The following is a 72,089-nucleotide window of genomic DNA, read 5'->3' as shown; positions in this document are numbered from 1 at the left end:
TGACGGCACTCTCTGGAGGCAGTAATGTATACTAGTTCCAGAACTCGTGGTGAACATACTGTTTCCTACCATTTTGGATAACAGTACTTTCGTCATCAGCTGGCATCATGGCCGCCATTTTGGATTATGTCACGGAAGAGAGTGGTCTCTGGTGGTGGTACTGTATACTAGGTCAGTTGGAGTCTAGACCCCATGGCGGCTGCACTGGGTGGTGGTAGTGCCTATAATTGTTTAAATAAATAGTGCATGCAAAATAATAGCACAGGTCGAGTCCTCTACCGCCATTGCCTAGGATGAGGTGGTGATCAGACGACTTAGTTTAGTGGAGGTAGCCCAACTGACCTATCTTTCTGTCATTTTCCTTAGGTTAGGTGTATCGCATTATCCTGATGGAATTTGAACTTCCCACCATTTTCCGTGGGAGGGTAGAGGAGGGGTGGTTAAGTTAGTGGAGGTAGTCCAACTGACCTATCTTCCTGCCAAAATTCAAACTTCCCACCAAAAGCCGCCATCTTGAATGACGTCACAGCAACTATCTTGGTTTATGTCATGGTGACAGAACTTTCGGGGCACCCTGTGAGGCATGATCCTCCTGGGCTGGGGGTGACATCATAGCCTGCATCTTCGATGACGTAATCGTGATGGAACTTTTGAGGCACCCTGTGGGGTAGAACAGTCCTTGTCCCAATACTCTGATCCCCCGTGGTTCATAAAACAGCTCAGATCGCTGTTGCAGAAGCAGCGAAAAAAGCATCCCAAATTTAAAAGAACGCAAAATCTCCAAGACTGGCAAAGTTTTGCAGAAGTTCGAAAAATAGTGCGCACTTCAATGCGAGATGCTTTCAATTCTTTTCACAACGAAACTGTCTCGAAATCTGGAAGAAAACCCAAAAAGTTTCTGGTCATACATAAAGCACACCAGTGGCAAGACGCAATCAATACTTTCACTGTGCGACAACAACAGTGAAGTCTCTGATGACAGTGCCACTAATGCAGAGTTATTAAACACGATTTTCCGAAACTCCTTCACCAAAGAAGATGAAGTAAATATTCCTGAAATCCAATAAAGAACAACTGCCAAGATGAGAAACATAGAAATAGATATCCTCGGTGGCGCCAAGCAGCTTAAATCATTTAATAAAAGCAAGGCGTCCAGTCTAGATTGCATACCAGTCAGGTTTCTCTCAGAGTATTCTGATACAGTAACTCCATATTTAGCAATTATATGCAACCGCTCGCTCACAGAAAGATTCGTACCTAAAGACTGGAAAATTGCTCAAGTCACACCAATACCCAAAAAGGGAAGTAGGAGTAATCTGTTGAAATACAGGCCCATTTGACTAACGTCGATTTTCAGTAGGGTTTTGGGACATACACTGTAGTCGAACATTATGAAGTACCTCGAAGAAAACGATTTATTTACATGTAGTCAGCACAGATTCAGAAAATATCGTTCTTGCGAAACACAACTAGCTCTTTATACTTATAAAGTAATGAGTGCTATCGACAGGGGATGTCAAATTGATTCCATATTTTCAGATTTGCAGTAAGCTCGACACCTTTCCTCAGAAGCGTCTTATAACCAAATTGCGTGCCTATGGAATATCGCCTTAGTTGTGCCACTGGATTCGTTATTTCCTGTCAGGAAGGTCACAGTTCGTAGTAATAGACGGAAAGTCATCGAGTAAAACAGAAATAATATCCGGCGTTCCCCAAGGAAGTGTTATAGGCCCTCTATTGTTTCTGATCTATGTTAACGACATAGGAGACAATCTGATTAGCCGTCTTAGATTGTTTCCGGACGATGCTGTCATTTACCGTCTTGCAAAGCCATCAGATGATCGAAACGAATTGCAAAATGATTTAGATAAGATATCTGTATGTTGCGAAAAGTGGCAGTTGACCCTGAATAAGGAGAAGTGTGAAGTTATTCACATGAGTCCTAATAGAAATCCGCTAAATTTCGATTACGCGGTAAGTCACACAAATCTGAAGGCTGTAAATTCAACTAAATACTTAGGGATTACAATTACAAATACCCTAAAGTGGAACGATCACATAGACAATGTTGTGGGTAGAGCAAACCAAAGACTGCGGCCGGCCGGTGTGGCCGAGCGATTCTGGGCGCTTCAGTCTGGAACCGCGCGACCGCTATGGTCGCAGGTTCGAATCCTGCCTCTGACATGGGTGTGTGTGATGCCCTTAGGTTAGTTAGGTTTCAGTAGTTCTAAGTTCTAGGGGACCTCAGAAGTTACTCCCATAGTGCTCAGGGCCATTTGAACCAAAGACTGCGATTCATTGGCAGAACACTAAGAAGGTGCAACAGGTCTACTAAAGAGACTGCTTACATCACGCTTGTCCGCCCTATTCTGGAGTATTACTGAGCGCTGTGGGATCCGCATCAGATGGGACTGACGGACGACATCGGAAAAGTACAAAGAAGTGCAGCTCGTTTTGTATTATCGCGAAGTACGAGAGATAGCGCCACAGACATGATAGGTGAACTGGAGTGGCGATCATTAAAACAAAAGCGTTTTTCGTTGCGACGGGATCTTCTCATGCAATTTCAATCACTAGTTTTCTCCTCCGACTACAAAAACATTCTGTTGGCACACACCTACATAGGGAGAAATGATCATCACGATAAAATAAGAGAAATCAGGGCTCGAACAGAAAAATATAAGTGCTCGTTTTCCCCACGCGCCGTTCGAGAGTGGAACGTTAGAGAGATAGCTTCAATGTGGTTCATTGAACCCTATGCCAGGCACCTTATTTTGAATAGCAGAGTTGTTGAGTAGTACTTAAGTAAATAAATTAGTGAAATCAAAGTGAACTAGAAATTAGGATATAAATGAAAAACTTGGTTTAGTTTAGGGAGTTACATACTCGCAAACAGCGGGCCGAACAGCAGAACAGAAGAGACAATGACCATGAAGTCAGCAAGTTCCACATAAGCGGGCGCTGTCGATTCAGCCGTCAGGGCATCGCCCGACCGGCTCACGTGTTTCTCAGTTGTCGTATGTGAGCAAAGGCCCTCGCCTACATCCCAAGAGCCAATGACCGACGTAAAGAAGATTCTTCGAGAAGCTATTCAACGTGACAGAAGAGGCAATGACCGGCTCACGTGTTTCTCAGTCGTCACATGTGATCAAAGGCCCTCACCTACATTCCAAGAGCCAACGACCGACGTTAAGAAGATTCTTCGAGAAGCTTTTCAACGTGACAGACGAGGCAATGACCGTGAAGTCGTTCACCTCCAGTAAACTGAAGTGAATAAATACGCGAGACGCAGTGGGCCAGACAGATGAAGTCAGATGAAGACGGAGACGGAGACGGAGACGAAGACGGAGAGAAGAGACGAAGAAGACGAAGTAGTTTTCAGTCAGTTTCGGTGCTGAAGACCGTCATGCAAGAAGAGTCTGCATCATGCACAGACGAACCAAGTCCGCCGCTGTAATGGAATAGCAAGCAGCAGCCGCGGCGCCAGAAGACAGAAGTTAAAAGGTATTTGAAGTCTGGTTTTTACATACCCGGGTGACTCGTGAGGACGGGAAGGAGACGGCCTCACATCAGTAGTCACCTGTGAGCTGGGATGAAGACCTGACAGCCGAAGACTGGCAAGCGGGAGTCCGTGGTTCGAGTCCGGGACACTGGCCTTCCCCCGCCGCGCGGCTCGCTGGTCGACGCACAACACACGCGGCCGCATAGAGAAGAGAAACACTGGGACGCCACTCCCAAGGTATCATCCGACGCACGACTTCGCTCGCAATAATTAAACCGGCCACCTCGCGCTGCGCGTCTCCCGTCAGCTGGGCGAGACAGCGACACGAGATACACACCGCTACGCGTAATCAGACGCCGCCGCCGCCGCCGCCGCCGCCGCTGCCGCAGCAGAAGACTTCACAAACGACACAGCTGCCGCTCTCCGAACCAGAACATCCCGTAAGATACAGTTGTACAAATCTTCAATAAAAGTTATCTTATGTAAAAATGATGTTTCATTCGACCTCATACCCGAGCCAAGGAAGAACCCACCCTGCCCACATGTTGTTAAGAGAGAAAAGTTAATTTATTTAATATTTTCACCCTGACAGAATGCTTTAGAATGCTCATCCTGACAATTGACTTGCATCAAAAGAGAAAACCCAGTTACATTTAGTGACAGAAGTGCCACATTTAATATCACAACTGATACATTTGGTATCAGAAGCCGTTTTAGTTGTTACAGAGTAATCACGTAGATGTATATGTAGAAGAATAGCGCTAGTAGCGCTACTATGAGAATGCAAATAGGGTCTACTTTAAATAGACGCTGCAAAGGTCGTGACGTCAGTTACGTTTGACATAGCACGTGGGGAGTTAATGATAGTCAAGAATACCTGTAAGGCGACAAAGATGACATCATCAAGACCTCACTAAGGTTCAACGTGGTCGTGTAATAGAGCTGCGAGAATCTGGATGTTCCGTCTTCGATAACGCAGAAAGACTTGGCAGGAATTTACATAATTGCTAGCAGCGGTGGTCACGAGAACGTACTGTCGCAAGAAGACGGGTCTCCGACAGCTACGTAGCTCTAACGAGAGGGAGGGCCAGCGTGTTCAGCGTTTGGCTCTCACGCATCGCATTGCATGTGCAGCAGCAATTTGAGCCGCAGTTGGCACCACGGTGACACAACGAACTGTTACAAGTCGGTTACTTCAAGGACAGCTGCGAGCCAGGCCCCATATACCGTGCGTTCCACGGACTCCAAACCACATCCATTTGCGACTTCAGTGGTGTCAAGCGAGAGCTCCTTAGAGGGCCTGGTGAAAGTCTACTGTGTTTTCTGATGGAAGCTGTTTCTGTCTCGGGGCCAGTGATGGCCATGTGCGAGTTAGAACGAGGCAAGTTGAGGACCTCCACCGACTCTGTCTGCGAGCTAGATACATTGGACGTACACATGGAGTCTGAAGAACAATAGCAGGGGCACTCTCGTAGTTATCCCACGTCATGACAGCAAAACTGTACGTCGATCTGGTGATTCGACCAGTTGCGCTGCCATTCATGAACAGCATCCCAAGGGGTGTTTTCCAACTGGATAACACTCATCAACATACATCTGCTGTAAGCCACCATGCTCTACAGAGTGTCGATATGTTGCCTCGGTCTGCTCGATCACCGGATCTGTCTGCAGTCCAGTGCATATGGGGAGTCATTGGATGACAACTCCAGCGTCATCAAAAAGCAACATTAACCGTCCCTGCATTGCATGACGAAGTGCAACAGCTTGGGATTCCGTCCCACAAACTGACATCCGGCGCCTGTACAGCACACTGCATGCACGTTTCCGTGCTTGCCGTCAACTTTCTGGTGGTTACACCGGTTATTAACGTAGAAGCATTTCACATTTTCAATGGCTTGTCTCGTGGCTACATTAACCTGTGATCTTGCAATGTTAATCACTTACATATGTTACTTCGACAAATGTATTCCCGAAATTTCAATCCTCTGCCTTAAGTCCTTTTTTTTTGGTATTGCAATTTTTTTCCGTCAGCGTATGTTTGAAGGTTTTCTGCAATTAATTCCCGTAATGAATAATGTGCGTAGGTTAACACAAGTTATAATTAGTTGTTAGTATAGCGCACAGACGTAATTTTCAATGGCTCATTTATAATCGAACTTGCGGATGACGTTGTGAAAATGAATGAATGAAAGAAATAGATCGTGCTGCACTGGATCTATTGTCCCACATAATTCGCCCCTGATATAGTAACAGTACTGTATTCTTTGACTGTCGAGACATATCGAGTACAGCCACCGTGATGCGTCTCATTACTCTTTACACAGTTAGCAGATTTGTTCACGAGCGTACATACAATTCATTTCTTAATGGTGACGGGTTTGTAAGTAGTCTAAGTACACAGCCATTATTTTTTCCTCAGTTTTTATACATTGCTAAAGCCTCCAGCGTTTTGTAAGTGATAAAGTCATTGTATCGTGATCAGTATACTGTCCAACTTCAAACACCAGAGTGGACGCCTGTAATAGAAAGGTGTTATTAAACCTTCTTAAAACCTGAAACTGTATTATGCGAATAACAGTTCTGAACAATGTGAAGTGTTATTCATTTACGAAGTTTAAATTCTGAAAAATTAATAAGAACAATGAATTCTATCTCTTTTTATTTATGCGTAATACCTTTTCATCTGTCCTGATACGTTAATAAGCGAACTTAAAACAGTAGTACTAATTATAAGAACCTGAATACTGATATAAGAGAGAAAATGATGGGTAGAGAAGTTAAACCGCTAAACAAGCTCTGTGTTACGACTATATCATTCGCAAGTAAAGTGCCTTGAGTAGCAAGATTGTTCTGAATTAAGATATTAGAATACCGTAAACAGACTGATTATTTGACAATTTTGTTTGGTGGTCACTTTCTCCAACAGAAAAGGGGCGATTTTTCCTAAAAAGAAGTTTACTCTGAACATAGGTTCCAGTCACTGATGAATTTTTTTTGATTAACTGCTGATTCAGTATTGACTGTCAAAAGCTAAAGACAACATATTCCAACATTACTTAGTTTACTTTTTTTGTTTTCTCTTTTTGTGATAGTATAAGGTAGTGTGTTTTGAGTGATCGTGACTGTCGTTCATGCAGGAGGAAAATAAGAGGACGACAGCTGTAAAAGCCATTGCAGAACTGAATGTCGCACTCGCTAACCCTGTCAGCACCAAAACATCAAGGTGGAAGCTCCAAAAACTGGGAATTGCAAGGTGAACTGGAATTCCATGGCACACTGTAAGTAGGATGTTTAGGTTTTTATGTTGGTAACGCCACGTAGCGCTCTGTATGAAAATCACTGACTGTGCTGTGTGCAGTCTGTGGCTGGTTTGCATTGTTGGAATATTCGCTACTGTAGTGTTGGGCAGTTGGATGTGAACAGCGCGTAGCGTTGCGCAGTTGGAGGTGAGCCGCCAACAGTGGTGGATGTGGGGAGAGAGATGGCAGAATTTTGAGAGCAGACGATCTGGACGTGTGTCCATCAGAAAGAGTAAATTTGTAATACTGGATATCATGAACTGATGTATATATATGATGACTTTTGAACATTATTAAGGTAAATACATTATTTGTTCTATATCAAACTCTTTCATTTGCTAACTAAGCCTATCAGTAGTTAGTGCCTTCAGTAGTTTGAATCTTTTATTTAGCTGGCAGCATTGGCGGTCGCTGTATTGCAATAGTTCGAGTAACGAAGATTTTTGTGAGGTAAGTGATTCATGAAAGGTATAGGTTATTGTTAGTCAGGGCCATTCTTTTCTAGGGCTTATTGAAAGTCAGATTGCGTTGCACTAAAAATATTGTATGTCAGTTTAGTGATGATCAGAATAAGTAAAGTGAGAAATCTCTGAGTACTTTCAGTTCTGATCAGCTGTTTGAAAATCAAATAACGTAAGAGGTTTTCCAGCACTGTCATTTTTAAATTTTTCCAAGGGGACGTTTCAACACGTCGGTGATGCAAATGCCTGTAACGGGGAAACGTGGTGCCGAAGCCATAAAATCTGGACTATAGAGTAATGAGAGAAAGACCTCTGGTCGAATCAGTCTTGTCTCACACTATTTCCGACTTCTGACCGAGTTTAAATTTGGTGGATACCGCCCCGCGCCTACGATGCAGATTCCTAGCTTCCAACAGTAGAACATAACGGGGGTTCGGTGAAGATTTGGGCAGCCATATCGTAGTATTCCATGGATCCCATTGTTGTTACTTTGCAAGGTCGTACTACTGCCAAGGATTATGTGACCATTTTGGCTGATATTTGTTCCCAATGATGATGGGGTGTTCCAAGATAACAGGGCCCCTTTTCATGCACACAGTTCGCATCGTTCAGGACAGGTTGTTTGAGAACGAAGTTGAATTTTCACATCTCCACTAGCCACCACAGTCACCAGATCTCAACGATGTTGAGCCTTTGTGGTCTATTTTGGAGAGAAGGGTGCGTGGTCGCTGTCCTCCTCCGTCATCGTTACTTGAACTTGGTACTTTCTGAAAGTATTTGTATGGAGTGCAGCCATGTATAGAAGTGAAACGTGGACGATAAATAGTTTGGACAAGAAGAGAATAGAAGCTTTCGAGATGTGGTGCTACAGAAGAATGCTGCAGGTTAGATGGGTAGATCACATAACTAATGAGGAGGTATTGAATAGAATTGGGTAGAAGAGGACACAAGTTGTGGCACAACTTGACAAGAAGAAGGGACCGGTTGGTAGGACATGTTCTGAGGCATCAAGGGATCACCAGTTTAGTATTGGAGGGCAGCGTGGAGGGTAAAAATCGTAGAGGGAGACCAAGAGATGAATACACAAAGCAGATTCAAAAGGATGTAGGTTGCAGTAGGTACTGGGAGATGAAGAAGCTTGCACAGGATAGAGTAGCATGGAGATCTGCATCAAACCAGTCTCAGGACTGAAGACCACAACAACAACAACTGTTTTGTAGGAGGACTGATACAGGATTCACTTGAAAACCAATCAGAATCTGTATTTACCCGTTCCTAGACGGCTGGAAGCTGTTTTGAACGCCAACGGTTTCCCTACACCGTACTGGACATTGTAATGAGTAGTGCTTTTCGTATTTCCATACTTTTGTCCAGACCATCCACACCCCACTTCATTCAAGTCGCGCAATCCATGTGATTTTTAGCCACTAATTTTATTTGTAGTGTGGAGATTTTATTTCAGTTCCCACTCCCAAGAAGAAATGTTATACTTGGACGTAAGTATAGTATTACAGAGAAAGGAAAAGTAGTTTAGATTTAAGCAGTGATTGTTGCTAGGATGCAAATTACAGGTGTCAGCGATACACAGAAAAGAAGACACATTGTATACTTAACCATTATTCCACGTCGATGGCGGGCTCGGATAGTGCATGTCCTGTAAAAGAAACAAAGCATCTTGGTTCTTTTCCACTGTTAAATACTTCAGGAATACTAGACATCTATTTATAGCATCATTCTTAGTTCTTGCTACCGTAGCTGCAACCTTCAGATTTCCGTGTCGGAAATATGTCTGTTCACACTTGAATCAATTTTGTGTTCCTTAGCAGAAATGCAGCAGAACAACAGCCCGGATGAACGATCTGTACCTGCGCCTTAATTGTTACTGTTCTGAAGTCCACCACGTACTCGCCAGTTTGTTTGTTGTTGTTGGATTCGTAGAATGACTTCCTTGGATTGCTTTTGCTACACCGCAATCCGATCTTCGCATCAATCACTGACATTGAATTAGTTCTGAAGTCAGTCGTTCGTATTAGAGCCTCTAAACCACAAAAACTGACAACATTTCTTAAAAGTTTTTGAAGGTTATTAGAGCAGATTCTCGAATTCCATACGAAAACTTATCAATATTTGTTTTTTTTCTACCAGTTTCTCTATACAAGAACCGTTCTCTCTAAATGCGATAAAATTTGATAGGTTGTAGAGTTGTAAAGAATAGTATAATTTTTCCCCAAATTATCAGAATGTAATAAACTTTTAATATAAGTTTCCCACTATATTCAATGATTCCTGACCTTTAGAAACTACTCATCAAACCATTTGTTATAAATTTTTCGAACTTCGATAGAGTCATCTTTTTACACCCCAGTAGTCCTTTTTTGCTAGAAAACCATCGTCCATTCAGCTAAGTCTCCACCTAGACCAACTTAGGAAATGTGTTTAAGTACTTTGACATCTACTGAAGGTATACAATACACTGAGGTGACAAGAGTCTTGGGATACCTCCTAATATTGTGTCGGACCTCCTTCTGCTTTTGCCCCGTGTAGTGCAGCAACTGGACGTGCCAAGGACTTAAGTCGTTGGAATTCCCCTGCAGATTTATTGAGCCATGTCTTTATAACGGTACACAACTACGAAATTGCTGCCTGTGCAGGGTTTTGTACACGAACTGATCTCTCGATTATGTCCCGTAGATGTTCGTTGGGATTCATGTCCGACGATCTGTGTAGACAAATAATTCACTCGAATTGTCCAGAACGTTTTGAAACCAATCTCGAACAATTGTGGTCCGGAGACATGACATCGCTTTTTGGGAACTTGAAGTCAATGAACGGCTGAAGATGGTTCAAAATGGTTCAAATGGCTCTGAGCACTATGGGACTCAACTGCTGTGGTCATTAGTCCCCTAGAACTTAGAACTACTTAAACCTAACTAACCTAAGGACATCACACACATCCATGCCCGAGGCAGGATTCGAACCTGCGACCGTAGCAGTCGCACGGTTCCGGACTGCGCGCCTAGAACCGCGAGACCACCGCGGCCGGCTGAAGATGGTCTTCATGTAGCCGAACGTAACCATTTCCAGTCAATTATCGGTTCATTTTGACCAGAGGACCCAGTTCACTCCATCTAGACACAACCCACATCATTATGGAACCAACCAGCTTGCACACTGCCTTGTTGACAGTTCGGCTTCGTGGGATCGGCGCCACACTCGAATCCTATCAGCTCTTAGAAAGTGTTATCGGGACTCATCTGACCAGACCACGTTTTTCCAGTCGTCTAGGGTCCAATCGAAATGGTCTCGAGCCCAGAAGAGGCACTACAGGCGATGTCGTGCTGTTAGCAAAGGCACTAGGGTTACTTGACTGCTATTGTAGCCCATTAACGTCAAATTTCGCGCCGCAATGTCCTAAAGGATATTTTCGTCGTACGTCCCACATTGATTTTTGGGGTTATTTGACGCAGTGTTGCCTGTCTCTTAGCACTGACAAGCGTATGCATAAGCCGCATCTCTCGGTGGTTATATGAAGGTCGTCGGCTACAGCGTTACCCGTCGTGCGACGTAATGCCTGAAATTGGATGTTATCGGAGCGTTATTGACACTGCTGATATCGGAATATTGAATTCCCTAACGATTTCCGAAGAGGAAAGTCCCATACGTAAAGCTCGAAATACCATTCCGCTTTCAAAGTCTGTTAGCTCCCATCGTGCGGCCATAATCACATCGGAAATCTTTTCACGTGAATCACTTGAGTGCAAATGACAGCTCCGACAACGCACTGCCCTTTTACATCTTGAGTATGCATATAGCTATCCCATGACTTTTGTCACGTCAGTACATATTTGGTACACAATTTTGCTCCACGTGGTAGGCCATTATTAAGTAGCTCTCGGCCATGTTGTACTGCTTTTGCCAGTTTAGGCGCTAAAGGTCTACCAAAATGTAACTGAACGCGACATACACTATGTGATCAAAAGTATCCGGACACCTGGTTGAAAATGACTTACAAGTTCGTGGCGTCCTCCATCGGTAATGCTGGAATTCAATATGGTGTTGGCCCACCCTTACCCTTGATGATAGCTTCCACTGTCGCTGGTGTACATTCAGTCAGGTGCTGGAAGGTTTCTCAGGGGAACGGCAGCCAATTCTTCACGGAGTACTGCACCGGGGAGAGGTATCAATGTCGGTCGGTGAGGCCGGGCACGAAGTCTTTGCTCCACAACATCCCAAAGGTGTTCTACAGAATTCACGTCAGGACTCTGAGCAGGCCAGTACATTACAGGGATGTTATTGTCGTGTAACCACTCCGCCACAGGCCGTGCATTATGAAAAGGTGCTCGATCGTGCTGAAAGATGCAATCGCCATCCCGGAATTGCTCTTCAACAGTGGGAAGCAAGAACGTGCTTAAAACATCAATGTAAACCTGTGCTGTGATAGTGCCACGCAAAACAACTATCCATGTAAAACACGACCACACCATAACACCAGCGCCGCCGAATTTTACTGTTGGCACTACACACGCTGGCAGACGACGTTCACCGGGCATTCGCCATACCCACACCCTGACATCGGATCGCCACATCGTGTACCGTGATTCGTCACTCCACAGAACGTTTTTCACTGTCCAATCGTCCAATGTTTACGCTCCTTACATCAAGCGAGGTGTCGTTTGGCATTTACCAGGGTGATGTGTGGGTTATGAACAGTCGCTCGACCATGAAATCCAAATTTTCTCACCTCCCGTGTAACTGTCAAAGCAGTTGCAGCGGATCCTGTGCGATGGTGTGGATCGATGTCTGCCTATTACACATCACGACCCTCTTCAACTGTCAGCGGCCTCTGTCAGTCAACAGATGAGGTCCGCCTGCACGCTTTTGTGCTGTACGTGTACCGTCACGTTTCCATTTCACTATTACATCGGAAACAATGGACCTAGGGGTGTTTAGGAATGTGGAAGTCTCACGTACAGACGTATAACACCTGATCACGTTCGAAGCCGACGAGTTTCGCGGAGCGTCCCATTCTGCTCTCTCACGATATCGAATTACTATTGAGGTCGCTGATATGGATACCTGGAAGTAGATGGCAGCACAGTTCACCTAATATGAAAAACGTATGTTTTTGGGGGTGTCCGGATACTTTTGATCACATAGTGTAGGTCTGTATATGGGTTTTGATAAGTATGGTTTTCAGTTTTACTGCGTTGTGGAATATGATAATGGGGATATAGCGAAACGTGTAATGATGGGATGATAATAAAATTATGTTGGTGACTAAGATTAGTGCATTACCATTCCATTAGTCGTGGGTGAATGCTTTAGTGCATCATCAAACGAACTCCTTATGGGAAATTACACCGATGACCTAGCGTTTATTTTTTTTATTGTGTACAGCGATACTCAGGGGACCACTGGCAGAAAATTTTGACAGAGGAAATAGAGAAGATCCAATGGAGAGCAGCGCGCTTTCGTTACACGTTCATTTAATAAGAGCGAAAGTGTTACGTAGATGCTCAACGAATTCTTATGACCGACGTTACTAAGGATGCGTTTCTCATCAGCGTGTGGTTTACTGACAAAATTCCTGGAGCGTACTTTCCTAGAAGAGTCAGTACACTGTCTCCAACTTCGTACACCTCTAGAAAAGACCATGACGGTAAAGTTAGAGGGATTCAAGCCCAGACGGAAACTTGCCAGAAATCGTTCTTCCCGTGGTCCATTAACGATAGAAAGGCGAAAGGGGGGGGGGGGGGGGGGTTGCCAGTGGCACACACAGTACCCTCTGTCATCCACTATAAGGTGGCTGACAATTTGTTGATGTCAACAAACTTAAGTCAACGAAGTATGAAATATTGTTAGCCGTTCACATCGCCTAAATATCTTCCTAGAGGATGATAACTACGTGGATTAGCAAAGGTCATCACCGTGGATTTCATTTCGATAAAATTATTGTAATAGAATTGGGGAGAAGAGGAGTTTGTGGCACAACTTGACAAGAAGAAGGGATCGGTTGGTAGGACATGTTCTGAGGCATCAAGGGATCACAAATTTAGCATTGGAGGGCAGCGTGGAGGGTAAAAATCGCAGAGGGAGACCAAGAGATGAATACATTAAGCAGATTCAGAAGGATGTAGGTTGCAGTAAGTACTGGGAGATGAAGAAGCTTGCACAGGATAGAGTAGCATGGAGATCTGTGTCAAACCAGTCTCAGGACTGAAGACCACAACAACAACAAAATTATTGTAGATGGGGTCACGTCATGTGGTTACCAACGTGTCGGCAGCTGCTGCAGACAGTCTGTAGCAAGTTATATATGTCGTCTCAAGATGTATTACGTTACGTATTGTATGACAGTAAATAACATAATGTGTTATGCTCCTGTGATCATGAACTGTTTTGGAAGAATCATAAGGTCTATGACACTAGTTTCGTATGTTTCTGGGTTTGGTCTTTATCTTCCACACAGAATCATGGTTTATATAATTTTGTGATTTTTGTACAACAAGAAATTATTTGTGAATATGTTACCCGTTTAATGAAATTAGCGATGTGTTCGAATTTTGATTCTCATATTCGGACTTTATGATTTTATATATTACCACGAACCATATTACAGATTGCGGATTGTTATTTATCACTGATCAGTACGACGGCTTACCTAATTAATGTGAAAATAGCAGACAAAAAATCACATTCCTCACCTCTTCAATCTCTTTTCGCAAAGCTTGCAATAAGGTTCATCTGTAAGATCAGAAAGAGAGAGAGAGAGAGAGAGACAGACAAAAAGAGGAAAAAAACTTGCATCAGAAGCTACTGGCAGAATTGTGATGAGTGACCTTTTCAAGATCTGTGATACCATGTGGTTAATGAGAATATCTAGAGAAAATTAAAAAGGGAGAAGATAATGAAGAGGTTAGGTTAGGTTAGTGTTGTTTAACGTCCCGTCGACAACGAGGTCATTAGAGACGGAGCGCAAGCTCGAATTAGGGAAGGATGGGGAAGGAAATCGGCCGTGCCCTTTCAAAGGAACCATCCCGGCATTTGCCTGAAACGATTTAGGGAAATCACGGAAAACCTAAATCAGGATGGCTGGAGACGGGATTGAACCGTCGTCCTCCCGAATGAGTTAATGAAGAAGGACACTGTATGTACATGTGGTTCTTTAGACCAACGCAACGGGAAAACATTGACCGTGGTCAGTTTTTCGTCTCGGTGAAAGTCAAACATGTTACCTTCTTTTTTTGAGTGTTCACGCCAAGCTTTTTGCTGCTACTTCGTGAACCAGAACTGTATGTCCCATCAACATCCATGAGACAAACACACGTTGCTGAGCATAAAATCTATCAGCACTCATTTACGCATCTAAATGTAAGTCCTTTCTGGGATAAATACTGTTATTGACATCTATCAGCTCAGTAATGAACTTTGTGTCAAGTTTGTTGAAGTTGTCTGACGAAAAGACGAGCTGTATTGATATCAGCTATTCAATATTAAATTATTTGTATCTTGTTCCTTAAAATATTATGAGGATATGTAGATTTTGTGTAAGTTATACACTCAGCTGCTAACGCCACCTAGAGGCCTTCGCCTCAAGCAACGTGCTGAAAATCAGTGGCCGTGAGTCTCCTTTTGCTACAGTACAGTTCACACATATGTATACTATGTAAATGCCGAATGTTGCGTTTCTTTAACGTTGTAATGTGTATCAGCTGCCATACTATTCATATTTACCAATTTAAAGGAACATATTTATGACGATCTCTGTTATGAGATGGTGTAAATACTGACTATGCTAGTTACTTAGTTTTAACGGCATTACCTTTTACATTTAGTCATTTGAGTGGATAGATGTTTATGCAAATATTGTCCTTTTATTTTCACCGTCCCTGTTCTGTATTAATATATATTTTCAGTTTTATGACCATCGTTTTTTAACTACGTCTTGTATGGATGTTGTCATTTCAAGAAAGATTGTAACAATGTGTGAAGCCTAAATGGCACCAACACTCATCAAGAATGTTTTGTGGTATGTTTTGTGTAGTTAATTTGTATATATACTCTTGTACCCTGTTACGATATTACGTGCAGTTCTGTAAGCTGTTGTATGTTGCTAATATCAGAAAATATCTGTTTTAAATCTTAGATCCTAAGATAACTAGATTGTTAGCCTTATCTAGTAATCCATCAAAATAAAGAAGATTTCATGTGCGATACTGACTTCACTGGTTTTCAGTCACTAACATAAAAAAAGAAATTTGTTGTCTCGGTCAAATGTTCGCCACTTTCGACTTATTTACTGTAAGCGATGTTTTTCCGGAGCAAAAAATACGAATGACTTTATTTACATTTATTTATTTGATATATTCGCCATGAAATCAATAATAGGCACAATCCACAACATGGAAAGCATGAATAACAATAGCAGTCAGAAAGTATTTGAAGAATAATTTTGTTGTCACTCTCTGGTTTTCGAATTATTTTAATGCCAGCATTTGATTCAGTGTCACCATTGTTAGGAATCATCAAGCGTCATTTCATGGATCCTGAGTACATCCAAATAACTTTCCTTGGATTCTACAGCAATGTGGGAGTAGATAAAAAGTTTCACAGACCAAAGTGATGGATCCGACTGCAAGTCCATACTTTCTTCTTTTGTGAAAAGTTATCCTGATGAATCGGTAACCTACTGCTTCCCGCGGCAAAGGGCCTTGCACTGTGTTGTTATTTTTTCACAATCATGACTTAAGACAAAATGGATGTAAACGTTGTCACAGCGCGCTCATTCTGCTAGATCTACGGGAGAGTGATTGCATTTCGAAAAACGTAATTTCGGTGACCTGGCTGGTTCGGAATCCCAATTAAAGCCCAACAGCATATTTATTAATTTTTTGGCTTTTTTTGTTGTTCAGTTGTTTTTCGCTAGTATTTCTGCGAGAGGAACTAAACGTCTGACATTACTGACACGTGGACTTACAGCTGATCTTACATTGAAGTTTCTAATGTTATGAATGAGAACGAGAGGTTACTGCATTTGAATAAATCATCCCAGATAAAGGCTCAAGCACTGATCACACCTTTCTGCAGCACTCTCCATGGCTCTCATCCCGAAGTAGCTGATTAGAGTCTTGGCGACATTTTTTGCATCAGAATTAGCCACCAAGGGGACGACAAAGGGTGGCTAGTATTGCACTGAAGCCCTGGATGAAATCCCGTAAGACACCTTTAAGATAATCCGTCCAACTGGATAAGATGTTATCTCTAAAGGTGTCATTGTTGCTGAGACTAGTAGATTGTACACCGGCACTGTGTTTTACCTTCTCCTTCCATCATCAACAACACTAGTACGACAATGATCTACATGCTTTCATTAGTTATATATAGATCTGACTCACTGGCATCAGTATGTTCCCGAGTTATGGAACGGTGGACTTTGTAGAATAGCTAGCAATTGTTTCCATCAGTAACGATCCATTCCCCAGAAAAACTGAAATTGCAGTAGAAAGTATACTGCAAATCTGATACCCAGAAACTTAATAAATGGAAGGACGTGCTCGATACCTACATGGATAAACTATTGGAATTCAGTTCGGAAAAATATCTGAGGTACCTAAATTCTGATATTAACGAAAAGGTATACAACCTTCAGGATTAAATCTTGAAGCAAACAAAGATGAATCTCTACATTACAAAAAGCCTACAGGATCACCTTGAACAGAGCTAAGAAAAAAATATCACTAGTTTGGACTGCAAATTTAAGGACCTATAACACAGCAATCAAACTAAAAGCATTATACGTACCTAAAGCCATAATATTTGAGGGCGGATCGCAAACACATAGCACAAAATAAACACGAAAATAATTCTAAGGAAAATCTTGGTCCTGTTAGAATTGATTAAATTTGGATAAAAAGGATCCCTCGTGAATTACTTAATCTCTGCTGCATTCAGGAAGAGACTATGGAAATTTTACTGTCACATTCTCAAAATTAATGATGATAGGCTGATCAAACTATTACTCGATCTTGTCATTACAACGAAAATTAGCAAACTGAAACCGAAAGATTTCAGGAACATGAGACAGGACAGAGATGTGTTCAGAACACCAGTCGAGAACCAACAATTCGCTGACAGCCAAGAAGTGGACCTAACAGAATCTAGACAGAGTAACGGAAGAGACACTTGATCCAAAACATGAAAAGATTTTGAGAAAAGAAGAAAGTACACTTTTCAGTTGAATAAGTTCAGTCGCGTTTTTCGGACGTAGTAATGTAAAAATAAGCGGCAGGCTCCGAAACAGAGTTACTATTCGCTCAGTAAACAGACAATGGAGTCACTGGCAACCGTCAAGTATCTGGCTTTCTGTATCGATTTTTGGAGGAATGACCTTATAAACCTGGTAGTGGGGAAGGGAGATGCCACTCAGCTTTACTGCCTAACTTCGCGGCAGTGTAATTCACTTTTCTAACAGGTTCATTGGGAGACATGTTGGGTAAATATCCAGGCCACGGAATCAGTGGTACGAGAGGAATTCGAAAAGGAAGTTACACATTATCAAGGCAGACAAGTAACTTTTACTGAATGCTGCACTACGCTTCAAAACGACACTGATGCATAAAACTACTTTCTACATAGTCACCAACTCTCTGTAAACTACATTCGTAACATTCTACCAATCCTTCAGTTTTTCGACGCCAGAACTTCGCTCGTCGGTCATGGAGCCATTCGAGAAAATATATGTGAACGTCCGCGTCTTGAAAAATCGACTTTCCTCCGAATGTTCCTTCAGCGAGCCTAAAAGATGGAAACCGCACGGTGCAAAATCCCGATGAACATCAGTCACGTCTGTCTAGCTTTGGTCAAGCTGATGACATCATTTCACTATGGGTGCGCGTGATGTTACATTTGATCGATGTACTGCCAGAATTTCTGCGTGCAATATAGACGTTGTGCCCACAATTATACGATCCCGCGTACTTCCACCTTTGAATTACATCTCCATTTGCCGCTCCATTTCAATCGTAGACTGTAATGCACTTGTTATCCGTACCTGCAGACAACTTTTCTGCGGGTAACCCGGTACATGCACTCTCTTCCGACAGTACCTTACTCTGCACATTGCACTACGTTCTTAGCGTGGAACAGCACTTGTGACATACTTTATGAATTCCGTACGTATCTGTAGCTCCTGAAGAAAAAATAACCTTTTCCTTGCCACATGTGGCCTTCTGTTGTGGTGGAGTGCTGAGTGGCAAAATATACTGGTTTTTCCGACAAGCCTTACTTCAGTTGCACTAGAAGATAGACGAGCACATGTTAGCAGCTACGGTGGTAACTTTAATCTCGTATTCACCACTATTGAAGGACAGGGCGAACGAAAGCTAGGTGCAGTGTTTGGGTGTCGCTGAAGACAACATGTTATTTCAGCTGAGTGTTACCCCCACCCCCCCCTCCAGGCAAGACCATAGGCCATATATCAAAGGGAAAAAGGCCGGCCATTTATTCTGTGCCCTCCATGTGCACATAGCATGTCTCCCATCGAATATGTCTCGGATATGTTTGGTATCATCTCGAACAAAAGTCTTAAATTTATGTAAATATCTGAGAGATAATTCCAAAACCAGAGATATACGAAATTAGAGTCACAGGCATTACTAATCTTACAAAAAAGTGCCTGATCATTTTGGAATAATGGGCTATGTGATGTATTCTCACGTCACACTTAACGGGATATATCGGTGACAGCTTTCCACGCTTGCCTATCTCGTGCAAGCCTTTCATCACGGTATAACTACTACACCCAACATAGTTTGAACCTGCGTCTGAACAGCGCGGAGTGGTCACGCGGTTCGAGGCGCCGTGTCACGGATTGCGCGGTCGCTCCCGCCAGAGGTTCGAGTCAACCCTCGGGCATGGTTGTGTGTGTGTTGTACTCAGCATAAGTTAGTTTAAGTAGTGTGTAAGTCAAGGGACCGATGACCTCCGCAGTTTGGTCCCTTAGGAATTCACATACACACATTCTGAACCTGCATACTGTAAACAAGCATTGATATCCCTTTACAAATTTTACCCTTCACACTTGCCTGCATCACAAAATCAACTATCCCTTGCCACCTGAGGGCTTGTCCTATAACTCAATCCATTCTTTCAATCAAATTGTGCCTGAAGTTCTTTTCTCTCAAATTCAATTAAATATCTCTTCCTTAGTTCTCCATATAATCTTTTTTAAGACCCCATTTCAATAGCTTATCTGTAACATTCATTGTCCACATTTCACTTCCAAATCACATAAAAATACAAGGTGTACAACTTTGCTTCCGACGTTTTTTCCCCAACATTTTAGGCTTTAATGAAAAAAATTGGTTATACATGTATCATTCAAAGTATTTTCCATCGCTGGCCACTATTTTCTCCCATCTTTCGGGCAGTGTACGAATCCCGCGTCGAAAAAATTGTTCATCTTTTGAAGCGATCCACGAATCGATCCCATTTGTGACTTCTTCTTGAGATCGGAAGTGTTGGTCAGCCAGGCCATGCGCCATTGATGTAAACAGGTGATAGTAAGAGGGAACAATGTCTGGAGAATACGGCGAGTGGGGTTGGACTTCCCATTTTAACGTTTAAAAGTACGTTTTGACCTCTTTTGAAACGTGGGATCGAGCGTTGTCGTGCTGCAAAATCACTTTATCGTGCCTCTCGCTGTATTGCGGCCGTTTTTCTTTTAATGCTCTGCTCAAGCCCATTAATTGCGTTCGATAACGGGCACCTGTGAGTGTTGCACTTGGTTTTAACACTTCATAGTACACGACGCCGAGCTGGTCCCACCAAATACAGAGCATGATCTTGGAGCCGTGAATATTCGGTTTGGCCGTCGACGTGGAAGCGTGGCCGGGATATCCCCATGATTTTTTGCGTTTAGGGTTATCGTAATGAACCCATTTTTCTTCCCCGGTCACAATGCGGTGCAGAAATCCCTTCCGTTTTTGCCTCTGAAGCAACTGTTCACAAGCCGGCCTGTGTGGCCGTGCGGTTCTAGGCGCTTCAGTCTGGAACCGCGTGACCGCTACGGTCGCAGGTTCGTCTCCTGCCTCGGGAATGAATGTGTGTGATGTCCTCAGGTTAGTTAGGTTTAAGTAGTTTTAAGTTCTAGGGGACTGATGACCTAAGATGTTAATTCCCATAGTGCTCAGAGCCATTTGAACCATTTTGAACCAACTGTTAACAAACACACCCACGCCGCTCAACGTCTTTGGTTTCAGATCACACGGGACCGAAGTTCCTTCTTTCTGTATCATGCCAATAGCCTTGAGACGTTTTGAAATGGCTTGCTGTGTCAGTCTCACTAGTCGTGCCAATTCTTCTTGAGTTAGACGCGAGTCTTCTCTCAGCAATTTCTCCAGTTCTGTATCTTCGAAAACTTCTCTTTTCCATCACAATGCCGGTCTACGACGTTAAAATCACCGTTCTTGAAGCGCTGAAATCACTCACGACACGTTATTTCACTACTAGAGTCCTCACCATACGTGCCTGAGACCATTCGGTGAGACTCAGCCACTGTCTTCTTCATACTGAAACAAAACAGTAACACCTCCCGCAGATGAAGAGAATTTTTAATCAAGAACAACTTTATGATGCAGACAAAAATCAACCAATGTTTGAATGATGTTATGTTGACCGAGGTCCAAGCTAACTGCCTGACGTCTGCGATCTGTTTCTTTCGACCGCTACTTACCGTTGTCGCCACCTATCGGCAAACGGCGGAAGCAAAGTTGTTCACCTTGTACCTAACCGCTCACATATCATTATGTTCTCAATCTGCTGCAATGAGCAAATTTCAGTTCTAATCGGTGTAATTTTTAATTACACTGCTGTAGGTCGTAGACACCAGTGACGTACTTTCGAATGAAATTCAAAATATTCTGCACTATTTTTGTGAAATAAATGATCCTTTCTTAGAAACTATGATCTCCATACTGGCAGCAAAAAGTGACAATGCGACAATCTGTGGCCGCCCTGCAGTTTCAATAATGTCTAATTGCAGAATTATCCACGTTCTGTCTTCACCTACCCGTGCCGAAGCTAGAGCGAGCGACGCCAGCAGGAGCAGTCCGACGTGCCCTATGCGGCGAGGCGCCGCCATCTTGCGAGAATGGTGCTCCGTGGTCTGGTAGCGCGGGCTGCCGCGCTATAGGACCATTATGGCGCTCCATAAGGACCGCCTTTAGTGGCAGAGGCGGTCTACCTGCTGCAATATCAGACTCATCTGCGCGTTACGGCGTCTGCAGTGCGTCCATCACGGAGCATACAGTGTAAAGATAACAAAAACGACTGCTTACGGCAGCTTATCTTTTACGCTTGCCCCAATAAAATCCCTTGACTAATATAAGAAAATTTGATACACAGGACTTCAAGACATTGTATTGAGCAACGGTTCATCAGAGTTCGTTGCAGCTTTTTGAAAATTATGGAACGACTGCCTTAAGCTTTCGTTAACTGCCAATCCTTTCCCTTCATTTCTGAAGTAAAATGAAAATTATATCAATGTGAAAATTAAGATAAAATGAAAACCTTTCTGAATGCATTCGACGCACAAATGTGTCAGACAATCAAAAATGTGAAACAGTTTGCGGTGTCTTTTGATATTTAATCCATCACACGTGCCTATATACGAGGATGAGTCAAATGAAAACCTTAAATTTGTAATAACAAATGGAAATTTCTTGCCGTTATCCTGTAAGTTGGGAAGCGTGCTACAAATAGCGTGCAGAATGGCCTGTAGGTGGCAGCATAGTGCAGATGCACACATACCGTTGCAGTATCAGTATAAAGATGGCCGCTCCACTTGCGACTTGCACCAGGGAATATCAGCGTTTTGTTATTCTGTTTTTGCGTAGTGAAGGTGTGAAACCTATTGAAATTCATCGACGAATGAAGGTTCAGTACGGTGATGCATATTTGTCACAGCAGCAAGTCTACGAATGGAGTAGGAAGTTCGCAAATGGTGTGGAAGATGCTCCTAGTTCCAGGTCAGGCAGAACGAGTTGTGCCTCCACAGAACATTGCAGCAGTTGAAGCCAAAGTGAAGGAAAACCGCCGAGTTACACTGAATGACATTGCAGCATGTTTATGGATTAGTCATGGATCAGCGCACCACATTGTGCGTGATGTGCTCCAGTTTCACAAAGTGTCTGCAAGATGGGTGCCACAGCAGCTGACTCCTGAAATGAGAGAATGACGTGTTGATGCTTGTGAAGAACTTCTTCGGCGCTTTGAACGAGAAGGTGATAGCTTTCTTGCAAGAATCGTTACTGGGGACGAAACCTGGGTTCACTTCCACCAACCGGAAACGAAGAGAGCGAGCAAGGAATGGCGCCATTCCTCAACACCAAAACCAAAGAAGTTTCGAACAGAACTATCAGCAGGGAAGGTTATTCTGACTCTCTTTTGGGACGAAAAAGGCGTCATTTTGGGACATTACATGCCTAGAGGGACCACTGTCACCAGTGCATCATACACAGATCGCCTAAAAAATCATCTGCGGCCTGCAATCAAATCAAAGCGACGTGGATTGCTGTCAGCAGGTGTCCTTTTGCAACATGACAATGCAAGGCCCAACACTGTTCATATAACAGTTGGAACAATCACAGAACTGCATTGTGGGTGTCTTCCTCGCCCACCATACTCTCCAGACCTTGCCCCAAGTGATTTCCATATGTTTGGACCACTCAAAGACGCAATGGGAGGAAATAAGTTACGTTCTGATGAAGAGGTACGCTACGCGGTGCATGAGTGGTTGAACGGACTACCAAAAGAATTTTTTTCTAAAGGAATTTATTCACTTTGTAAGCGCTGGAGGACTTGCATTGAGCGTGGGGGAGATTATGTAGAAAAGTGATACAGCTTTGTACCACTTCTGCACAATAAATAATATTTTTAATAAAATTAAGGTTTTCATTTGACTCGCCCTCGTATGATGGGCGTTCAGTAAGTAACGCAAGACATTTTTTTTCGCTCTGAAAGCAGCTTGGTTTTATTCAGGATTCCAATGCACTGTATTATTTTCCACTTTTTTGGCTGCAAAACGCTGTTTTGCAAGATAGACTCCGTTCAGTGTCACTGCCTTACACCACCCTACAGGGAGGACCTGTATACTCGCATGGTACCACTCCGTTGGTCGACGTCGGAACCAACGTCCTGCTGTATCGATAACCTCCCCGTCATCCACGTACTGCTTCCCTGGATTGCATTCTTCATTGGGCCAAACGGATGGTCGTTTGTTGTTCTTTATAGTCTTCTGGTAGGTGGCGAGCAACTCAGTGGGCCCACACCTTTGAGTACCCCAGCTCGTGGACGAGTATGTAAGCACTACCAGCAGAGACATCCATCTGAGTAGCGAGGTGTTTGACTGTGATTCGTCGATCACCTCGAATGAGAGTGTCCCCACGTTCCAACATTGCACGAGTCACAGCTGTGTGCTGATGTCTGTCACACGGGAGATATAATTTGAGCAACGTTGTTGCGATGCAAAATATTTCATCAGGTGAACATCCGCAGCATAGGAACATATTTACAGACTAAAAATCCTCTTCAGTTGGTAGTAATTTTCTTAATTTATTCCACGTCGGGTTTCAAAGCTTAGAGCTACATCTTCAGGAGCCACCGCGCTTTTGTTCACTGCTAGGTCTAGTTTTCCGCCAAAAGAAACTCAATGACAGCTGTTTGCTTGGAACACACCTACGTTACGGATTCCATTTTGAATGATACGTATAACGTCGCTACCTATCGGAATTTCTTGAAACTTAAGGGACTGAAGCGGGAATATTCCACGATGTCCCACAATAAATTCTGTATTGTAATCGAAATTGGACGATACAAAATGCGTTGCATTACTTATTGAACTCTCCTCGTAAATATAGGAATCACCCTCATCAACATCGTAAATCGGTTTACTCACTACAGTGTGTCTTTACCTCATTTCTTCTTTCGTTTCGTAAGTAATTAAACCTTCAGCTAGACATCTCCATCCACAGTTATCTCATTTCTTCTTTGTACAATGTGAAGATGTCAACCGGAAATCTTTCTCGTTTGATCCAGTCATTTACTTCCTGCTCTTCCTCGTGGTATTCCGTATTAGATTTTGCGTTGGAATGTCTTCTCTAAATTATCTCATTCACTTCTCAAAATGTGCGCTAGGAACTGCAAGTATATTTGGCTGACATGCGAAGATAAACTTCTTGCGATGCTAAGTTCTTCTGTAATGGAATCATCCTATGTTATGATTTTTATACCTAATTGAAAGGTGTTAGAATATTATAGGCCCATCGAAATACTAATGGCATTTTATTAATTAAAAGAAGCACGACAATAGATCACACTCTTGTTTGATAAGATGTCAACAACAAGAGAAGAATTAGAACTGCGCCAAAGACTCATAATAAAGCCACTTAATTGGCATTCCAACATTCTAACATGGTGGCTCAGTATGATTTCCATCTAGAATACTGAAGTTTTGTTATAGTAAAGTGCGATAACTGTAATCGCTTTCGATGCCAACGCGGCGTTATCTAACTTAATAGCAGTTGACGAAGGCAGACAAGGTCGAAAAGCTGACTGGCGACGGAAATTGGATTACCTGGTGAATTATTATGGGGATTATTTTGAAGTGTGAAGGAGTTTCTGACGTTGCTAACGGTAAGTTGCTTAAACCATAATAAAATGCACAGAATTATCAATGAAAACACGCTGTGTCTTATCTTGTCGCTCGACACAGAACCTGATGTTTTGCGTTGGGGAACGCATACCTACTAAAGATATTTGGAAGAAGCTGCATAAAGTCTATGAAGTTCACCTGCCAGACAGTTATGAGTTACTTCGACATAGGTTTAGTAATATCGCGAGGCAAGAATTCAATGGTGTGGCAAGTCATTTAGCGAAATTAGATGAAATACAAAACAGGCTTTCTTTCATAAAAATGCCAATGAACGACTATGATCTTTTGTGAGCGATTCGTGCAAACTTTGCCAAAAGTGTTTGATTACATGTTACGTGGGACGACTTACTTTGTAATGATAAAGAATGAAAAACGAAAACGATATTTCAATTATAGATCACCAATAACAGGTCGAGATTATGATGCTGTTGGTGCTACAACAATTATGTCAAAAATAAAGATTAATCTTTCACAAAATAAATAAAAATCAATGAAGGTATAATGAAACAACATCTGAGAAAGATCTGTCAAAAACATCTAATTTTAAGAAGAATGAAGAAAGAAAATATATTTCTTTTAGCAAGGTAGAGCATTTACTAGAACACTATAAAACTACTTTCGTTGTAGGTGCCAGGGAAAAAGTCATCGGTCAAACTACTATCCTAGAGTAAGCAAAACAAACAAAATACTGTGCAACGGTGTCGGCTGTATGGAATGTTCAAGAAATGATAACAGCTTAAATATTTTCACGAAACGAATTAGATGACGAGAGGATGGCACTACAGAACATGATATATTGTCTGTAAAGAATGTGTGGCTGTCGTTCTAGGCATTTTCTGGAAGTATACACCAGTTACATGAATGATGAAAGATGTTTATGATGGTGAACTAATTGAAAGTACCACCGCGTGCGATATTAGGGGAGAGAATCCTTTCCTCGTTTTGTGAAATGTCGCAGTTGACGACACCCACCGTCCCATTGAGGTGGACGGGGAAATGAATGAAAGAGAGGTTCCTGGATGACCAGAAGTGTTTCATTTTAGGACATACGGGTATTATATGAAGAACGAAGTTGCTAATCTCAAGAGGAAATTGAGATTGCGGTGAACAGATAGAGCAAATCTTTCACCATGATATGAATTTTCAGAAATTTTATGAGGAACTCTCCATGAAACCATTTGTAATCAGGGGCGAGAAATTTCTGTGGGATGGGTACACAAAAACTGGTCACATACAATGATAGCCGTCTATAACTTTGACCATTATAATATTACGTAGAAATTTAGTGGAAATGAAAAACATTGTCGTTCACAAGTAAAGAAATGAAAAGCTGTCTAGAACCTGAAAGTTGGTTTGAGTAGTGCAGTGCCTTACAAGGCCTGTTACTGTTGGAGGTGGAGTGCCATTACCATCCGCCGACCTTCGAACTGCCTTACCCATCCGTTTATAGGAAGACCTACAGTTTAACATGGATTCCGAACGACCGTGCTATCCAGCATTTTTTCACGCACGTAAATCATTAAAAGTGGTGAAAGAAGCGATAAGTGATGGAAAATATCTTTGGAACGACTGAGAATCGAATCGAAGATCCTTGTTTTTATTTTATATTAATTTTTTACTTTTTTATCCACTGAGCTATGGAGCTTCACTAATCGTTTAGCGTTTTACTCCTTGTAAAACCTATATGAAACTCCCAACCACTCTACTGGCGGTTAGTATCAGTGTTCCAGGTAATGCATGATGTTAACTTCTGTATCTCACGCCACACTGTTTGTGATATATGTGTTTGAGGCAGTACCAACGAACCAGGCTCGTGCACATTTAGCTATATATGCACAAACTTGGTCTTTTTTCCATGAAATGATATAATTTCTTCTTAGAGCAAATCATGTTCTTATTTTATGTCTTCTTTTTGGCCAATTAAAACACTGCATCGTATATATTTGATGAGTTGGAAACATCTAAGTGATCAGCGTGGCGTATTGTTACCGAAGGGACCTGGGTTCGATTCTCGGCCAGGTCGGAGATTTTGTCCGCTCGAGGAGTGGGTGTTGTGCTGTCCTTACGTCCCTGTAGCCAGAAATGACGTTCCACTGTTGAGGAGGTAGTATGGAATGATTTTGCAAGGTACTAAATACTGATTCCTTACGTTACAAATAGGCAAAACGGTGTGTCTGCAGGTGTTGCGTCCTCGTCATTGGAGTACATGACAGATAATCATAATTTTCCTGAAAAAGTTGAATTAAAAAATGTCCCTACATTTCAGTTGATATACAGCTTTCATTTACTTGCACGGTTGTCAGTTTTAGGAACTCTCAAGTAATAACTTTCATTTTTTTTTTCAGGTAAAACTATGCTACCGTTAGGAGATAGTCCTATAAAAGGATTGTGATGGCCATTCCACGTTTACTTTAGCAGTGGTGCTTATTGAAATGCCTTTGAAAGGTAAGTTACAGTAAATGCGAAGCACTTTTTACCGACAAATTTTAAATTTTATTCAAAAAATTGGTTATTACAGAAGATGTTTGCTGATTCTGCTTTCTGTTGCTCACTTTTGTATCTCGTCGACGTCCACACATTAGGAAAAGTCCCATAAGGCACCCGGATACATCTCTGCTATACCTCCTTGCATTCCTCTTAACCAAACGGGAAATACCTGGAAAGAAAAAGAAGTAGAGAAATCAGTGAATCCGGCACCAGATGTACGTGACCGGATGAACACAAGCACGTATGATTATCAGTTCGTAACAAGTTAATAAATAAGTGATTCACAATGTAAGTGCGTTCGGCAATAAACTTCACTTGTATTTGGGTCTTTCAGGAAATAATATGAGCCTTCAAGGTACATGTGCGTCAAATTTACGTGCGGTGACCCGTGATCGTCAACAGTGCTGTCAAGGTATTAGTTAAAACACTGGAATCTAAAGTATGCAATAACGTTGCTCATCATTACACAGGTGGCTTGCGAAACACTTGTGCGTCCAATTATTCAGTACTGTCCATCTGTCTGGTACACTTAGTAGGTTGGATTGATAGGAGTGATGGAGAAGACCCGATGAGTAGCGGCACGTTTCGTCACGGGATTGTTTAATAAGCGCACAGTGACAACGACGAGAAAATCAGAGAAATTAAATCTTACTCGGAAGTTTTGCGACAGCCGTTCTTTTCACGTAAGATCATCGAATCGAACAAGAATTATAGCGATTTCAGAAGTGCGATCTACCATGCACTGTAGGTTGGCTTGCGGAGTATACAAATTCATAAAGATGTAAGTGTATAAATCTACAAACTACAATATCTGATGCGTCAATATCGACCTCTTGTGTGAAACGTGCTATTACGGGAATAATTTCGACTGATCAGGAATTTTATGCTTCCTGTCAGATACATTAATATTTTCGCTATGATTTCCCAAAGCTTCTCTTAGTATTACCGCATGCCAATAAAACATGGCTGAGATCTCCTTCGAGGAGTGAATGTTCACTGCAAGTGGGAGAGTCTGCAACAGGTGAGCGTGATAACACGCGTGCCCCAACTTTATTCTCAAAAGTGGTGCCACATTTCTCATCAGAACGTACTTTTGGCTGTATCACGCTTTTGTTGTTGTGATGCGCTAGAACGAAGCGTACGTCAGTATTTTAGCCACCACTGTGGTTCCACTGCAGTAATGCCTATTTATCTGAAATGTGTGGAAAGTACGGGAGCTAATCTGTACAAGTAGTGGTCTCCTTGCCTTTATGCTGCCCCTTGTTAGCCACCTATCACTTCGTTTTTCGTGCTACTTTGACCATTCTAAATCAACGGTTGTATTTTAGTTTTCGGCTTTAATTTTTAATTCTACTTCTTGACAAATTCACACTTTGTGCAGAACGGGAGTCGATTCAGACTAACTTTTACAGGATACCAACTGAGTCAAACAAGCACACATCAAGGACTGTAAGTGAGAGATACTGGCTAGACGAAACCTTGAGTACTAGAATAAAATGAGTTTGTGTACGGTTATTCGTGGAAGGTGGTCTGAGTTATTACAAAACATAATTATTATAATAGTAATTGTCATTTTTCCTATTTACTAAGCGCTTAAACTAAACTTTGTGATTAATTTTATAATGCAACAAATTATAAGAACCTTGTAAATACGCACACATTACATAAAAAGGCAATAGTGGTAAATGTAGTAATAAATAAATAAATAAATAAATAGCCGGTGTCCAGCACACAATGATGAAAATGTCATGAAAGCAAAACGGGCACAATTGTCAACGGTCATCTGGCTGGTTTGATGTGGCCCACCACGAATACCTCTCTTGCGCCAAGCTCTTCATTTCAGAGTAGCACCTGCACACTGAGTCATCAGTTATTTGTTGGATTAGCTCCTAGGACTAATGTTTAGTTCAGTTCTCACAATCTAGTGCATTTTCAACTTTCATTTTGTAATAACTGCAGCCGGCCGAAGTGGCCGTGCGGTTAAAGGTGCTGCAGTCTGGAACCGCAAGACCGCTACGGTAGCAGGTTCGAATCCTGCTTCGGGCATGGATGTTTGTGATGTCCTTAGGTTAGATAGGTTTAACTAGTTCTAAGTTCTAGGGGACTAATGACCTCAGCAGTTGAGTCCCATAGTGCTCAGAGCCATTTGAACATTTTTTTTTTTTTTTTTTTTTTTTTTTTTTTTTGTAATAACTGCTGTATCTGTAAGATGCATGAGCAAATGGCTAATAGCTCAGTGATAGTTTGACAAAATAAGAAATTTATGTATTCATTGCTTTCTGAGAGTTACTGTGCGATTGAATTAACTGGCTACAGAGAACACTAGCTTTGTTAGAACCTCCCACAGACATTATGCAATTCTATAATTTAAGATCATAAATGGCTAAGGTTGTGTTACTTTGCTAGTTAATACAAATATCTCACCTGAGTCTCAAATAATATTCGAATGTTACCTGCGTAATGTGAATGACTCCGCAAAAAATTCTTTATAGCACCATATTTCCTCACAGAACTAAAGGTTAAGAAATCTAGAGCTGAGGTAAAGACGACTGTCTAATGTGTATATGACGTAAATTCGAGTTGTTTCCAGGTATAATATTTTACTAAAAAAAGGAATTACCGTATTATTCGTAGTAGTTTTACCTTTAACTGCTGTTACAAACATTTTAGATTTTTGTTTTGCCAGTTTCGTACTTCCAACGTCAAGTAAATTATGTGATCAAAAGTATCCGGACACCTGGCTGAAAATGACTTGCAAGTTCGTTGCGCCCTACATCGGTAATGCTGGAGTTCAATGTGGTGTTATCCGCGTCGCTAGCTGAGTGGTCAGCGTGACGAACTGCCGTTCTAAGGGGCCCGGGTTCGATTCCCGGCTGGTTCGGGGATTTTATCCGCTCAGGGACTGGGTGTTGTACTATCCTCATCATCATCCGGCGCGTAGGTCGCCTAATGTGGCGTCGAATGTAATAAGACCAGCCCCAAGGCGGCCGGAACTGCCCCGTAAGGGGCCTCCCGGCCAATGACGCCAAACGCTTATTTCATTTCCAATGTGGTGTTGGCCCACCCTTAAGCCACGATGACAGCTTCCACTCTCGCAGGCATGCGTTCAACCAGGTGCTAGAGGGTTTGTTGGGGAATGCTGTACTGAGGAGAGGTATCGATGTCGGTCACTGAGGCCTGGCACGAAGTCGGCGTTCCAAAACATCCCAAAGGTGTTATATAGGATTCAGGTCAGAACTCTGTGCAGGCCATTCCATTACAGGGATGTTATTGTCGTGTAACCACTCCGCCACAGGCCGTGCATTATGCACAGGTGCTCGATCGTATTGAAAGAAGCAATCGCCATCCCTGAATTGCTCTTTAAACGTGGGAAGCAATAAGGCACTTAAAACATCAGTGTAGGCCTGTGCTGTGATACTGCTACGCAAAACAAGGGGTGCAAGCCCCATCCACAAAAAACACGACCACACCATAACACCACCGCCTCCGAATTTTACTGTTGGTACTACAGACGTTGGTAGATGACATTCATCGGGCATTCGCCATACCCACACCCTGCCATCTGATCGCCACATTGCGTACCGTGATTCGTCACTCCACACAAGGTTTTTCCACTGTTCAATCGTCCAATGTTTACGCTCCTTACACCAAGCGAGGCGTCGTTTGGCGTTTACCGGCGTGATTTGTGGCTTATGAGCAGCCGCTCGACCATCAAATCCAAGTTTTCTCTCCTCCCGCCTAACTGTCATAGTACTTGCAGTGGATCCTGGTGCAGTTTGGAATTCCTGTGTGATGGTCTGGATGGATGTCTCTTTTGGGCTGTACGTGTCCCTTCACTTTTCCACTTCACTATCACATCGAAAACAGTAGACCTAGGGATGTTTAGGACTGTGGAAATCTCGCGTTCAGACGTTTGACACCCAATCATCTGACCACGTTCGAAATCCGTGAGTTCCGCAGAGCGCCCTATTCTGCTCTGTCACGACGTCTAATATATGAAATACCTGGCAGTAGATGGCAGCAAAATGCACGTTGCTCACTTGTATTCTGGTGGTGTCATATTTTATGTACAAGAGTATATGGTAATATTGTGTTTAGGATATCTCTAAATGTGAAGATCGAGATATAGTGAAGTTCGAACTCTAGATATAGAACGCTATTAAACATCAGCTGACATGAAACAGCGTAATTTCTCCGAATGTTCTTTACAGGAAATTTATAAGTACCATCTTTTTCCTATTGACAAGATTTAAATTATTTAAATCTGTCTTATGCCTTGATAAAGTATTAAGACTCTAGGGTAAGAGTGTGTGGAAAAGGGAAGTATTATTTTTTTTTAAATTCTGGACGACGAAAATTAACGCGTGCACATAGAGTTGTTAAGCATTAAAGAGTAGAAGAGTAGAAGGAGACAAGCACCATCCTGGTGCTTTCAGAAGTCTGCAGTATGTATTGAGAATACCACCTTCGAATTTTTCGTTGAACAGACACTTTACAACGAGAACGTTGGTCACCAGTAAGATATACGATAATTAAAGAGAGATTAAGGGGCTACCAAGTAAGTAACTTCAACCAGTAAAAGTTCGTTATTAGAACATTGTTAGAGGAGAAATTTCATTACGAGCCAAATCAACGTCAGAGCGAATAATCAAATGAATGTGTATCGGTAACATTGTAGATGTGAAGTTCTATATTTTTTTGATGGCCTTACTGGAGTGAAAGTAAAAAATAAACGATGCCAGACTGGTTTAATGTGACTCTTAGTTATTAAATTTTTTGTACTGAGGCTAAGCAACAAGACAGGCATGCACAATAGGGTCATAACTAATGAACTACGTGGTGTTAATTAGAGCTCTACACGAAATATGTTAATTCTCCCTATCCCAAGTTAAGTCTAGTGCGCCTTAAGTAGAAACCCACTGTCAAAAACTTGATTAAACCCAAACACAAATGTTATGAAAACAGCTACTTAGTAGGAGTGAATCACAGAAAAAAAATAAGGATAAGGTTTAAGGCCCCATCGACGAGGGGGTCACTTGAGAGGAACGCAAGATCAGATAGAAAACGGATGGGCCTGGAAGTCGGTTGTGGCGTTTCCAAGAATTCGCCCAGAAAAATTTCGAGAACCATAAAAAACGTAAGTCCGAATGGACTAACTGAAATCTCATACTCGCTCCTCCCGAACAGGCCACATTGTTGTTTTGATGATTGCGGCCCATAGGAACTAACTTACAATTATATTACAGATACCATATGGTGGGCGACATACTGGTAGAAAGTTGCTGAGGTGAAGAAGGGAAATGTACTACAATTTTTGCCAGAGTGTCATTGCTACATGAATGTCATTGCAAGTATGTGCTATACTATGGTGTTCATCTTTTACTGGTTGAATCTGCTATTAATATTTGAGTTACCAGTACGCTTACATTCGGATGCAGGAAGTGATGTCAGGAAGTGATGTATAAAAAAACGGAGAAAACGAATAGATATCATAGTAAATATTTCAGATATTAAATTTTTCATTGTGCGGCCAAGGTCTTTAGTTGCTGTGTAATTACTTAGAATGTTTTAACTTTATCTGTAACTACTGAAATTTTGCATTTATTTTACGAGGGACATTTCATAAATTATGAATGGTAACTTTTTTACTGACGCGTTTATTTTTTTCGATTTCTTTACAGTCCTTCAGCATAATCTTCCTGCTTTTCTATGACTGAATCAAAACATCTCAGAAGCTCTATTATACCATTCAGGACACCACTTCTTTCCATCAGTCGAATGGCTCGGGTAACGGTTGTAGAAAGCACTTCCCGGAGGAAGATAACGTCCAGGCAGAGGTTTTTTTCTCTTTTCGAGATCAAGTCGATGCCTGGTGGATTCATGTCGTAGCTGCAGGGAGCCTGTGACAGTACTTCCCATCCGTATTCGTGCAGTTTCGTGGCTACAACAATGCCGATATGTGAGCGAGCATTGTCGTGGAGATTGAGTGGCCCAGCCTCGAGCAACTGAGGTCGGGTTTTGTGCATTTTTCTGGGTAGGTTTAGCATGAAGTTACTATAATGTGCTGTGACACTTGTTCCACGTGGAACTCTATCTGTCATGATTTTTGGTGATCATAAGCAAAAATCATCATTAGCTTGTGCTCTGATTGAACGCGTCGAAATTTTTTTGGACGTGGAGTATTCGAAACTCTCCACTCACTGGACTGTGACATCAACTCCAGTTCAAAGTCTCTAATCCACGTTTCATCAATAGCCACAATTCGACACAAGAAGCCTTGACCTTCCCTCAAATCGTTGTTTGAGCAGGGTTGCAATGTCCAGGCGTTTCTGCTTCTCTTCAGCAGTCAAACTGTATGGGATCCATCTCACGCAAATTTTTATCTGCTTCAAATAATTTGTCAGAATACGAAATACTGATGTTGGGGTAATTCCCGTGACTCCAGAAAGTTCCTCACAAGTCGTACCACGATCTTCTTCTGCAGCAACTGCCACAAGTTTCACAGTTCGTTCATCTTGACCTTTCGGGTTTTTGATTATCGACTATGCTGATACGACTACCATGAAAATCATTAACTGAACGTGGAACTGTACTAAGGACCACTGTAAACTCATCACAAACTTCACTTAACGCACTGTGTATTTCTGTCGGGTTCTGGCCGTTTAAAGTTTAGATCTTGATGTACGTCCTCCAGTCTTCAACAGTCACAGTAACCGAGACTCCTGCAGGCTCCATTCCCATTCCTACCTCTCGCAAATTTTATGTTAGAGTACACAGCGAAAAAAAAAAAAAAAGTGATTCTTCCTCAACCTCCCAACTACATCTGACGTAATTTTCAGTGCCGTTGATTCAAACAGTCCACAGTAATACCAACGCGTGCATTTTATTTTGGTACACTTCCTCTTTAACTTGCGGTATTACTACTAACTGACTGCCTTTTTACGGAGCTTTTAGAAAATAACAAGAAGCTTCGTCTTCACATCAATTACGAATTTTTCTGTAAGCTTACCTATTAATGACATCACCTCTACAACTTTACTTGAAGTAAATTTCATAATTTTGCGACTTCCTTTTTCGGGTAATCTCTTGAATCTGTTTAACCAATTCGGAGAAGCCTGGAAATTAGTAATGTTCATCTCACAATTCAGAGAGCCCAGTCTTCACGATCTCCATCGCTAACGGTGCATTTAATCTCACGAAATGTTCTAAATCTTTCGAACGGTTTTTCTTTCACATTTTTACGAGTTCCATTTTGGCGCTTATTTCATGCTTCGTACAAATCTTTTTTCCACTTACACATTTCGTATTCATATTTTACGAAAACGCTTAATTTACGCAGTGCGCACTGCGTAAATTAAGCGTTTTCTTCCTCCCTCATTTAATCAAAAATTTACAATCTTTCCTTTTTAATTGGAAACTATTACCACACAGTTTTATTTGGTCTTGGAAGGTACTCTGGTTTTGCTCTGGACTTTAATTACCACAAGAATCACCGTTTGAACCACAATTCACGAAATCGTAGGAGTTATTTCCTGATTCTTAAAGTATTTCCATAATTTCTAACGAAATATTGATATCGTTGTTGGAATGAATGTGCAAGAAATTAACTACAAAGAAGACATTTTAGGAGAGGTAGGTGACTGCGATTGCATACCACAGTCTTCACATTTCATTTTTGCGAAGCTGAAAATATTAGCTGGATTCCAGATTACTGTGAAACGGTGGAACCTGCACAAAAACAGATGCTATTAGCAAGCATATAAAAAAATCAGTGCATATAATAAATTGTTGATGGTGCACAGAAGCCAGCCACAATTTGGTTTTACCTTACTTTATTTAAAGAAGTACCGATGCTGTTTCGAATTTTTCACAGTTCATTTTCAGACTTTTTTTTGTTTTTTTGTTTTTTGGAGGAGGTGACCAGATAGCGAGGTCATCGGTCTCATAGGATTAGGGAAGGACGGGGAAGAAGGTCGGCCGTGCCCTGTCAAAGGAACCATCCCGGCATTTGCCTGGAGTGATTTAGGGAGATCACGGAAAACCTAAATCAGGATGGCCAGACGCGGGATTGAACCGTCGTCCTCCCGAATGCGAGTCCAGTGTGCTAGCCACAGCGCCACCTCGCTCGGTGCTTTTTCATTAAAATGATACGTTGGTTTCCTGCGAGTTGCCCTAGGATAAACAATAATTCACAGTTACAAACATGTAACAATGTAACTATTAATTTCAGTTTGCAGCTGTTCAATGTAAGAATAAACCAAAGCCGGGCTCAACATACGAGGTACCAAACGTCTCGCAGGAGACACAAATGCTGGAACCCGTTCTCACACACACAGTTGGGCAAAAGGTACTGCAGTTCGAATGGGCTCTAGAAGTCTCGATACAACGCAGAGCTCGATACGATACAGAGCCTGCTTGATTAACCATACTACATTTGTTTTGGCCCGAGTGAATGCTAGCGATGTGCTAGAGAATGTGAACTAGCCACAACAAAAAGCTCTTGCTCTGCTTCAAATTTAACAATTTCGGGAAACACAGGAGCAAACAGCATTAAATACCACTGTACCAACTCGCGTTGTATTTTAACAAATTTGCGAAAAAAGTTATCATTCAGTATTTATGGATGCATAAACATTTATGGTGATTTTAAAGTAACGCTGATAGTCAAAGGCGAAAATTTTGTCAATCAAAAAAATATTTCTTGAGTTTTAACGCAATACAACATTTTATTCGTTTATTAGAGGCTGTAATGATTTATCAAGTAGATTCAAAATAATCATTTACTCCTAGTTCGCATATTAAAAAGAGGAGTTACGAGTTTTTAATGAGCTCCAAAATGAGATGACAACATTCAGTTGAAACAGGAAAGAAATTAACAGTTAAGTGCCTAATACATGAAATAAATCATCTTAAAATGGAAATAAGTGCAACTGTGAAAATAAATTGCAACTGCAAGGCCTGTCATGTAAATATAAGGGACTATCAAAAAAATTCCGTTCGAGGGTAACAATAGACCCTTGCCTAAATATCGGAGCTTGTATCCCCGCATCGAAGTCGCGTTGGGTTGCGTATACACTGCGGCAACACCCCCAAACGGAAACCTTTTGATGGCCCCTCATAGTACGAACAGGTGACACCAGACTGCATTAGGAACAAAGGCTCAACAGTTGGTCTGAATATTTATTGCAACATTTTTTAAATATCGTTAGAAGCCTTCTAAGGACCGCATGGAAATAACGATTTATTTGTCTTTTCTTTCATCTTCGCCCAAAACTCTAATTTTTTCAAAATGATCTCTTTTCCGTTCATCGCCGGCCGGAGTGGCCGTGCGGTTCTAGGCGCTACAGTCTGGAACCGAGCGACCGCTACGGTCGCAGGTTCGAATCCTACCTCGGGTATGGATGTGTATGATGTCCTTAGATTAGTTAGGTTTTTATTAGTTCTAAGCTCTAGGCGACTGATGACCTCCGAAGTTAAGTCGCATAGTGCTCAGAGCCATTTGAACCATTTGAACCGTTCATCTGGCCATTTAACACAAATTGTTTTTCTGTTTGTTTTACACTACTGGCCATTAAAATTGCAACACCAAGAAGAAATGCATATGATAAACGGGCATTCATTGGACAAATATATTATACTAGAACTGACATGTGATTACATTTTCACGCAATTTGGGTGCATAGATCCTGAGAAATCAGTACCGAGAACAACCACCTCTCGTCGTAATAACGGCCTTGATACGCCTGGACAATGAGTCAAACAGAGCTTGGATGGCGTGTACAGGTACAGCTGCCCATGCAGCTTCAACACGATACCACAGTTCATCGAGAGTAGTGACTGGCGTATTGTGACGAGCCAGTTGTTCGGCCACCATTGACCAGACGTTTTCAATTGGTGAGCGATCTGGAGAATGTGCTGGCCAGGGCAACTGTCGAACATTTTCTGTATCCAGAAAGGCGCGTACAGCACCTGCAACATGCGGTCACGCATTATCCTGCTGAAATGTAGGGTTTCGCAAAGATCGAATGAAGGGTAGAGCCACGGGTCGTAACACATCTGAAATGTAACATCCACTGTTCAAAGTGCCGTTAATACGAACAAGTGGTGACCGAGACGTGTAACCAATGGGACCCCATACCATCACACCGGGTGATACGCCAGTATGGCGATGACGAATACACGCTTCCAATGTGAGTTCACCGCGATGTCGCCAAACACGCATGCGACAATCATGATGCTGTAAACAGAACTTGGATTCATCCGAAAAAAATTTTAATGGCAAGTACTGAAGCTTCCTGAAATTCTTTGAATTGGTCTCTGTTGAGTAAGATCCCCTGTTCAGTCTCACTTTCTTTAAAGTCCTTTTTTGTCTTGCCGCTCCATCCATTTTCTTTGCCCATTTCCTTGTTTTGAAAAAAAAATGGCAAGGATCCTCTTTTCTAATGTTTTCCGCCGTTCTGAGATATCCATAAGGAACAACACGTTTTTGCGTGATGTTATGTGTTATTGTAGGGAAGAATGAGTATATTTCCTTATTTCGTCTCAAAATCAAATTGCCGTCTTTGTTCTTGATTTGATCTAATATTTATTGAAGCATTTATCTCTCTATCATTTCCAAATCTTCTAATGCCATTTTGCGTCCGGACGAAAGTAGTGTTCCTCACCCACAGACGACTTCTGGCTTTACAGTTGTATTATAATGCATTAATATCCTTAGAAAAACATTTTTTATGTTACAGATTTCTCACTTTCGTGTAGGCTGTTTTCATTTTTTCAATCCTATTGTAATAGCATCTTTTTCATTTTTATGTTTGTATTTGCACCCAAAAATTTAAAGCTGTCTTGGTTTTTAAAATTCTCGGCGGGTCACTTTCATTGATTGTGTTTTCTGTCTTTTAAAGTAATATTTTATTTATTTATTTGTTGCTGCTTTCACATTCGACAGCACACTAGAATATCCTACGGTGTTTGTTTCAAGCTTATTTTATTATTAACATCGGTGTCGTATAAATAATGCTAAGATATTTTGTAAGCATAGTACCAAAAAAAGTCGCTAGATAGCGGGGCAATCGATGACTCAAGCAGAAACCGAGTTTTCACAAACTGTGACGTAAACTTCTCGAGACATTCAAGTTGTGCTCAGGATAGTTCGACGTAGATACTCGAAACCAGTTATTATGTAAATAAAACGGAAATTGTACAAATTAGAGTCGGCGCTATATTTGTGCTCGCAGCAGGCTGTACGTTGCGAGCAGCGAGCACTACGTACTGGGCAGCTGGGCAGCGCCGCTTGATGCCTATCTGCGAGGCGAGGAGAGGCGAGGCGCTCACCCGCTGCCGCTGAAGGAGTTTGAGCTGGCGCTGGACTGGCTGTAGGAGCCGGAGGCGGGGCCCAAGCCGTGGCCGCCTGCACCGCTCTGGCTGGACGCCTGGCTCTCGCTGTGGCTGCCCGAATTGGAGAACCCGTTGCCTCCGCCGCCGCCGACCCCCAGGCCACCGAAGGGGCCGCCGGGCTGCAGGAAGCCGCCCGGTCCCAAGGGGTACAGGCTGCGCGCCGGCCTCTCTTCCGTCTCTGAAACACAGGCGGTGGCTGCTGCGTTCACATTTTACCATCAGAGCTAGAAAATCTTGCTGCTCTGACAAGAGAATCCGTCACACTGTGCACTTAATGACAAAAAAGTGAAGCACCCAGAAGACATGGTCAAATGTCAGTGTAACTTTGTAACTGTACACTCCATCGGCGGGCTCATGAATAAGAAGTGATGCAGTTCTCTGTGACAGGTAGAATGTCTGCAGTGTTGCCACATTTACACTATGGCCATTAAAATTGCTACACCACAAAGATGACGTCCTACAGATGCGAAATTTAACCGACAGGAAGAAGATGCTGTAATATGCAAATGATTAGCTTTTCAGAGCATTCACACAAGGTTGGCGCCGGTGGCGACACCTACAACGTGCTGACATGAGGAAAGTTTCCAACCGATTTCTCATACATAAACAGCGGGTGACCGGCGTTGCCTGGTGAAACGTTGTTGTGATGCCTCGTGTAAGGAGGAGAAACGCGTACCATAACGTTTCCGACTTTCATAAAGGTCGCGATTGCGGTTTATCGTATCGCGACATTGCTGCTCGCGTTGGTCGAGATCCAATGGCTGTTAGCGGAATATGGAATCTGTAGGTGCAGGAGGGTAATACGGAACGCCGTGCTGGATCCCAACGGCCTCGTATCACTAGCAGTCGAGATGACAGGCATCTTATCCGCATGGCTGTAACGGATCGTGCAGCCACGTCTCGATCCCCGAGTCAACATATGGGGACGTTTGCAAGACAACAACCATCTGTACGAACAGTTCGACGACGTTTGCAGCAGCATGGACTATCAGCTCGGAGACCATGGCTGCGGCCACCCTTGATGCAGCATCACAGACAGGAGCGCCTGCGACGGTGTACTCAACGACGAACCTGGGTGCACGAATGGCAAAACGTCATTTTTTTCGGATGAATCCAGGTTCTGTTTACAGTATCATGATGATCGCATCTGTGTTTGGCGACATCGCGGTGAACTCACATTGGAAGCGTGTATTCGCCATCGCCATACTGGCGTATCACCCGGCGTGATGGTATGGGGTGCCATTGGTTACACGTCTCGGTCACCTCTTGTTCGCATTAATGGCACTTTGAACAGTGGATGTTACATTTCAGATGTGTTACGACCCGTGGCTCTACCCTTCATTCGATCTTTGCTTAACCCTACATTTCAGCAGGATAATGCACGACCGCATGTTGCAGGTGCTGTACGCGCCTTTCTGGATACAGAAAATGTTCGACTGCTGCCCTCGCCAGCACATTCTCCAGATCTCTCACCAATTGAAAACGTCTGGTCAATGGTGGCCGAGCAACTGGCTCGTCGCAATACGCCAGTCATTACTCTTGACGAAATGTGGTATCGTGTTGAAGCTGCATGGGCAGCTGTACCTGTACACGCCATCCAAGCACTGTTTGACTCAATGCGCAGGCGTATCAGAGGTGGTTGTTCTGGGTACAGATTTGTCAGGATCTATGCACCCAAATTGCGTGAAAATGAAATCACATGTCAGTTATAGTATGTATATATTAATATATATATATATATATATATATATATATATATATATATATATATATATATATATTTGTCCAATGAATACCCGTTTATAGTCTGCATTTCTTCTTGGTGTAACAATTTTAATGGCCAATACTGTAGTTTTTTCTATGAAGCCTGATGGGGTATGTAAGTGGCGTAAACGTGTGACATACTCGGAAACGTCACGAACTCACGTGAGACAGCAATATCAGCACCCAACACAAATTGAAATGAGACTCACTGTGCGTTTCCAACGGACCAGCTGGTCGCATCGAGAAATATCTAAAATTCTGGGGCAATTGCACGTAATAGTGGCCCATTGTTGAACTGCTTGGGAATGTGAGGCAAGAATACTCGTCGTCAAAGTTCCAGTAGACCATGTATGACCACCACAAGGGATGTTCGCTGTACCAAGAACATCTTAACCCACCAATATCTGTGCTTGCCGTCTGATGGCAAATGGCTCTGAGCACTATGGGACTCAACTGCTGAGGTCATTAGTCCCCTAGAACTTAGAACTAGTTAAACCTAACTAACCTAAGGACATCACAAACATCCATGCCCGAGGCAGGATTCGAACCTGCGACCGTAGCGGCCTTGCGGTTCCAGACTGCAGCGCCTTTAACCGCACGGCTTGCCGTCTGAGAACAAATAATGGACTCCCTGTAAAACAATGCCAATTGCCATTGACTAGCAGCTGCTGGGTTCGGGAATTCATGTGCCATATGTAGGACATTATTAACACCAGAACATGAACGGTGGCATGTGGAGAGATACAGTGACCAGAGAGTATGGACTGCTGATGAATGACGTCACATTGCGTTCAGTGACGAATTGAGTTGCCGTACCACCCCAGATGACCGCCATCGTGAGAATACTGGCGACTCGGAGAGAGAAATCCCGTCCTTCCAATGTTTTTAAGAGTCAGATCTGTGTTACTTTTGTCTTCATGGCGTGGGAAGGCATCGTATATGATTTCAGATCTTAACTCATAGTGACTGGGGGTCTCTGAAGGCACAGACATCCTGTGGACTCATGCCTTACCTTTCATGTGGCAGTACAGTGGTTCCATTTTTCAAAAGGACAATGATAGTTTACACATGACACGTATCTCTGTCAATTGTCTAAATGACATTAAGGTACCCTTGCGCCCAGCAGACATTTCTCCGAAAAAACTTTTTTTGAGTGACCAGTCTTCTGACCGGTGTGATGTGGCCTGCCAAGAATTCCTCTCCTGTACAAACCTCTTCATCTCAGAGTAACTCTTGCAACCTCCGTCACCAGTTATTTGCTGGCTGAATTCCAGTCTCTGTCTTCCTATACAGATTTACCCTCCTCATCTCCCTCTAGTACCATGCAGCTATTCCTAACATCTTAACAAATGTCCTACCAACCTTTCCCTTCTTCTTTTCAGTGGTTTCCATTTATTCCTTTCCTCGATGATTCTCCGAACAACCTCCTCATTCCTTACCTTATTAGTCCACATAATTTTCAACAGTTTCCTGTAGCACCACATCTCAATTGCTTCGATTCTCTTTTGTTCTGATTTTCCCACAGTCATGTTTCACTTCTGCACATTGCTGTGCTCCAAACGTATATCTTTAGAATTTTTTTTTTATTAAAGCCAATGTTTGATACTAATAGACTTCTCTTGGACAGGAATGCCCTTTTTGCCAGTGCTAGTCTGCTTTTGACTTCCTCCTTGCTCCGTCCGTAATGGGTTGTTTTGCTGCCTAGGTTGCAGAATTCCCGCGGTTCTAGGCGCGCAGTCCGGAACCGTGGGACTGCTACGGTCGCAGGTTCGAATCCTGCCTCGGGCATGGATGTGTGTGATGTCCTTAGGTTAGTTAGGTTTAAGTAGTTCTAAGTTCTAGGGGACTGATAACCACAGCAGTTGAGTCCCATAGTGCTCAGAGCCATTTTTTGCAGAATTCCTTAACTTCATCTACTCCTGGATTGCGAATCCTGGTGTTATGTTTATCGCTGTTCTCATTTCTGCTATCTCTCATTGTCTTTGTCTTTTTCCGATTTACTTCCGATCCATATTCTGCACTCAGTAAATTGTTCACTCCATTCAACAGTACCTGTAATTCTTCTCACATTCGCTGTGGACAGCAATCTCATCAGCGAATTTTATCGTTGATATCCTTTCACACTGAAGTTGAATCCCACTCCTGAACCTTTCTTTTATTTCTGTCATTGCTTCTTTGATGTACGGATTGAACAGTAGGGGCGAAAGACTAGATATCTGTCTTACACTCTTTTTAATCCGAGCACTTCGTTGTTGGTTTTCCATTCTTATTGTTCCCTTTTGGCTCTTGTACTTACCCTTCTTTCCCTATAGCTTACCCCTATTTTTTCAGGATTTCGACACTTGCGTGATTTGACATCGTCGAACGCTTTTTCTAAGTTGACAAATCCTACGGACATGTTTCGATTTTTTTAGTCTTGCTTCCATTATCAACCGTAATGTCAGAACTGCCTTCACCTTTCCTAAAGCCAAACTGATCGTTATCTAGCACATCTTCAATTTTCTTTTCGATTCTTCTGTGTATTATTCTTGTCAGCAACTTGCATGCATGAGCCGTTAAGCTGATTGCGCGATAATTCTCGCACCAACAGCTCTTGTAGTCTTCGAAATTGTGTAGATGATATTTTTCCGAAATCAGATAGTATGTCGTCAGAGTTATATATTCTGCACATCAATGTGAATAGTCGTTTTGTTGTCACTTTCCGCAATGATTTTAGAAATTCTGATGGAATGTTATAGTCCCTTCTGCCTTGTTTAACCTTAAGTCTTCCAAGCTTATTTTAAATTCTGGTTCTAGTGCTCGGTACCCAATCTTTGCTGTATCGACTCCTGTGTCTTCTTCTACCTCGTCATCAGACAAGTGTTCTCCCCCATAGAGGGCTTCAATGTATTCTTTACAACTATATGCTCTCTCTTCTGCATATAACAGTGAAATGTCCGTTGCAGGCTTAATGTTACCAGCCTTGCTTTTAAATTCACCGAAGGTTGTTTTGGCTTTTTTATGTGTTTAGTCAGTCCTCCCGACAGTCATTTTTTTTCAGTTTCTTCACATTTCTGATGCAGCCCTTTCGCCTTAGCTTCCCTGCACTTCCTACTTATTTCATTCCGAAGTGACTTGTATTTCTATATTCCTTGAGCATTTTTGTACTGTCTTTTTTCATTGATCAACTGAACTATTTCTTCTGTTACCCAGAGTTTCTTCGCAGTTATCTTCTTTGTACATATGTTTTTCTTTTCAACATCTGTGATTGCCGTTTTTGGAGATGTCCATTCCTCTTCAACTGAACTATCTACTGGCGATTCAGTATCGCAGTATCTATAGCCCTAGAGAACTTCAAGCGCACCTCTTCACGCCTTGGTACATCCGTATCCCTCTTCTTTGCGTACCTGTTCTTCATGACTAGTTTCTTAAACTTCAACCTAATCTTCATTATTACTAAATTGTGATCTGCGCCTATATGTGCTCCTGGGTACGCCTTAAAATGCATTATCTAATTTCGGAATCTCTGCCTGACCATGATGTGATACAAGTGAAATTTTCCCGTATTTCCCGGCCTTTTCAAAGTAGACCTCCTCGTCTTGTGATGCCGACCAGAGTAATAGCTATTACTAACTGATATTTATTGCACAACTCAAATAGTCTTTCTCCTCTCTCGTTGCTAATACCAAGCCCACATTGTCCCGTAATATTTTCTCCTTCCCCTACAACCGCATTCCAGACCACCATGGCTATTAGATTTTCATTTCCCTCTACATACTGTATTATCCGTTACATATCTTCTTACACTTTCTATGTCTCTTCATTTTCCGCTTGCGATGTCGGAATGTACACCTGAAATATCGTTGTCGGTGTTGGTTTGCTGTAGATTCTGATGAGAACAACATCACTCAACTGTAAACAGTAACTCACTCTCAACCGTACCTTCCTATTCGTAACGAATCCTTCTATTGTTATACCGTTTTCTGCTATTGTTGATATTACCCTATACTCATCTGACCAGAAATCCTTGTCTTCAATTCATTTCCCTTCACTGGCCCTCACTATATGTAGATTCAGCCTTAGCATTTCCCTTTTCAAATTTCTAATTTCGCTACCGCGGGCAAACTCCTTTCATTCCACGCCCTGACTCGTAGAACGTTATGCTTTCGCTGGTTATTCAACCTTTTCCTCGTTGTCCCCTCCCGGAGATCCGAATGGGGGGCTGTTCTGCAATCTTTTTCCAGTGGAGAAATCATCATGACATTTTTTTCAATTACAGGCCACATGTCATGTGGATACAGGTTATTTGTGTTTAATGTAGTGGTTTCCAATGGCTTCTGCATCCTCATGCCGTTGATCATTGGTGATTCTTCCGTCTTAAGGGCAGTTTCCCACGCCAAGAATAACAGAGTTACAACAATAGTGGGCCACATTGCCTCAGGGGAGGATGTAATGACTTTATGACACCCTTCCCAAGCGGATCATTGAATGCGTTCATGCAGAGCGTGCGCAGTATCATACTAATAAATATGTTCATATTGTCAAATTATTTGCGAATTTGACTCGATTTAGTAATCTGTGAGATAATATCACATACCCCATCCCCCTTCTGGCTGCTTCACATTTTTTCGTCAGGCAGTATAAACTACGTCACACATTGAACATAAGTTCTTATTCCTTCTCCCTGTACTTTAATTTCCTTTCTAAATTTCTCCTTGTTTCGTCTGCTGCTTACTCAACGTACAGATTAAATAATATGGGGGATCGGCAGAAAACCTGTAAGACTACCTTTTCATCTACTGCATCCGTTTTACGTCTTCCGATTTTTATAAATGCAGTTGCTTTCTTGTACAGATTGTAGCTAATCTTTCATTTCCTGTATTTTATCAGAGGTTCACCGTATATGTACTCTGAAAATCGCTAGTTAAGAGAAGTGTCCAAAAATATCAGAAGATCGAATTATGCAAATGGAGAATGAACATTTGCAAAAAAGGAATGGGATAACTGTGATGGAGACTGAAGTAAGTTTGTACTCTGCACCAGCACCCAAACTTCTCGATAGCAGTTGGTAGATGTTTCAGTCTCAAGCGGGACAGTTTACTTACAGAAAAACCAACCAAACAGAAATGTGTGCTACAGTGTGTGGCACCGTAAAACATGTAAATACAATTTAAAACTACGCCAAAGTCATTTCTGTCTTCATGCTTCATGGAAAAGTACTTTCCTTTGGAAACAACAGAATACAAATTCAACCAGCATATCTAGTATATGTCACGATACTTAGTTACTCTTGATATAGACTCAGGTGAAAAATTCAGGCATTTTGTGACGGACTTCCTTTTTCCCGACGTAGTGCAGCAACACGATGTGGCATGGGCTCGATAAAAAATTGGATGTCCTCTGGAGGAACACTGCCTCTCTAGCCGTATATAATTGCAAAGAGTCGCCGGGGCAAAATTTTGTGCTCGATTACGTCCCATAAATTTTCCATGCCTCTGAAACGCATTTGTCCATGTTGTTATCTCTTTACTAGGAAGTAAGGTTAGATAGGGTAATCAAATCAAGGAAGGTGTCAGCAGTAGATTGGCACAGTGAATGAAAGCTTGTTCCTACAGTATCGAACTGGGGAAGTCTGTGAAAGTGTACGTGTGGGGCACATCATCGTATGGAAGTGAGGCGCGGAGCATCGTAAATCCGAAGAAAAAGAAACTGGGACCGTTTGAAATGCTCTTTATATGCAGAGATGAACTGAGAAGTGTAGCCGGCCGGTGTGGCCGAGCGCTTCTAGGCGCTTCAGTCTGGAACTGCGCGACCGCTACGGTCGCAGGTTAGAATCCGGCCTCGGGCATGTATGTGTGTGATGTCCTTAGGTTAGTTAGGTTTAAGTAGTTCTAAGTTCTAGGGGACTGATGATCTCAGATGTTAAGTCCCATAGTGCTCAGAGCCATTTGAAACATTTGAAAAGTGTAGTACTACTGAAAATAACAGCTGAGGGAAGAAATCTACGGAAGACCCTTCGTTAAAGAAGAGGCTGGTTAGTGGAATATCTGCTACAGCAGGAGTGGTTATCTTGGCGCTGGAAGGAGCATAACAAGGGAAACATATTAGGGGCGAACTAAGACTGGAATATAATAAACTGTTATAGGACGTATTGGGCGTAGGGCCTACCAAGCCGGACAGGTCGAACGAAGGTGATGATCCAGGCTAAAGCGGACACTCTGGTCCTCCAGGTTGGGGGTTGGGCGTGGGCCTAACAACACCACCTCGTAAAACCAGTCGTGTTACGAAAGCTAGATAGAAGCCTCGGATACAGAACGGACACCCAATACAACGAACTAAACATAGAAAAGGACCACTATTTGGAACATGGAATGTACAGTCTCTGTACAAACCTGGGGCGGCAATAACTTTAGCTAGAGATTTGGAAAAGAAGAAATTGTCGGTGGTTGCCCTGCAGGAAGTTCGATGGGAAGGTACAGGGATAATAGACGTAGAAAATTACAAAATACTTTATGGGGGAGCAGTCAAGCACAGTTTTGGAACCTGTTTCTGTGTTAACAAAGACATTGTACCAATAGTAAAGAATTTTACGGCTGTGAACCCAAGAATCTCAGTTCTAACTTGATTAGTGAAAAGCCACCAAATTACCGTTGTGAATTGTCATCCACCAACAGAGTTAAGTGAAGATCAAGTAAAGGATATATTCTATGCAGAGCTGGAAGATGGATTCCATCCCTGAAAACAGCTGCAGAATTCTCATCGGCGATTTTAATGCCAAGATTGGAAAGGAGGTCAGCTTTACTCCCACAATAGGCCTTCATAGTCTGCATGAAAATAGTAACGACAGCGGGATAAGGGTAATTAGCTTTGCTACGTCCAAGGGCATGTTTATCAGTAGCACTAACTTCCCACATAGACAAGTGCACAAAGGAACATGGGTATCCCCAGACGGAAAAACAGTCAACCAGATGGACCACATAGCAATTAAAGCAGAAGCAAGGAATTGGCTTATGGATGTAAGAAATTCCCGTGGGGCTGAGTGTGGTTCCGCCCATTTCTTGGTTAAAAGTCAACTCAGAGTCACCCTGCAACCAAAGCAAAGAAGTAAACTAAAGAAAGTGGCACATTTAGAAATAGAAACCAGTATGAACTTCAAGCTGAGATCAGGAATCGTTTTACAGTACTGCCGGAAACAGAGGACTCAGATGTAAATCAGCAGTGGGAAGAAATTAGGAATGTGGTTACAAAGGCTGCAGGAGCAGTCACTGGAAAAAGAGTGGCGAGGAAGAAGAAATGGTTCAATAAGGTCTCTGAAGAGGCGGCTAACAGGAGAAAGGAAGCCCGTGACAAGTGGTTACAGTCAACAACTGATCAGTGCAGTAAGGTAGAATTTGACAGAGTCCGAAAAGAAACACAAGCGGTATTGCGGAGAGAAAAGACTTCTGCTTGTCACACCGATGTGAGAGCTCCAACGGCACAAAATATAAAGATAAAGAAATGGTAACGTGAAATTAATTACGAATAGTAGACGGAATTATAGTACCTTGTTAAACAATAGGGACGACAACCAGTAAGATAATAAGAGAAGGATGGGAAAAAAACATTACACAAGATGGGAGAAGAAGAACGTTGGCTGAGACGTAGAAAACTTCAAAAACTTGAAATTTAGCACTATAAACGCTGATAAAAATTAAGCGGAATGCTCAAGTATGACATATGAAACAAAGGGTGTGGAAAACCGCTGTCAGGAGACGGTATATGTTAATAAGACCTCAACTGAGACATACAAGGGCAGCAAAAAAAAAAAAAAAAAAAAAAAAAAAAAAAAAAAAAAGTTAAAAGATGGGAACATATCACACAGCATAATGAGCATTCTAGGTCTAGTAAATATAGAGGGGTGGAAATGTTAGTATGGTACAGGGGAAGATGGAGAACTAGATCAGTCGTAAGGCTGATGACTGGGGAAAAGGCAAACACCATCTGTGTGAAATATGAATTTTCAATAAAAATCTTCGGGGGATGTAATTTCGACCGCTTGTGCAGATGGTCCTCATCAAGATGATATTTCCTGCTAGTCCGATATCAGGCGTTTCTTCCTACCCGATTCTACGTCTACATGATAATTCTGTATTTCAGACGAATGTTTGGCAGAGGGTGCGTAAGTCACTTTCAGACACTTACACCAACGTTCCACTCTGAAATAATACGTGAAAAAATAACACTAAAACGTTTCCGCTCGATCCCTGATTTCTCTTGTTTTATCACGGTGATCATTTCTCCCTTTGCAGATGGGAGTCAGAAAAACATTCAACCTTTCTATCATTTCAGCCTACTAAAGCTGCCCTTGTGGACAGTTGGTGACGTCATTGTGAGGTGGAAACTCGAAGGAACAACTAAACCGAGACCAGGGAAACCTTGTGTACAGACTGTAGGAACCGTCGAGCTTTGCAGGGATCGGTTCCGAAAAATCGAGTGAAATCAGAGGAAGGTCTCGCTCGTAAGTTCCAAAGTATTACCAGTAGTCCGAATAGCACAGTGACTGTGCGTAGGGAGTTATGATTTAAATAACGAAAACTGCATCAGTTACTTATTTTTTGATACTTAGCACAACGCGTTTAGAAAATTCATTCTCATTTCCAAGTGCATTTGTGTATTTGTTTACATGAATGTGATTTTCTGCCTCTCTTGCCTCATTTTGAACTTAAAAGGTATTGTGCCTCTCTCATTATACAGAATGTCGCATACACACGAATCACGGGGCACAATAGCCGAGCTCCTTCGTATAGGCCACACGTTTCTGTAGTTAGCGCTAGCGATGATTGAGGTGCTGTTCAGAGCGACGGCACTGGACAGTGAATAATTGGAAACGGGTGATTTGGAGTGATGAATCACGCTTTACCCTGTGGCAATTTGATGAACGGCTATGGAGGAAACCTTGTCGACAGGTCAACGAGAGCTGTGGCTACTCATTTTGGGGATTAAGAAGTCGCTTCAGCTGTGTTTAATCTTTTTATCAGATCAGAGCCGGTTTGGTGGCACTGAAGATCAACCAGAACGTGATAAGAGCTAACTAGCCCAGGACCTGAAAGCCAGTACGTTGTCAGACCAAACGAATAAACCGCTAAATGGCGGTACGTCAATGAATCAAAACCACTCGGGCGTAACGATCCAAGACCAACCATTTTGGATTTGGATCCATGATTCTGATTCATTGACGTACCGCCATTCACTGTGTTAGTCTCGTTTGGGAACGATTACTAGGAACCATGTTCTGGGCTACTTCGCTCCAAACCCCGGTGTCCAAAATGACTGGTTTCTGTAGTTTCTGCTCTTCTACATCTACATCTACATCTACATACATACTCCGCAATCCACCATACGGTGCGTGGTAGAGGGTACCTCGTACCACAACTAGCATCTTCTCTCCCTGTTCCACTCCCAAACAGAACGAGGGAAAAATGACTGCCTATATGCCTCTGTACGAGCCCTAATCTGTCTTATCTTATCTTTGTGGTCTTTCCGCGAAATCTAAGTTGGCGGCCGTAAAATTGTACTGCAGTCAGCCTCAAATGCTGGTTCTCTAAATTTCCTCAGTAGCGATTCACGAAAAGAACGCCTCCTTTCCTCTAAAGACTACCACCCGAGTTCCTGAAGCATTTCCGTAACACTCGCGTGATGATCAAACCTACCAGTAACAAATCTAGCAGCCCGCCTCTGAATTGCTTCTATGTCCTCTCTCAATCCGAACTGATAGGGATCCCAAACGCTCGAGCAGTACTCAGGAATAGGTCGTATTAGTGTTTTATAAGCGGTCTCCTTTACAGATGAACCACATCTTCCCAAAATTCTACCAATAAACCGAAGACGACTATCCGCCTTCCCCACAACTGCCATTACATGCTTGTCCCACTTCATATCGCTCTGCAATGTTACGCCCAAATATTTAATCGACGTGACTGTGTCAAGCGCTACACCACTAATGGAGTATTCAAACATTATTGGTTTCTTTTTCCTATTCATCTGCATTAATTTACATTTATCTATATTTAGAGTTAGCTGCCATTCTTTACACCATTCACAAATCCTATCCAAGTCATCTTGTATTCTCCTACAGTCACTCAACGACGACACCTTCCCGTACACCACAGCATCATCAGCAAACAGCCGCTCATTGCTATCCACCCTATCCAAAAGATCATTTATGTAGATAGAAAACAACAGCGGACCTACCACACTTGCCTGGGGCACTCCAGGTGATACCCTCACCTCCGATGAACACTCACCATCGAGAACAACGCACTGGGTTCTATTACTTAAGAAGTCTTCGAGCCACTCACATATTTGGGAACCAATCCCATATGCTCGTACCTTAGGAGTCTGCAGTGGGGCACCTAGTCAAACTCTTTCCGGAAGTCAAGGAATATGGCATCCGTCTGATACCCTTCATCCATGGTTCGCAAGTTGCCACGTGAAAAAAGGGCGAGTTGCGTTTCGCAGGAGCGATGCGTTCTAAAGCCGTTCTGATGCATGGACAGCAACTTCTCTGTCTCAAGGAAATTCATTATATTCGAACTGAGAATATGTTCGAGAATCCTGCAACAAACCGATGTCAGGGATATTGGTCTGTAATTTTGAGGATCCGTCCTTCTACCCTTCTTATATGTAGGTGTCACCTGCGCGTTTTTCCAATCGCTCGGGACTTTACGTTGGGCAAGAGATTCGCGATAAATGCAAGCTAAGTAAGGACCGAATGCAGTAGAGTGTTGTTGTTGTTGTTGTTTGTTATTGTGGTCTTCAGTCCTGAGACTGGTTTGATGCAGCTCTCCATGCTACTCTATCCTGAGCGAACTTCTCCATCTCCCAGTACCTACTGCAACCCACATACTTCTGAATCTGTTTAAAGTATTCATCTCTTGGTCTCCCTCTACGATTTTTACCCTCCACGCTGCCCTCCAATACTAAATTGGTGATCCCTTGATGTCTCAGAACATGTCCTACCAACCGACCCCTTCTTCTTGTCAAGTTGTGCCACAAACTTCTCATCTCCCCAATCCTATTCATTACCTCCTCATTAGTTATATGATCTACCCATCTAATCTACAGCATTCTTCTGTAGCACCACATTTCGAAAGCTTCTATTCTCTTCTTGTCCAAACTATTTATCGTCCATGTTTCCTTTCCATACATGGCTACGCTCCATACAAATACTTTCAGAAACGACTTCCTGACACTTAAATCTATACTCGATGTTAACAAATTTCTCTTCTTCAGAAACGCTTTCGTTGCCATTGCCAGCCTACATTTTATATCCTCTCTACTTCGACCATCATCAGTTATTTTGATCCCCAAATAGCAAAACTCCTTTACTAATTTAAGTGTCTCATTTCCTAATCTAATTCCCTCAGCATCACCCGACTTAATTCGACTACATTCCATTAGCCTCGTTTTGATTTTGTTGATGTTCATGTTATACCCTCCTTTCATGACACTGTCCATTCCATTAAACTGCTCTTCCAAGTCCTTTGCTGTCTCTGACAGAATTACAACGTCATCGGGAAATCTCAAAGTTTTTATTTCTTCTCCATTGATTTTAATACCGACTCCGAATTTTGCTTTTGTTTCCTTCGCTGCTTGCTCAATATACGTACAAATTGAATAACATCGGGGATAGGCTACAACCCTGTCTCACTCCCTTCCCAACCACTGCTTACCTTTCACACCCCTCGACTCTTATAACTGCCGTTTCTGTACAAATTGTAAATAGCCTTTCGCTCCCTGAATTTTACCCTGCCACCTTCAGAATTTGAAAGAGTACTCTCTGTAAAACCGAATTGGATTTGGATCCCTGATTCTGATTCATTGACGTACCGCCATTCAGCGATTCGTTAGTCTCGTCTGGGAACGAGTACTAGGAACCCTGTTCTGGGCTACTTGAAGGAAGACTGGGCTGCCATTTCTGTACTTCAGACGCCTCATTGGAAATGTCTCCAGCAGAATTCAAGCCGCCGTAGAGGCGAAGGATGGACGCACGTCATTTTAATATCTAGGAATACAAGCCAGAATACATCTGACCAGAATGCGTATGCGTTTAATCTCTACACGTCGATGACTTAGCATGACAGGTAGAGAATGATGACACGCTACAGACACACAGTTATACATCATGGCGCTGTCACAAACCCAAACGGTTTTTATGTAAACAAACAAAAAAAATGGTTCAAATGGCTCTGAAGACTATGGGACTTAACATCTAAGGTCATCAGTCCCCTAGAACTTAGAACTACTTTAACCTAACTAAGCTAAGGACATTACCCACATCCATGCCCGAGGCAGGATTCCAACCTGCGACCGTAGCGGTCTCGCGGTTCCAAACTGAAGCGCCTAGAACCGCAAGGCCACACCGGCCAGCTGTAAACAAACAGGACGGGTGTTACGTACCAGCTGGCCTGGCGGCCACCGCTCCGGCAGCGACGGCCAGGGCAACTGCGATCAGCGCTGCGGCTCCGGGCTGCATGGTGGGCTGGGCGGAGGTGAGCTGTGGCGAGCAGTGCGGATGCGGCGCTGGCGGCCAGGCCCTATATACTCGGGCGGGGCGGCGCCCTCTCGCCACCGGGAAAACCTGTCGCGCCTCGCTTGACGTCAATCGGCCATTGATGCGCCGCTTCTGTGTGCAGCCCGCTCCGCCGGTCCACCCGCAACTGGTGGACGCGGCCAGTGCTTTTGGGAGAACAGAACCGTATCGCCGACGGCTTGGTGAATGTTAGCATTCCGATAAGAAGGAGCTCTGCGTAGTCTCCTCCCCCCATGTCAGTCGACTTTTTGGAAAGTACTAGTTATCAGTTTAATAAGTCGCAGCTGCAAAATACTAACACGAAATCTTTACAGGCGAATGTAAGAACAGGTAGAGGCCGACCTCGGGGTAGATCAGTTTGGATTCCGTAGAAATACTAGAACAAGTGAGGCAATACTGACCTTACGACTTATCTTAGAACAAAGATTAAGGAAAGGCAAACCTACGTTTCTGGCATTTGTAGACTTAGAGAAAGCTTTTGACAATGTTGACTGGAATACTCTCTTTCAAATTCTGAAGGTGGCAGGGGTAAAATACAGGGAACGAAAGGCGATTTACAATTTCTACAGACACCAGAAAGCAGTTATAATAGTCAAGGGGCATGAAAGGGAAGCAGTGGTTGGGAAGGGAGTGAGACAGGGTGGTAGTCTCTCCCCTATGTTATTCAATCCGTGTATTGATCAAGCATTTAAGGAAACAAAAGGAAAATTCGGAGTAGGTATTAAAATCCATGGAGCCGGCCGGAATGGCCGAGCGGTTCTAGGCGCTACAGTCTGGAACCGCGCGACCGCTCTGGTCGCAGGTTCGAATCTTGCCTCGGGCATAGATGTGTGTGATGTCCTTACGTTAGGTAGGTTTAATTAGTTCTAAGTTCTAGGGGACTGATGACCTCAGAAGTTAGGTCCCATAGTGCTCAGAGCCATTTGAACCAAAATCCATGGAGAAGAAATGAAAACATTGAGGTTCGCCGATGACACTGTAATTCTGTCAGAGACAGCAAAGGACTTGGAAGAGCAGTTGAACGGAATTGACAGTGTCTTGAAAGGAGGATATAAGATGAACATAAATAAAAGCAAAACGAGGTTAATGGAATGTAGCCGAATTAAGTCGGGCGATGCTGAGGGAATTAGAGTTGGAAATCAGACACTTAAAGTAGTAAAGGAGTTTTGCTATTTGGGGAGCAAAATAACTGATGATGGTCGAAGCAGAGAAGATATAAAATGTAGACTGGCAATGTCAACGAAAGCGTTTCTGAAGGAGAGAAATTTGTTAATATCGAGTATAGATATAAGCGTCAGGAAGTCGTTTGTGAAAGTATTTGTATGGAGTGTAGCCATGTACGGAAGTGAAACATGGACGATAAATAGTTTGGAGAAGACGAGAATAGAAGCTTTCGAAATGTGGTGCTACAGAAGAATGCTGAAGAATAGATGGGTAGATCACATAACCAATGAGGATGTACTGAATAGAATTGGGGAGAAGAGGAGTTTGTGGCACAACTTGACTAGAAGAAGGGACCGGTTGGTAGGACATGTTCTGAGGCATCGAGGGATCACAAATTTAGCATTGGAGGGCAGCGTGGGGAGGGGGGGGGGGTAAAAATCGTAGAGGGAGACCAAGAGGTGAATACACTAAGCAGATTCAGAAGGATGTAGGATGCAGTAAGTACTGGGAGATGAAGATGCTTGCAAAGGATAGGGTAGCATGGAGAGTTGCATCAAACCAGTCTCAGGACTGAAGACCACAACAACAACAACAGTTACTTCTTACACTGATCTGAGCGCAATGATTTCGCTAATGGTGGAAGCTGTGTAAAATAGTGTTGAAAGGCAGCTTATACGGTGAAAATGGTAAAGTCTTTGGCTCAAGTTCGTGACCGACCTATTAGCCTGACTGCACGTAGAGTGCATCCATTCCTCGTCACGCCTATAGGAAGTAGAGGATGTCGTGTGCATCGCCCAGGCCGCCTTTTACCTCTGGGGAACATCACTGGAAACAATTGCTGTAACTTATACTCTGAGACTATGGCGATTTGCGTGATTCACCTGTGTGCAGCGGAATTTCTCCGTACGCGTGCTCTACATCTCTCTGATACTTAAAGCTCCAGCCGGCCGGTGTGGCCGAGCGGTTCTAGGCGCTTCAGTCTGGAAGCGCGCGACCGCTAAGGTCGCAAGTTCGAATCCTGCCTCGGGCATGGATGTGTGTGATGTCCTTAGGTTAGTTATGTTTAAGTAGTTCTATGTTCTAGGGGACTGATGACCTCAGATGTTAAGTCCCATAGTGCTCAGAGACATTTGAACCATTTTTGAACTTACAGCTCCAAATTTCCCATATCAGTTAACTAGAAATATATTTAATTACGTGTGTATGCACAAAGTAAGCGCCTTAACACGTGTGGAAGGGTGCAACTGTGGAGATATGAGCGAAAGGAAGATTATGCTCGGGGTGTGCAGAAACATAACCAGCGACGTACACTGGGGTCACAAAAATCATGGGAAATTGATGTGCACGTACATACATGGCGGTAGTATCATGTACACAAGGCATAAAAGGGCATCGGCGAGGCTGTCATTTACACTCAGGTAAATCATGTGAAAATGTTCCCAGCGTGATTATGGGCACACGACGGGAGTTAACATACTCTGAACGCGAAATGATAGTTGGAGCTAGACGTATGGGACATTATTAGGAAATCGTAGGGAATTCAGTTTTCCGAGATCCACAGTGTCATCAGTGTGCCGAGAATACCAAATTTCAGGCATTACTTCTCACCACGGACTACGTATTGGTCGAAGGCCTTAGCTTGTCGGAGGAGAGGAGTGCAGCGGCGCTTTCGTAGAGTTTTCACAGCTAGCACACAAGCAACACTGCGTGAAATAACGGTAGAAATCGATGTGGGACATACGACGAACATATCTGTTAGGACAGTGAGGCAAAATTTGGCTTTAATGTGTTGTGGCAGCAGACGACCGACGCGTGTGCCTTCGCTAACAGCACGACATTGCCTGTAGCGCCTCTCCTGGGCTCGTGACCACATCGGCTGGACGCTAAACGACTAGAAAACCGTGGCCCGCTCAGATGAGCCTGACTTCAGTTGATAGCAACTCAGGTAGGGTTCGAGTGTGGCTCACGAAGCCGTGGACCCAGAATGTCAACCAGGCACAGTGCAAGTCCATAATAGTGGGGGCTGTGTTTACATGGAGTGTAAAGGGGTTCTCTGGTCCAGCTGAGTCGATCATTGACTGTAAATGGTTATGTTCAGTTACTGTCAGACCATCTGCAACTATTCGTGGACTTCCCGCTCCCACACAACGACGGGATTTTTATGGACGACAATACGCCATGTCACCGAGCCATAATTGCTCGCGACTGGTTTGGAGAGCATTATGGATAATTCGAGTGCATGGTTTGGTCACGCAGATCGCCCGACATGAATCCCATCGAACATATATGGAACGTAATCAGGAGGTCACTTCGTGTACACAATCCTGCACCGGCGACACTTTCGCAATTACGGACGCCTATAGAGCCAGCATGACTCAGTATTTCTGTAGAGGACTTGTTGAGTCCGGCACTATGCTGTTAAAAAGGGGCTCCGACACGATACTGGGAAGTAGCCTGTGACTTTTGTCACCTCAGTGTATACATGGGTCTGAACCTTGATAGAGACAACTGTTTATTTACAACTTATACGAAATAGATATATGTTTCGCAGTTTTATTCTCCTTCAGTGTGCCCGCAGCTCGTGGTCGTGCGGTAGCGTTCTCGCTTCCCACGCCCGGGTTCCCGGGTTCGATTCCCGGCGGGGTCAGGGATTTTCTCTGCCTCGTGATGGCTGGGTGTTGTGTGATATCCTTAGGTTAGTTAGGTTTAAGTAGTTCTAAGTTCTAGGGGACTGATGACCATAGATGTTAAGTCCCATAGTGCTCAGAGCCATTTGAACCATTTCTCCTTCAGTGTAGTCACAGGCATGGTGCATAACCCGTTGCCAGCGACGTGGAAGTTATTGGATACCCCTAGCAGCGCCAGTTGTGTTTATTGTGCGAGTAGTCCGATCTATTGCCCGACGAATCTCTGTAACATTTCTGAAGCAAATGTCATCAAGTGTTTCGTTCAGTTCAGGAATCAAGCGGAAGTCACAATGTCTTAATTACACCGAACAAATCAGTCACAAGTTGCGCCATTTGCCTCCGAACACCGTGGTGCAAAGTGATGCGTGGATCCTGCAGAAAGTATCGCCGCTTCTTCTTGTAAGCTGTTCATTTTTGGAACATAGCATGTGACGAGCTTCCCTTGCGACTCCAGCTTGATTCCTAAATTGGAAGAAGCACTTCATGGCATTCTCCTCAGAACTGTTACAGAGATTCGTCGAGCACTAGGCCGCTCCACTCAACTATGAACATAACTGGCGATTGTAAGGGTATCCTACGACTTCCTCATTGCTGGTTACGGACTACGCACAACGCTAATGACTACTTTGAAGGACAGTAAAACTTCGAAACGTGTGTCTGTTTTGCATAAGTTGTAAATAAATAGTGGCCATTATTAAAGTACCGACTGTTGTTTATATAATATGTGAACTGAAAAATAGACTACTTACAGACTTAGTCCACAAATGAAAAGTCCCAATATGTGGCTACATGTTACTGAGGTACAATCAATCCAAAATCATATGTAAATTGTAATTACCACGAGCAGGAAGATAACACAGGAAGAGAAAATACAAGACGTTTAAAACCGAGCTCTTCCTCCAGGATCTGAAGGCCCAAGGGATGTCGACCTCCTGCCATGTCATCCTCTGCTATTCGGAGTCATTCGAATGCGGTATGGAGGGGCATGTGGTCAGCGGCCTGCTCTTCCGGCTATTTTGTTCACTTTCCAGATCGTGAAACCGCTACTTCTCATGAAGGTAGGTCCACAACTGACATCACGAGGCTGAGTGCAATCCGTGCCAGTCTTCCCACCAAGGAAAAAATGGTTGGCAATACCGGGAATCGAATTCGGGTCCCGCGTATTTCAGCCGTGTACGCTCACTCCTCAGCTGAAGAGGTGGGCTGAGTGCAAAACTTTACGGATGTTCGTGGGTGCCTGTACACGCGTTGACTCAGCAGTCGGCCGTTGAACAAGCTACGATATAAGTGCAGGATCTGTGACGCCACTTAATTTCATACACACAACCAAAATTTGGTCAAATGTGACCTTAGTTGGTGTCGATAATTAGCACGAGGAGTAAGAAAAAGTGCAGAAGATACTGGGCCCACGGAAAGTGTCCTACCTCCGCGATGCAGCCTCATATGCTTACTGCGGATCTGCTTGAATAAATCTTTGTTGACTGCAAGTCCGTATCGCAAGAAAAGGCAATACTTGTACTCTCCTATTACACGATAAATAGGCTCAAGGCCTTAGGCGGTACGAGTAACAGTAATTAGAGACTTTGTTAACAGGTCAGAGGTGTGCAGCGCGGCCCATCCAACGTGTTGGACGCGTCATTCCTCCATGGTGGTGACAAATCGTGTGAGCATTCTCAAAATACGCTTACCTGTATTTCAGGCAACGAAAGATGACTTCACTTCCCCAGCTTACAGACAAAGCGCAGCGTCCACGGTTCTAAGTATAGGTGCCAAACACTACAGAAATAGATTGTGAGAGAAGAAAAAAATCTGTTTCATCTCTATACATAGATAAATTAACGTGGTCTGTAAAGAATGATGGTAGGTTGCAAACGCACTGCCACTTTCAATCGGCTGCAAGTTAGAAAGAAGATTAGGATTTAATTTTCCATCAACTCCAAGTGACTGATGACCCTGTAGTTCGGTCCATTTACACCCAAAACCAACCAATCAACTCCAAGGTCTTTAGAGATGGAGCAAGAACTTTGATTGTGGGAGGTTGTAGGGAATCGGTCGCGTTATTTTCAATGGAACAGTCCCTCTATTTACCTTAAGTGATTTAGGAGAACAACGGAGTGCGTAAACGTGGAGCGCTGGATGGCGATTTGACTGGCATCCCTCCGACAGCTGCTGTCTTGCCACTGTGCCGTTTCGCTATCTACGTCGGCCAGTGTGGTGAGCTCGATCTGGGTGTTTCCAGCTTCGCCTGACTTTATTCGCATTGAGCTAGCATCAATTACCTCGAAGAAAACGGTCTATGACGAGCGGTTCTAGGCGCTTCAGTCTGGAACCTCGCGACCGCTACGGTCGCAGGTTCGAATCCTGCCTCGGGCATGGATGTGTGTGATGTCCTTAGGTTAGTTAGGTTTAAGTAGTTCTAAGTTCTAGGTGACTGATGACCTCAGATGTTAAGTTCCATAGTGCTCAGAGCCATTTGAGCCAAAACGGTCTATTGACACACAGTTAACATGGGTTTAGAAAACATCGTTCTTGTGAAACACAACTAGCTCTTTATTCACATGAAGTGCTGAGTGCTACTGACAAGGGATTTCAGATCGATTCCGTATTTCTGGATTTCCGGAAGGCTTTTGACACTGTACCACACAAGCAGCTCGTAGTGAAATTGCGTTATTATGGAATATAGTTTCAGTTATGTTACTGGATCTGTGATTTCTTGTCAGAGAGGTCACAGTTCGTAGTAATTGACGGAAATCCATCGAGTAAAACAGAAGTGATTTCTGGCGTTCCCCAAGGTAGTGTTATAGGCCCTTTGCTGTTCCTTATCTATATAAACGATTTGGGAGACAATCTGGGCAGCCGTCTTCGGTTGTTTGCAGATGACGCTGTCGTTTATCGACTAATAAAGTCATCAGAAGATCAAAACAAACCGCAAAACGATTTCGAAGAAATATCGGAATGGTGTGAAAAGTGGCAATTGACCTTAAATAACGGAAAGTGTGAAGTCATCCACATGAGTGCTAAAAGGAACTCGTTAAACTTCAGTTACAAGATAAATCAGTCTAATCTAAAAGCCGTGAATTCAATACCTAGGTATTACAATTACGAACAACTTAAATTGGAAGTAACACATAGGAAATGTTGTAGGGAAGGCTAACCAAAGACTGCGTTTTATTGGCAGGACACTTAGAAAATGTAACAGACCTACTAAGGAGAATGCGTAAGTGTGCTTGTCCGCCTATTTTTGAATACTGCTGCGCGGTGTGGGATTCTTACCAGATAATACTGACGGAGTACATCGAAAAAGTTCAAAGAATGGCAGCACGTTTTGTATTACCGCGAAATATGGGAGAGAGTGTCACAGAAATGATACAGGATTTGGGCTGGGCATCATTAAAAGAAAGGCGTTTTTCGTTGCGACGGAATCTTTTCACGAAATTCCAATCATCAACTTTCTCCTCCGAATGCGAAAATATTTTGTTGACACCGACTTACATAGGGAGGAACGATCACCAAGATAAAATAAGGGAAATCAGAGCTCGTACGGAAAGATATAGGTGTTCATTCTTTCCGCGCGCTATACGAGATTGAGATAATAGAGAATTGTGAAGGTGGTTAGATGAAATGTGATTTGCAGAGTATCCATGTAGGTGTAGATGTAGATCAGACTTCATCGAGTCAGTTCTGATTAATCATCGTAAACAGCCTGCACACAATGCTACATTTAACCAAAAACTGTTTGTAATTATATTTCAGATCTTCTACTCACAATCACCTACACTGAATTCAGATAATTAAACAATATGCATAATAACGGTAAGGTACCGATTACAGTGAACCGGGATGTGGGATGTGATGTGGGAAATTTATTGCCTCGCTGCTCATTAAATAAATGTTGAACACAATAGCCTTAAAGAGAGAAATTCTCATTTGTGGTGCATAACACGCTCTTAAATTAAACGTTTGATATATTTAATTTTCGTCTTTGTTAGAACTGCTATCAATGTGCAAATACATTAATTTGACTGTCAAAATAACTGAGTTATAACCTATACTTTACACTTTCTTCCTCAGACTGAAACAAGCTCAACAGATCAGCTAGCCAAGTCGTTATTCCTGCCGTTAGAAACTGTTCTGTCTCCCAAGAAATGTGCTTTAAGCAGGCAAAACATGGGACTTCACCTTGCTCCAGCAAGTTGTCTTTCTATCTGAAATCTTATCTTCCTATTATTACTTCGTTGATTATTAAATTAACGTGCCTGGGATAATTTCTGCGTTCAAGATATGAGAACAGCACTCAGTCTTCTCTATGTCACCCTTTACCCGTCCTGAAACACAGGGCACTCAGGTCATGGGCATCTATCGTTTCCGTCACCTGTGTGACCGCGCTCGTTGCCAGCAATCCTCACCGTCATTGTGGAGCCGTTACACATATCAAAGTGATCGCTAGCCCCGTCACTGCTCCAGAGCAACAGCTTTCGCTTCGTCTGCGGAAGCCTTCGAATGCCTTCTCCAATTCGACAGAAAAAAAATTCAGTTCGTCGGATTTGCCTTATTTCTCCCTGTTATTTCGTGAGGAGTCACACATCGCAGGTGAAGAATTTATCTCCGAATGGTGTCGTAAGCCTGCCAGTCCGGATCTTACAGTCAACAATGGCTATGATCTTGCTGGGCACAGATCCTGGTGTTGCCTGTGGTCAGTACATCAGCCCAATCGCCGGAGGTTGCGGCGTGGCTGTGGGCGTCCGCAAGAGCCTCAGCGCTCATGATGAGTCAAGCTGCGGCCCCAGGAGTTAGCATTGCCCTGTTGTCTGTTGTCTAGATGGTGTGTGGGCGGAAGACCCAGCAGCAATTCGGACAGCCCTAGTGGTGGTCCAAACATCAGCTAGTAAGGCAGTGCTTGCACTGCCCCAGTAGCGGCGCCACAGGCGAGTAGCACCGAAGTTGAACAGCTTGCAGATGGGCAAATTGGTTCTTCATCGACAGAAGATCGGCCTGACCCGCAACCTCAATAGGTCACAGTGGTGATCAGTTAGAAGACTGTCGATTTGCAGCAATGGACTCCAAGTTGGTGGCAGCTTGTGAACAATTGTTAAATTCATCAAAGCATCTTGCAACTTAATGGAGCTGGGCTTGCATCGGTATCCGTAATGTAGATGGAATTGCCTAACTTCGAGAATGAGCTTGAGGAGAGCGGAGGTTTTACAGCAGGTGGGCGATGACATAATCTTTACCCACCCTGGTGAATGAATAATGATATTCTGTTAACAACAACGTTGTGTAGCCGGCAGATGTATCCAACTTAGCGTTGTCTCTATCAGCCTGTATCAAAATTTTATTCCTGTTCCTATTTAACATTCTACTGTGCAGCATTCCCCATACTTTATAATATTCGTCCTCAATTTTCACACCCTATTTGTAGTCTACATGACTTAATTCTTCGTGGAATATACCTGTTATAAAGATCGGAATTAATCTCACGAATCTTAATTTCCTTAAAATATTTCACTAATTTCTGATCAGTTCCTTACTCCTACTTCCTAGTGTTTAGATCTGTGATTCACTCTAACTACTCCGTAGTATTTTCTCCCACATTGGAAAACCAAGCGATAGGTAATCCATGCACAGTAGTTTTTCTCTCGTAGCAAACGTGGCAACCAGAAAGACTATGGTACTCGTAACTAAAGTCCTTAGTTTACAAGCTGATCACATTGCTCAAATGGTTCAAATGGCTCTGAGCACTATGGGACTCAACTGCTGAGGTCATTAGTCCCCTAGAACTTAGAACTAGTTAAACCTAACTAACCTAAGGACATCACAAACATCCATGCCCGAGGCAGGATTCGAACCTGCGACCGGAGCGATCACATTGCTCCTCGCGATTCTCTTGGGAGCGTTGCAACATCTGTTCTATAGAAATCCGCAACTTTGGTGATACTATTAGTAGGTCTACTGAGTAAAAGATATCCATGTTCAGGGTGCTCCATTTCACAGGGTAAGGATGTCTAATTAAACAATGACACCAGGCGTTTAAGCCTACCAGTGTAAAATGTACGGACGCATGTTGTTGCACATCATCGGTTCTCACTTCAGCTACTGACATGTGGTAAAATAAAGCTAAATTGCTCTTAGTTGGTTCCGCTCTATATCACAACTTAGTTATAAAATCATTTTGAGCATCTTCTTGTCCTACAAAGTACTTCTGCGACGGCACTAGTGTCGCACTTAGCTGTCCATGTATGGCATGGAAAACACCTTCCTGCAATGTTGCTGTCTCCAAACTTGCCACATGCATGCTATCTGTCAAAATCCGTAACAGTTTGGTTACAATTATCTGCCCGTATACTTCCTGTAGTTCGTTCCGTAAACTTTCAAGATCTTCATTTATAGTTTGCTTAGTACTTCTAGAGTTCTGCTTCAGATCCATTGCCAATTCAAGTACTTCTCTTGTGTTACTTAGTACAGCTTGTTCCATGTTCCTGTTGGGACCTGTGCTACTGCTTACCCCTGGCCTAACATTTAAATTTCGAGTATCTTCGTCATTTACTGGTACAAAGTTTTCCACCTGCATTTATCCATCCTCTCTTTTTCCGAATCAGTGCTCTTGGCATCAGGTCAATTACACGCTTCAACTGTTCCCTCAGTTTCTTACAACAGAGTTGCAAGCTTCGCTACTCTTCCATTTTCGCTAGAATTTTCTTTTTCGCTGGTTGTTTCTGCTATTCCCCGAAGGTATCCTCTATCAAGTCCACTTCATTTCTCATTTTCCGCACAATCAGAATTAAACTAAGCACCCTCTGATGACTGGTTAATAGCACGTCGGGCTGTCTTAAGAACACAACTCCAGATTCAATAGATAGGTTCTGTAACTCACTTCCTGTTCCTTTCTGTACAATATAAAATGCATGTTTGACCATCAGTTGCTTCTTTTATTTAAAACCCAGATATCGACCGGTTTCCGTCACAGACCATCTTCACAGATTAGGGTTAAAACAGTTTAAGCCACATCATCTGTCATTACTTAAATGAAGGCACGTCTCATGTGAGACTGTACAAGCAGTAGCAGTAGCAAAATTACTATATTAATTTTGGCTGCCCGTGATGGCATGCCCCCTTCTAGAAGTTTAGTTGCTTAACAAAATACTGCTGAATACTACACAATGTGAACTCATTAAATTACCTAGCATAAACAAGAACGAGAGCCCCAAAACAAAACAGTATGAACCCCAATGGTTGAAACAATAACAAATGTACACAATCAACAAAAGGAAACGAAAAATGTAATCTTAATGTGTATGGTAAGCTCGTGCATGCTGAACAGGTTTAACTACTGGCTTTTTTATCTGCCTAAAGTTTTTACTCCATATCATCGTTGGAATCTGTGACAAAGCGTCTACTTCTCCACTATAAGATTTGACTCGTGTTAGATGAATAATCTATCTTCTCGTTGGAAACTATACCTCCGTAATCACTGGCAGTGTCATTTCTGTCACTTGATATGGAACCTGGTTCTTAGGTAAACCTTTTTGTTCTTCCTTTCGATGTGTATAGGTTACTTACTAAAACCCACTGATCTAATCGACATTGCAGCAATTTGTTGCCCGATCTTTTCTTGACATTTGACAGCTTTTGTATTTTCTCCTTTCACCTTCTGCCAAAATTCTCTTTTCCATTTTGCGAATCTCTTCACTGACTTCTTGTTGGTACCTAATTTAGGTTGCAGAACATTGAAAGGAGACGGTATATTTTTATCGTATAGAATCTCGTGTAGTGAATGACCTGTGCTAGTGTGTATTTTTGAGTTGTATACTGAGATGACATGTTACAAATATGATGCTAGTTATCATTTTGACTATTCACATAATGGCTTGTCATCATTCAAATCTTGCGGTGAGCCAGTTCAGTACGACCGTTCGCTTGTGGATGGAAAGGACTAGAGCAAAGTTTTAGGATACGAAGTGGGTGACACTACTGCTTCAAAAGGTCTGACATAAAATTTGTACCTCGACCTGTAATTATAGTATCAGAAATGCAAAATATTAGTATCGAAGTACTAACGACCACATTCACAACTGTGGTTCCTCGCCGCGCTGGAATTGTTGTCATTGCTACGAACTGGGGAAAAATAATCTATTATCGTCGGAATATAATCGTTACCAGCTGCTGTCCAATTAAAAGATCCAAGAATATCTAAACAAAGAATTTCAAAATATTTTGCCGCTTCTGGTAATCTCGGAAATGGCACATGTTGGTGACTCAAATCTGCGCTTTACACACATTGCACACATCTTGCATACACTGGTCAACATCTTGCTTCTTGGTTCTCCATCAAACTTTTTCTGCTATGTGTTTCTAAGTGGTACAGAACCACCACGTGCGATCTGCACTTCTTACTTCTGCACCGTAAACCATCTTGTGTCACAAAATACGGCTGTCGATTTAAAAGCTTGACAGTCTATGTCCTTTGCTTGTGGTTTCTTCAATTCTGACAAGCAGTTTCCTTGTGCTTGTGGAGTTCCAGTTTTTCCAATTAACGTGACTGTGTTAGTGTGCGATTTTCGTTGTTTCTGCACTACCTCATAATCAAACTCACATAATTTAAATACCCATCATGTTAATATGCTGGAAGAGAGTGTCAATCTCAGTAAAGAGTTAAGGGAAGTATGACCAGTCACTACCTTAAATGTTGTCCGTATAAATAACAGCAAAATTTGGTAACACTATAAATAATTTCTAACATATGTTTTTCTGTTGTTGGATAATTGTCTTCTACTTTATTCAACTGTCTCATTACATAAGCTACTGAATGCTCCTTACTATTCACAATTTGGTCATAACACAACCAGTTGCTGTCTTGCTTGTATCACAGAATAGGATGAACTCTTGTTTGAAGTTAGGGTATCCCAACAGAAGACTGAATACTAAAGCATGTTGAGTTTCTTGGACATGGATTGGCACTCTACTGACCCTCGAATCTTATCATTTTCTTAATAGGCGATTCAAGGCCTTGGCAATTTGTGCAAAATCCCTTGCGAATTTCCTACATTAATTTCAGAGGCCTACAAACGATTGTAGCTTTTTTGTAGTCTGTGGTGGTACAAAATCACAAACTGCTGATAGTAAATGTTGATCACTCTTTACTCCTTCCTGGCTAACTACATGTATCCTAGTTAGTTTACTTCAGTTTGAGCGAAATGACACTTGTCGGCACTGAGTGTAAAGTGTGATGTCTATAGTCGTTTAAAGACATCTCCCAATTATTTCATTTGATCTTCCATATCCTTGGCGAATACGGTTATATCATGAAGAGACACCATGTATTTCTTAGGTTTCAGTCCACGAAACACTCCATGTAACATTCTCTCAAATCTAGGTGCTGCGTTTTTTAGACCAAATGGCATACAAAGATATTTGCGAAGTCCCCATAGTGTTGGAAAAGCTGTCTTTGGCCAGTAACCTAGAACTACTTCAACTTGTTGGCAGCCACTCTTCAAATCCTTAGTTGAAAAGTGTTTACATTGACCAAGATTGTCGAGTTTCTCTGTGATGTTTAGGCTATGATACATTTTGGTGAGAGCTTTTGAGTTTAAGATGCGATAATGACTTTAGACGCTAAATTTTTGCTTCTTTTTAGTCCCATCCAATGATTTTTTGGCACAATGATAACGTTTACACTCCAGCGATTATCAATAACCCCAGTGATTCCAACTGCTGGTCAGTGAATTCCTCTATTAACGACTGGAATTGCGGTGTATGGTTGCTGAATCTAAGCAATAACGTTACCATGTCTTCCCTAACTTGCAAGTAATGTACACTACGAGATCAAAAGTATTCGGACACCCCCAAAACATAAGTTTTTCATATTAGGCGCACTGAGCTGCCATCTACTGCCAGGTACTCCATATCAGGGATCTCAGTAGTCATTAGACTTCGTGAGAGAGAAGAAGGGGTCGCTCTGCGGTACTCACGGACTTTGTACGTGGTCAGGTGACTGGATGTCACTTGTTTCACATGTCTGTAGGATATTTCTACACTCATAAACATTACTAGGACCATTGTTTCCGATGTGATAGTGAGGTGGAAACGTGAAGGGACACGTACAGCTCAAAAGCGTACAGGCAGACCTCGTCTGTTGACTGACAGAGACTGCCAACAGTTGAAAAGGGTCGTAATGTGCAATAGGCAGACATCTATCCAGACCATCACACAGGAGTTCCAAACTGCATCAGGATCCGCTACAACTACTATGACAGTTAGGAGGAAGGTGAGAAAACTTGGATTTGATGGTCGAGCGGCTGCTCATAAGTCACACATCACGCCGATAAATGGCAAGCGACACCTCGCGTGGTGTAAGGAGCGTAAACATTGGACGATTGAACAGTGGAAAAACGCTGTGTGGAGTGACGAATCACGGTACACAATGTGACGATCCGATGGCGGGGTGTGGGTACGGCGATTGTCCAGTGAACGTCATCTGCCAGCGTGTGTAGTACCAACAGTAAAATCGAAGGCTTTGGTATTATGGTGTGGTCGTGTTTTTCACGGAGGGGGCTTTCACCCCTTGTTGTTTTGCGTGGCACTATCACAGCACAGCCCTACATTGATGTTTTAAGTACCTTATTGCTTCCCAGTGTTGAAAATCAATTCAGAGACGGCCTGTCGCGGAGTGGTTACACGACAAATACATCACTGTAATGGACTGGCCTCCACATAGTCCTGACCTGAATCTTATGTAACACCTTTGGGTGTTTTGGAACGCCGACTTCGTGTCAGGCCTCACCGACCGACATCGATACCTCTTCTCAGGGCAGCACTCCGTGAAGAATAGGCTGCCATTCTCCAAGAAACCTATCAGTACCTGGTTGAACGTATGCCTGCGAGACTGGAAGGTGTCATCAACGCTAAGGGTGGGCCAACACCATACTGAATTCTAGCATTACCGATGGAGGGCACCACGAACTTGTCATTTTCATTCGGGTGTCCTGATACTTTTGATCAAATAGTGTATCTGTATTTAAAGCCAATATCTCAATACGTTGTATTAATAAGAGAAATAAGACAAATCTACATAACGACCTAAAATGACTTACCTTTGTCCAAAATTGGGTCCTATATTCAGGAACGGAAACTATTAAAAAGTTGGTTTCAGATAAAGCACAGTTTAAACAGTGTTTGAATGACTTCTTGATAGGCAGTTCCTTCTACTCTATAGATGAACATCTTAACAGGGACTGTTAGACCATGTTAAGTAAACATGTCTGTTCAAATGGCTCTGAGCACTATGGGACTTAACATCTATGGTCATCAGTCCCCTAGAACTTAGAACTACTTAAACCTAACTAACCTAAGGACATCACACAACACCCAGTCATCACGAGGCAGAGAAAATTCCTGACCCCGCCGGGAATCGAACCCGGGAACTCGGGTGCGGGAAGCGAGAACGCTACCGCACGACCACGAGCTGCGGACAAAAACATGTCTGTTACATTTCAGTTTTGACAACACTTGGTCACAATAGTCAAGATTAGGTATATGGTGTATGATAAATTTATTGAGTGAGTAACTACACTCCTGGAAATTGAAATAAGAACACCGTGAATTCATTGTCCCAGGAAGGGGAAACTTTATTGACACATTCCTGGGGTCAGATACATCACATGATCACACTGACAGAACCACAGGCACATAGACACAGGCAACAGAGCATGCACAATGTCGGCACTAGTACAGTGTATATCCACCTTTCGCAGCAATGCAGGCTGCTATTCTCCCATGGAGACGATCGTAGAGATGCTGGATGTAGTCCTGTGGAACGGCTTGCCATGCCATTTCCACCTGGCGCCTCAGTTGGACCAGCGTTCGTGCCGGACGTGCAGACCGCGTGAGACGACGCTTCATCCAGGCCCAAACATGCTCAATGGGGGACAGATCCGGAGATCTTGCTGGCCAGGGTAGTTGACTTACACCTTCTAGAGCACGTTGGGTGGCACGGGATACATGCGGACGTGCATTGTCCTGTTGGAACAGCAAGTTCCCTTGCCGGTCTAGGAATGGTAGAACGATGGGTTCGATGACGGTTTGGATGTACCGTGCACTATTCAGTGTCCCCTCGACGATCACCAGTGGTGTACGGCCAGTGTAGGAGATCGCTCCCCACACCATGATGCCGGGTGTTGGCCCTGTGTGCCTCGGTCGTATGCAGTCCTGATTGTGGCGCTCACCTGCACGGCGCCAAACACGCATACGACCATCATTGGCACCAAGGCAGAAGCGACTCTCATCGCTGAAGACGACACGTCTCCATTCGTCCCTCCATTCACGCCTGTCGCGACACCACTGGAGGCGAGCTGCACGATGTTGGGGCGTGAGCGGAAGACGGCCTAACGGTGTGCGGGACCGTAGCCCAGCTTCATGGAGACGGTTGCGAATGGTCCTCGCCGATTCCCCAGGAGCAACAGTGTCCCTAATTTGCTGGGAAGTGGCGGTGCGGTCCCCTACGGCACTGTGTAGGATCCTACGGTCTTGGCGTGCATCCGTGCGTCGCTGCGGTCCGGTCCCAGGTCGACGGGCACGTGCACCTTCCGCCGACCACTGGCGACATCAATGTACTGTGGAGACCTCACGCCCCACGTGTTGAGCAATTCGGCGGTTCGTCCACCCGGCCTCCGGCATGCCCACTATACGCCCTCGCTCAAAGTCCGTCAACTGCACATACGGTTCACGTCCACGCTGTCGCGGCATGCTACCAGCGTTAAAGACTACGATGGAGCTCCGTATGCCACGGCAAACTGGCTGACACTGACGGCGGCGGTGCACAAATGCTGCGCAGCTAGCGCCATTCGACGGCCAACACCGCGGTTCCCGGTGTGTCCGCTGTGCCGTGCGTGTGATCATTGCTTGTACAGCCCTCTCGCAGTGTCCGGAGCAAGTATGGTGGGTCTGACACACCGGTGTCAATGTGTTCTTTTTTCCATTTCCAGGAGTGTATGTTTCATTCTAACAGTGTATTAATACTGTAAATACTAACAGTTCCAGTTTACTTTAATGTGTTCATCTATTTTGGCAATCTCTTTACAAATGATCAGGGAAATAACTATTATATTCAAATGCTTTATGCTTCTTATGTTATACTTTCTGACTTGTTCCACACCCACGAGAATCATCTCACTTCTGTATCAATGGAAATAAAATTGAATGTAAGCTAATTTAATCTCTTGCAAGTGTTTAGCTTTATCACAGATTGTAGAGTTTTTAAGAGCATGCTTGTGGCTGCAGTCATCATCTTCTTTCAAGACGCTCAAACTGGCAACCACTAGTTTCTTTCGCAGATTTAACTCATGCATGCTAAAATTGTCTAAACTCACAGGAATCACAAATTCTCCAACCATAACCGAAACGCATATTACTCTCCTGCAGACCATACACAATGGCTTACCTAATTCTTAGTTGCATGCTAATGGTTCTACCTTACACAGCAGTTTCCTCGGTGAGTCTGTACCTACACTAACCAAGGGGAATTTGCCGTATCTTCTGGCGCATTATCCTGTGAATTAACCTTTAGTGCATCTGTGTGCAGGGTGTGCCTTGCGATATTGTTTCACTAGCAGCTTTCTCCCCTAACAGAAACAGACACCCAACAAGTTCAGTCGTATGCCGCGAAATATTAATTATTGCATGATGTTTACAGAGAAAGTCGGGCCGAGAATTGCATGGTATTTCTCACCAATGTGTGGCAACACCTCCATATGCTCCTTAAACTTTTCAATCCCAATGCTAAAAGTGAGCAGTGATGTCCCCAGTGATTATACTAAGAGGTCTAGACTAACAACTGACACATGCGCACGGGTGTCTACTAAGAAAGATATTCCTTATTCCCTACTACGCCAATCAAGCAATATTTCGCTTCTGCACACGTCATTGCAATGGACTGTTTTATTGGGAATGATATCTAACGGTCAAGGCACTCCCGTTTGCTGTTAACGAATGCTTCTTGTTGTTGCCTTTTTCGTGACTACTATTTCTGCAATCACGTACCTTATGTCCAAACTCATCACATTCAAAGCACAATGGCTGGCGACTTTGCTCTTCACATGGTGCGTTTGTCCTCATCTGTAGCGTTTAACACCAGAGGAGAAAGAAACCTCGGTTCCTCGGTTTCCGAGTCGAAAGACCTATAGCCCCTAACTATGTGGCAATTCTGATAGCAGAGGACAAATCACTGGGATTCTCCATTCTTATCCTTCGCAACATATCCACTGAAATACCCCTAATGAATATATTCAACGCTCTATTCTTTGCTATACGCAAGAGGAATCTATCTGCCTCTGTATTCTACGTCAATTAATAAGTTTGCGAGATCAGCTTACGAATCCGATTGTTTGTATGTTTCTGCATTAATGCCGTGAGCTTTTCTGAAAAATATAGCACTGGTCTGCTTATGATAGCGCTGGACTAGTCCTTTATCCAGTTGCTTAAATATTTATGCCTCACCAGTAGTTTCATTGTATGTTAAATATGTTTTAGAGTCAGCTATTAACCGTAAATCAGCCATAGAAAGACTTGTTGAATCGGACTAGTTCCCTAACTAAGCTTCTTCTTAATATCAAGCAGAAAAGTCGATGTTTCCTCAGATGTTTTCCAAAAAAAGTTGTAATGAGATAAACTGAAATGGCACCGGTAGATGGATCAGGTATTCTACCTACGGTCTTGGTATTCCCTCCTTGCGCTTGCGTCAGCCCAGTTGCTGCGTGTAATGCTTCTCGTTGCCTTTACATTCCTTCGCTAGCCTGGCTCCGTTCTGTTTTAACATGGAGCAACGCGGCTATCTGATTTTTCAAAACTTTAAAAGTTTCACTTAAAGTTACTGAACAGGTTTCCGTTCGTTGTATAACATCAATTTTTAAGTACATTTCAGAACAAGTGGGATCTCTTTATGCTGACACAGTACAATTAAGCGAAGATAACTAGACTAATTTTTTCTTCGTATCATAGCCCAGCGAGCTTCATTGCACTGCCGTGCTTCGTGCCCAAACCGGTTACGAGTTTCATATGTTTCTGCTTTAGTACACGGTAAC

The 72,089-nt window shown here is 43.0% G+C and overlaps 1 protein-coding gene across 2 annotated transcripts; it reads right to left on the bottom strand.

The window, feature by feature from the left end:
• Positions 1-27,448: 27,448 nt before the first annotated feature.
• LOC126237228 (uncharacterized) lies at positions 27,449-53,152 on the bottom strand. 2 transcript variants are annotated; one of them, XR_007545054.1, is made up of 3 exons: positions 53,035-53,152; positions 38,729-39,031; positions 27,449-27,628 (listed from the first exon to the last, which is right to left on the bottom strand). XR_007545054.1 is itself a non-coding variant. In XM_049947124.1 (3 exons), the coding sequence occupies exons 1-3, from the start codon at positions 53,108-53,110 to the stop codon at positions 27,610-27,612; spliced, it is 336 nt and encodes a 111-aa protein (XP_049803081.1). In that variant the 5' UTR covers positions 53,111-53,152; the 3' UTR covers positions 27,449-27,609. The 2 variants fall into 2 exon arrangements, 1 of the variants encoding a protein (XP_049803081.1); XM_049947124.1 differs by having other exon boundaries at positions 38,791-39,031.
• Between the last annotated feature and the right edge of the window lie 18,937 nt (positions 53,153-72,089).

Source organism: Schistocerca nitens, chromosome 1, assembly GCF_023898315.1.
Source record: "Schistocerca nitens isolate TAMUIC-IGC-003100 chromosome 1, iqSchNite1.1, whole genome shotgun sequence".
NCBI classification, from domain to species: domain Eukaryota; kingdom Metazoa; phylum Arthropoda; class Insecta; order Orthoptera; family Acrididae; genus Schistocerca; species Schistocerca nitens.
This window is presented reverse-complemented; position numbering and strand designations above follow the sequence as displayed.

Coding starts and splice junctions, on each gene's coding strand:
- LOC126237228 (XM_049947124.1), bottom strand. CDS start 53,110: ATGCAGCCCGGAGCCGCAGCGCTGATCGCAGTTGCCCTGGCCGTCGCT. Junction 39,032..53,034: donor GGTGGCCGCCAGGCCAGCTG/GTACGTAACACC, acceptor CCTGTGTTTCAG/AGACGGAAGAGAGGCCGGCG.